The sequence below is a fragment of the Lepisma saccharinum genome, chromosome 27, assembly GCF_977018435.1.
Source record: "Lepisma saccharinum chromosome 27, izLepSacc3.1, whole genome shotgun sequence".
Classification (NCBI taxonomy): Eukaryota; Metazoa; Arthropoda; class Insecta; order Zygentoma; family Lepismatidae; genus Lepisma; species Lepisma saccharinum.
The window spans coordinates 36742228-36803175 of record NC_139255.1 but is presented as its reverse complement, the minus strand read 5'-3'; the positions used below and the strand labels follow the sequence as shown (position 1 = coordinate 36803175).

General features: G+C 37.8%; 1 protein-coding gene across 6 annotated transcripts; it reads right to left on the bottom strand.

Moving 5' to 3' along the window:
- Positions 1-402: 402 nt before the first annotated feature.
- Positions 403-53900, bottom strand: mxt (Eukaryotic translation initiation factor mextil). 6 transcript variants are annotated; one of them, XM_083113063.1, is made up of 13 exons: positions 53751-53887; positions 48843-48967; positions 45411-45557; positions 43874-44040; positions 40185-40422; positions 38337-38408; positions 32928-32988; positions 31100-31245; positions 30574-30701; positions 28594-28670; positions 27690-28135; positions 16863-16987; positions 406-692 (listed from the first exon to the last, which is right to left on the bottom strand). In XM_083113063.1, exons 2-13 carry the CDS (start codon positions 48958-48960, stop codon positions 585-587), a joined length of 1833 nt encoding a protein of 610 aa, XP_082969189.1. In that variant the 5' UTR covers positions 48961-48967; positions 53751-53887; the 3' UTR covers positions 406-584. The 6 variants fall into 6 exon arrangements, with proteins under 6 accessions (XP_082969185.1, XP_082969184.1, XP_082969189.1 ...); XM_083113062.1 differs by lacking the exon at positions 53751-53887 and adding an exon at positions 53541-53659 and having other exon boundaries at positions 407-692; positions 40185-40425; XM_083113061.1 differs by having other exon boundaries at positions 408-692; positions 40185-40425; positions 53751-53878.
- Between the last annotated feature and the right edge of the window lie 7048 nt (positions 53901-60948).

The following is a 60948-nucleotide window of genomic DNA, read 5'->3' as shown; positions in this document are numbered from 1 at the left end:
AAAAGTGTTGCAGTAACTTCAGACTGAAGGAGTGTTTTTTGCCCATCCTGGGAAAAAAATATCTTCCTTGCCCCTACTTGAGGACGTCCATGATTTTCCAACAAAACATCACTTTGTTCATAAAGACACAATTTATTGTAGTTTCAGCCCTATATTTATTCACACACCCCTACTATGAAACTTTATACTCCCAGATGGAAAAATTCTGGACAAATCTTTAAGCTCTCCCCCCATTCTTTTGTTAGGCGAAGGAAGTCTATTTTCGGAAACTGAATATGTGTCACATGACTTCAGTGAACCCCCAGGTAAATAATGCACGAGCCGCGCCTGGATCATACAGAACTTTTCTAAATTCTAATGCAAAATTCACTTAAAACAATATTTGAGAGAGTTTATATGATCTTTATTCACAAACATCTACAAGAAATGCACAGTAATAAATTATTTAACATATTTTAAACAAAAAGTTGCCATCAACTTTACAAATCCATGCTGGTTTCCTTCCTCTGCACTTCAGTATAAAAATACAAAAGAACTATTTGGATTTTTGCTACACACATCATGCCTTCCAAGTTGACAAGTTGCTATTCAGTGTCTTGGGATTCTGCATCAGCAATGCTAACCACAATGTTTTGCATATCCATTTCCTGACTCCTTTGGATGTAAGCAATTGGGTCGAATAACTCCTGCGACTGTGGAAAGAAATACAAGTGTAATGCACTATGCACATCACTGATCACCTTAAAAATTGTGTTTTTGGATATTTATGTCACTTTTCTACAATTTAGATTGGAGTTGATGAAGATAAATGATGATTAGATGAAAGAACAAAACCAATGAAATACACATGCACTGGCCAGGTTTTAAACCCAGAAACTTCAGAGCCAAGCTTTTGGTTATCTCCGAGAATGGTCTATCATCAAGATTGGTAACACACCTGTACCCTGTGTTTGAAGTAGAGGTGCAACATTGGGGGAGAGAAGAAGGAGGTACCATCCTCCTGGCTTGGATAATTTGTGTAAAATACTCGCCATCAATGAACAACTTATGTAATTGCTTTCCTTGAACAATACTTATTGCTGTTACATATTAAACATGGAAAAGTAACAATAAATATATTGAACTTATTGTAGATATGATAGTTTTTTTTTAAAAAAACTTGTCACTTTTGTGGAAGTAAATTTGGATTAGGGTGGATGGTAGATAGCACAATGCCATGTGGTGTCTGCATGAGAAGTCAGCATTGGGCAAGGATGAGAACAGCAATAGTTTGGGCCAAGCACAGTTGATATACTGAACATTTTTTTTCTGAAGTAAATTATACCAAAAGCCTGTTCACCAGAATGTGAAGGTTAATATATGCTAATCTTCTCTCTCTGCTTAGATTTCATGTTTTCTTTTTTATAACTTGCAAAGTCTCTTTTGGCATGAACTATCAGTTATATACCATTTGCTTGGAAATTCAAAACAATCCAGTACTCTTTAAAACAAGCATAAAATGAATATTAGTTTACTTAATGGTCAAATATTTTCCATTTGTTGAAACCAACATGTGACAATTATGTGTACTAAGCGCACAGTTGTTCACAAAGAAGAAGCAAATCTTTATTATGGACATATGGTTAAATATACATAAATGTGCTATGTCGCAGGAAAGAGTAAGAATCAAAGTTTAAATAACCCACGTAGAATTTCCATTGGATCCCACCCAGCACAGCTGGTGATTATGTGGTGACTCCCCAGGAGAAGTCTTTCCACGTTCCAGGATGCTGGATTGGAACAACTGGTACCACGACCATGTACATTGTTGGTGGCTGTCCACGTCTCCCGACATCGCCCCCTGCAGTTTTTATCACTTAGCAAGGCAAGCAAAAATAAAGCAAGCCTAGGCTAGAACTTAAATAGGAATCTACACATAATATTCCATTAAATGACTGTACTTTCCACTGAGATCTGTTTTTGCATTTATCAATTATCATAGTCTAGCGACATATAGTTTCAATTTAATTGTGAACTGATCCAAAGATGCTCCTCCTCCCGGCCCCATTTGATATGAAAATCTTTGACAGTTTGTCCAGGGCAACAGTATCGGCTATGTTCTGATATAGAACAATGCCACATGGTTAGGCCTTCTCTATATCACTGTTGACAGTTTACCAGTAAGCCTGTTGTATTCAGAACAGGATGTTTTGATGCTTTACATTATTTGTAAGAAAAAAATGATAATCTCTATGTAGAAATTTTCAGCGAAAAATGCAGGCTCGACCAGGACTCAAACCCGGGTCTCTGGCATACCGTGCCATTGATCTAACCAATGAACTACCGAGCCGGCCTGGCCTCGCCTGATTTCTCATTATTGCTGTACGTAGTACATCTCCTGTGTGCGCCTAATCTTCAATAATTATCATCTCTACACTGGGAGGAACCAGGCAATGTCGAAGTCTACTGTGTTTCAAAGGCAACAGATCCCGTTGTGGTAGCACTGGCAGAGACGTTTCCACGCAGGTAAAACAGCGATAGCGAAAAATCAGGCGAGGCGAGGCTGGCTCGTTAGCTCAATGGTTAGAGCAATGACACAGTAGGCAGGTCAAGTCCCAGTCGAGCCTGCATTTTTCACTGAAAATTTCTACGTAGTACATCTCCTGTGTGTGCCAAATCTTCAATAATCTCTGTTTTAACCAATGTGTAACAAATATTGTAGACAACACTGTGTTTTATTTTTCCCAGGTCAATGTAGCCTATGCCTCTGTCCTGCATTTGGAAATATACTGGGCAGGCACGTATCCAGAGGGGGGGGCTTAGGGGGCTCGAGCCCCCCCCCGAAAGTTTTAGGTTTACACTAGATAAAATGAGTTTTTTTTTGTTTATTGTGGTGTGAAATAAAATAACTATAATTTAAGGAGAGAAATATTTATCGAGGCAAGACTGAGAATGTTCAGTAACCCTGTTCTTGATAATAGCACGTATCCAAGATGGGGCACAGGTGGCTCGACCCTCTCCCCAGGAAATATTTCAGTTAACGTTAGATAAAAATAGGTTTTTTGCTTCTTGAATAATGTGAAAATAATTTAAGGAAAGAAATAATTATCGAGGCAACACGGAGAATGTTTTATACCCCTGTTATTGTTAATAGATCGTATCCAAGGTGGGGATGAGGTGGCTCGAGCCCCCCCCCCCCTCTCAGGAAATTTTTCAATTTACACTAGATAAAATTAGATTTTTGGCATCTTGAATAATGTGAAGATAATAAATTTATAAATCTGAGAGAAATAATTATCGAGACAAGACGGAGAATGTTCTATAACCCTGTTATTGTTAATAGCACGTATCCAAGGTGGGGTTGAGGTGGCTCGAGCCCCTCCCCAGGATTTTTTTATTTTACACTAGATAAAATTAGGTTTTTGGCTTTTGGAATAATGTGACTATGATTTAAGGAGATAGACAATTATCGAGCCAAGATGGAGAATGTTCTATAACCCTGTTGTTGATAATATTGCACATAAGCTTTTCTTGCGCTTTCGGTGTTGTCGCAGCGTACTTGAGCACTATGTAGAGACTTATCAGCATTTGGAAGCTGCACAGCAAAGGTAGCGCCACACGTAAGGCGATTCGTTGTAATTTCTAATCTCTGGAAGGCGGGAGAGGGTACGTTCTTGAATGAGAGAAGGAGTCAACTAGTGGCAATATTAACGAATCGTTTTATCTGTGGAACGTTCTAGAATATAATGAGGATGTAAATACGCGGATTCAATTTTTCGGTTGATCTGTACAAAGAATCGGTTAATGAGATTTCAGAGGTAAGTGTGACAATTCATACAGTCGATTAGTGATCAGTCAGCATCCTCTGGTTGCTTTATAAGATATAGTGATTCGAAAATTAAGACATTGACAACAGCAGAACTTCCGTGGCCTAAGTGTAGTGCTAGTTCGGGTCGAGGGCCGAAGAGATCAAGGCCTCTCTCTCTCTCTTTCTCTCTCGTGAATATTTCAGCAGTACCGGATATTGGGGTGGTTTATAAAAACAGAAATAAGCTGCATAGATCAACTGAAAATCAAAGTTTTGAGTGATGATTTAGTTTTGCCAGAACTAAATTTCGTATATGCAGTCCGAGAATTTCATGGTATAAAAGAAAACTTTGTTTTAAGCCTACTGGGTTCGAAACACATTCAAACACTTAACTACCATAAAGAGACAGCCGAAATTTTTATGAATGTCGAGAAGAGAAAGCAAGAAGATGTTGCATATGTAGACATTTTAGGCGGAAATTGCAGGCTCTACCAGGACTCAAATCAGGGTTCTACCAACTGAGCCACCTAGCCATCCATGACTTCAACCGATTTTTCGTTGAAATGTCTACATAGTACATGTCCTGTGTATATCAAATCGTAAGGTGTTGCCTGTATAGCGAGGTTACAATGACAGTGGCCTACTAAGGGAGATTTCACAATGTGTCGCCTGAGGATTTCACAAGTCGAAATTAGGTTTGTGCTGCCTTTTGTGTCTCTACGGTGTGAAACGTTGCTGTTGATTGGCCCATTCCAATCGACATGTATCGTGTGCCTTTCGATCTGAAACCTTCCTAAGTCTTGAAAATCCAAGTCACAAGGATGGAAAATTAGGGTCTTGTTAAGGTTAGGTGTGAAGGCAGGCAGACGACAGCACCATAAAGGATCATATCCAAACATGCAGGAAGAACGCATCTTACTTTAATCTCCAATACGGAATGATAAAAACTTCTGGTGAGTTGATTTTTAAAAATGTGTCCGAGATAAAGAGTGGCATGCCCAGGATTTTCTGAAGGGAGAGGGGTTACCTACTATTTTTGGTGGTCAGTCCTGATTTTGCCATTTTTTTCCTGCCTTTGACATTCTTCTTTTTTTGAATACTGGGTCAAATGGGGTTATGACCTCACCAACCCTCCCTTGGGCACGTCACTGAAGATAAACGAGTAAGCATTTGATCTTACTGGGAGACGAAACATTAGATGTGTTGAGAACGGAAGGGTTTTCACTGTGCATTAATTGTTTCGTGATCCAGTCGTATTCGAGAAGACTTTCTTTGTTTCGTGCCGATATATGAAAAGACAGCGGAAGCTGTGACAGGCATTTTTGAACACTTGTGAGTGCTAAGGCCTGAATCTGAACAATTTGGTGGGTTTTGGCTTTTATAAGAGCTGCAAACATGGAAGGACAAGACACGTTAGTGGTATTCAGGCTCGAATCAGAGATAAATATTCGAGAGCTGTCTGCGTCCAGTTCACAGCCCACAATTTGAATCTCGCGTTGTCGAGTGGATTGTCCATCACGTGCATGTATAACAGCTTTGTAAAAACACGCAAAGACACCATAGATGTTTTTATGCCTGATGAGAAGAAATGAACAAACACACATACTGAGTTGGTTCCGGCACACAATGTTCATGCATGGAAACAGAGGAGTCTAATGGTAAAAAAAATGTTCCGCTTTCACGTTCTGATTAAAATGACAGCCTTACAGTGGCGACGATTTAAGGGATAGTTGCTCCCCATTTTTTTGCCTCAACATTATGGCCTCAATGTTAAGCCTTGTCTACCAAGAGAAAGTAAACTTTCCTTGCACAGGCACCCCCTCGTTTTGGAACCCAATTGCCACCACTGGTCTAAAATATACAATTGTGAGGTTCTTACTATACCCCTTAAAAATGGTGTTGACCCCCCCCCCCCCCGAAATGAATTCCTGGATACGTGCCTGATACTGGGTGAACATAAGCAAAAACCTTTGTTATACAATTTTTGGAGCAGTGAAAGCAATTGAAAATATTAAGCTCAAATTTTGACATAATGTTCATCTTACACAATATAATAATAACCTGTGTGCAACAGCCCATTGAGGGGCAGGGCCTACCTACCGACTGCCGAGGTGGGAGATCATTCAACCAGTTACGGGGTGACATGTGGTCAGCACAAAGAACCCCCAGTTGGTGTAAGTTACGCCACTCATTCATAGCTCCCCAAATTCCTCACGATGGTGGATGGCCACCGGTCCCATTCACAGGCCAGTATATCAGAAGAAAAGTTATGCTTTCCACAGATGACTCGAACCTGCGTGCATCCCATAGCCGGAGCCCAAAGCATGATGCCTTAGACCGCACAGCCACGGTGTGGGACCTTACAAAATTCTGTAAGTCATGCTATCAATACCAGAAGAGAGGGGCCATGGCCTGCCCCCTACCCACCCTGGGATATAGTTATTCCTAACCAGAACATGATAATTCAATGAATTTTTGCCCTGAATATGCAATTTATATATGATGATATTCAGATATATATTAAATGATTCTGCCCCTTCTCCCAGAGATTTCTCCCTCCTCCTCCTTCTGTCACTTTTTCTGCATCTTTCAAATCCTTTGTTTCCCTTGTTTCAGTTATCTTTATAATTCTAGTAACAATTAGATAAATGCTTATGATAGTATTCAATTAGGACACTTCCGTCTGCAGGTCTTGTTCCTCAACAACATACACTAAGCTAAAAAGAATGAACTGGCATTAAACGCAGTCAAATATCGGTCATAAAGAAATTTGTAGCTTAAAACCTCAAAAAAAGGTTCGACTTGGCAGCATCCCATGACTGAAATGAAGTACGTACTTATCTGCGAAACAGTGGTCAGAGGAAGGATGTAAGAAATTATAACCTAACACAAGTCAATTCAGAATGTATCATTGCAAGAACAATGGCATGGTTACATTTATTACTTTTCCACAAATATTGAACCTTCTGATGGAACAATAACACTTTCCCACCCGGAAATTTAGTTCTGCGACTGCAAATTATTGAAGAATAATTTGGAATAACTATGATAGTTAAGAGGATTAAGATATCTGTTTACCCAGCTGGGAAATAATTTTAGGAGAAATTCCCTAGCTCCCCCTGCCCTTCAACACTATGTATTATTAACTTCAATATCAAGTAATAATTCCTCTGGAAGCAACCGTGGTATGCAATCCTATATTTCATCATGTTCAATTGTCTTTCTCGACGTTCTTAAGAAGAAACAAAAGGCACATTTACATAGTGAAAATAAAAAGGGAGATGGATAAAATAGTTGGCGAAAGAAAGGAATAATAATAATCATAATAATAAAACCAGGCAAAAATATGACTGTTGTTCTTAGGGTGGTTAAAAATATCAGTTTTGAAAACACATTGTTGCAACCTCCTTAAGAACAACTATTGGTGAGCCAGAACAGATACCAACCAATAGTTTTCAGAGTCCAGGTGTTTCGCATGGTCCACAAAACTGCCATGTGGAATTTTCATAGAATCTAAATATCCTGGAATTATGCAAAATGCATAATTGTAATTATCTTTGCAACATGATTGTCCGGAGAAAAGAATTTTGTGATTAAATGATTATCTCGAGAAATTATGAATATTTTTAAAAAGTAAGATACTAGTGGATTGATATGGTACAGTTCCAATGAAATACTTACATTAAAATTTATAAACATACAGAACAACTTTTCAGTATCTCGACTCAGACCTAGCAAAACACACGACAACATACTGTTTTCAACCTTCCAAAAAAAAAAATATCACTTGTCTTCACCAGCTTTTAAACAGTTTCTACACATCCTTTGGCCAACCATTTTATCTTCTTCCCGTTTCTTCTGAAGTATGAAAACCAAGTGGACAAGGTGAAATGTTGAATTTTACTTCATATCCACATTCAGGCATGTCACTACCATATACCGTACCAGATGGCCACAATTCAAGTTGCCCTTCTCAGAGACCTCTGGAGCCTGTTCCAAGCAACGGATTGCGCTTAAACTTGGTATAGAGGCATGCGGAAGAAAATCCTGATTAAAATAAACTAACTTCAAATTTTCACCTTCTTCTTCTTCTTATGGCGCTACAGTCCACTGATGAACCTTGGCCTCCTCTGTGATTTGTCTCCATGTATATCTAGCTTTTGCCACAACTTTCCAATTTTTATACTGGAGTTTCCGAACATCCTCATTCACTCCATCCACCCATCTTAATTTAGGCCTTCCTCACTTCCTTTGTCCACCTGGGCTATCCAACATCACTCTCTTTGCAGGGTCACTATCACTCATGCGCATCACATGACCTACCCATCTTAATCTTGCCGCCTTTATTACACCAATAACTGTTGGTTCTTGATATAAGTCGTAGAGCTCCTTATTAAATAGCTTTCTCCATTTTCCATTCTGGTCTCAATATTCTTCGTAATATCTTTCTGTTAAAGGTCTCGACCAGCTGTTTATCTTTCATGAATTGGTCCAAGTTTCCGCAGCATAGGTCAATACAGGTCTTATCAGTGTCTTGTAAAGTGTTAACTTAGTTGTTCTGGACAATATGGTGCTCTTAAAATGTCTCTGTAGTCCATAATAGGCCCTATTTGCTGCTATAAGTCATGACTTTACTTCCTCCTGTGAATCATTTTCATATGTCACAACAGAACCCAGGTAAAGGCATCCACTCTACCAAAGGTATAATTAGCCATTGTTATGGTCGGTGATGCATTATATCCCTGTGATTTACCTGCTGTCATGTACTTGGTCTTCCCTTCATTCAACGCCAATCCCATCTTTCCTTCCCTTTCTATGACTAGAAATGCATATGCTAGTATCTGGATTGACTTAAAATATATGGTACCCCTAATTTGCACCCAAGCTTCCCGTATAACCTTCTCTAAGGCAATGTTAAACAACAAACAGGACAGCACGTCACCTTGTCTTAGTCCATTTTCTATTTCAACAGGTTTTGAGAGTTGTCCTCCTACTCTTATCTTACTATTAGAGCCCTCCATAGTTATCCTCACCATTCTTATTAATCCTATTGGAATTCCAAGATCTTTCATTGCCAGATATAGTTGGGCCCTGTTTATACCATCGTATCAGTGGCGAAGCTCCTATGAAGCTTTTGAGGCTTAGCCTACCCAAAAAGTGTTGAAATTAAAATGTTCTTGTACCCTGTAACAATCAAAGTTCGTTAAAACGAATTAAACTATGTAATCCGAACGTTTGGTTCCGCCGATCCTTCCAGATATCTCGTCAGTCAGGCCAGAAAAAGAGAGCGCGTTCGGGCCGAACTGTGAGGCTTTTGACGAAAAGCCTCGCGTTAAAAGGCAGCTACAGTGTGAGCTCTGTGTAGGTGGAAGGGGAGGGGACTGCCTATTCGCTGGGTAAAAGCGGCTAGCCTCAGAACCAACCTGTTGTGCTTCTAGTCTTCTTGTGCAAAGTGCGTCGTTCACGCGCTGCATTGTTGAATGTTAATTTACTTCAAGTGCATACACGCGTGTGTTTGTGTGTGTGTCACATAGTGTATTTATGTTATAAAAATATTTACTGTGAAATTATGTGTTGAAAACTCTAAGATGATTTGCAGTAAAATAAATGTAAGTGAACAAGACTTCGTGGCTCTCAGATGCTTAACCTACGAAATCTTGGACACGCTGACTGTACAACTGGAAATACGTTTTGGAGATCTTGAAAAGATAAAATTTGTTGAATTGGTAGACCAAAATAGTTTTGGGGAATATAAACTGCATTTTCCTGTGATGAAATTAAGTAACCTTCTGTCCACATATCCATTTTTCAAGAAAGAACGATTAGAAAATGATTTAAAGAATATCTATGCTGATGAAGAAAAGCATTTACCTCCTGCAGACCTTCTAAAATTCATAGTTAGCAATGATCTTCAAACAATCTACAAAGAAGTAACACAACTTATCAAGTTGGTCTTGACATTCCCTGTTACAACAGCTTCATCCGAAAGAAGTATGAGGACCCTCAAGGGAGTAAAAAATTATCTCCGTAATTCAATGAAAAATGAATGATTAAGTTCTCTCAGTACAATAGCCATTGAAAAAAAAACTGGTTAAAGAACTTTCTATTGATCAAGGCTTCAAGGAAAGAGTAATTGATACTTTTGCGACCAACAAGAATCGACGCATGGACCTGCTGTATAAAAAAAATATAAGCAGATTTTTCAGCCTACCCAGTATTTACGCCTTAGCTTCGCCACTGCATTGTATGCAGATTTAAAATCAGGAAATAGATGGTGTGTTCCTATCCCAAACTCCAGAGTTTTCTCCAGTATTTGCCTTAAGGTGAATATCTGGTTAATTGTAGATTTTCCTGGCCTGAACCCACATTGATATGGTCCAATGCACTTTTCTACATATGGTAGTAGTCTTTTATATATAATTCTTGCAAATACTTTATATGCAACGTTCAACAATGTAATTCCACGATAGTTTACACACTCCATCATGTCCCCCTTCTTGTGGATAGGTACTATGATACCTGTCCTCCATTCACTTGGCATCTGTCCCTTTTTCCAGATTATGTTTTTATTTCCTTCAAGCCTCTAATGACACTCTCGCCTCCATGCTTAAGCAGCTCTACTTGCAAGTTATCTATCCCAGGTGCTTTACTATTTTTCAATATCTTGACTGCCTCCCATACTTCATCTAACTTTGGACTTCCTATGCCCTCTTCTCCTTCCTCTTCTTCATTTAATCCTTCTTCCAGCATACCTGCTACATCTGCACTGCCATTCAATACATCATTAAAATGCCTTCTACACCTTTCTAAAATATCATTACTGTCACTAATTATATTGCCTGTTTCATTTCTACAGACTGTTGTCCTTGGCTTAAAAACATCTTTTGTATTATTTACCAGCTTATACATCTGTTTTACATTCTTCTGCTCATGCAGGCTTTCCAACTGCTTCATCCATTCCCTTTTTTTCTTCCTATGGACTCTCTTCTCAACCCTTCTTTTCTCTTGATATTCATCCCTAGCTCTCCTTGTTGCACTTCTTTGCTGCATCCTCTTATATACATCATTCTTTTCTTTGGTTACATTATGACATTCCTCATCGAACCACGTTTCTTTCTTTACTGCTTTTGTGTTTCAAGTATTTCCTTTGCTACATTACTGATCCTCAGCTTATATCTATCCCACCTCTCATCTACATTTTCCACTTCTGCCGGTTTCGTCCCGACGAATCCCTCTTGTAGTTTACTTCTGTACCTCTCAACCACCGTTGGATTTCTTAACTGCGTGACATTAAATTTAATCAGGCTAGTCGCCTTCATTTTTCCACTATTAGATATTCTTGCTCTAATCCTTCCCATAATCAAATAATGGTCGGAATCAATATTAGCCCCTCTAAAAGATCTAACATCAATGATATCTGATCTCTGTCTACAATCTATCAGCATGTGGTCAATTTGATTGTAAGTTTTTCCATCCGGGGCTCTCCATGTCATTTTATGAATATCCTTGTGCTGGAAAAGAGTTGTTATTACTTGATTACGAGATGCTGCAAACATTATTAGCCTCATACCGTTGTTATTTGTTACTTTATGCACACTTTGTTTACCAATTGTTGGTTGATACACGTCTTCAATGCCTATCTGGGCATTAAAGTCTCCAATTACTATTTTTATGTCATTTTTTGGGCAATCATCAAATGTTTTCTCTAACGCATCATAGAAATCTTCTTTTACATCATCTGTGGATACTTCCGTGGGTGCATGTGCATTGATTATACTGTAATTAAAGAACTCTCCTTTAACTCTTAATGTCGATAATCTTGAACTTATAGCTTTAAATCCTATTACTAGATGTTTTAGTTGTTTATGTATTATAAACCCAGTTCCTAGTATATGCAGCCTTTCATCACAGCTATAGAAGACAGTTGCTTCTCTCTTTTCCAAAACTCCTTTTTCGATCCAACGTACTTCTTCCAATGCCACTATCGCAGGCTTATAATTATTTAGTTGATCCAGCAACATCCTCAATGCACCTGCCCTATACAAAGATAGCACATTCCAGCTCCCTACATATAGATCCCATCCCTTTCCATAATTCGCTCGTCCATTGTTCACGCCAGTCCGTCGTCGGTAGATCTGTCCGGCTACATTTCTTTGAGGTCTCGTAACGTGGTTCCTTTTGTGGGATGGGGTTGTTGGCCCCACACCCAACCCCCATTTTTGGAGGACCAGGATTTCTTTAGGGTTTACTCCCGTAGGTCAGCTGGCTTCACTATGCCTTACGAGTCTGCCCCACCCTTGGTTTTCTGTCAGGGTATCCTTTCCTTAGCCTTTGGGGATCCCTCCCCTCCCTGCAAGGCAGCAGGGGCTAGGCTTAGTTAGTGGCAGCTCTCCTCGCCACATTGCAGGATTTTCATCGGAGCCTTGCAGTATTTACCGAGTTGCAGTTGCCACTCCACATCTCGCTGCATCTCCACATTTTCACCACCACATTGAAATCTGCTGCAATGAACATCCTCCCGGGAAATGCTTTGTTCGACAATTGATCAAACTGTCTTATGCTTCCAAAGGGTCATTCATGTTGACAAGGGGCATATTGAACATTGCTGTACTGACAAACTCAAATTACTTATTTCAGTGCCACATTTGCACTTGGTGGTGAAAATTTGAACCATTTTTTTCATCAGCAATTGCTTGACCTATGGTCTCCATAGCCTCCATACCAAGTTTCACCGCAATCCATTGCTTCGATAGGGCAACATAGGGCTCTGGGTATGGAAAATGTAATTCTAAGCATGACACATTTGCACCTGGTGGTGAAAATTTGAACTATATTTTACCCATCAGCATTCACTTCCCTATGGTCTCCATAGCCTCTATATCAAGTTTCAGCACAATCCATTGCTTTATATGGCTCCAGAGGGTTCCGAATAGAGCAACTATAATTGCAACCACTTGGTATTAAAATGTTGGTGCACAGAGGAGTCTCCTGAACGCATGCAGTGCATGCTGCTCATGTGTCAATTGTGGCAAAAAGGACAACTTGCTCTGCAATGACATTAATGAGCATTTCTACATTCTAATTTCTTCATATAGGAGAAGTATTTATTTTAGACTAGAGCGCTCAACTACGCTTATATTACATTTCTTGGGTCTGAAGTGAAAGAAAGTAATAATTATGTTCCCACAATTGACGCATGCACCACTTCAGATCCAAGAAATGTAATATAAGCTTAGTTGAGCGCTCTCGTCTAAAATAAATACTTCTCCTATAAGAAGAAATTAGAATGTAGTAATGCTCATTAATGTCGTCGCAGAGCAAGCTGTCCTTTTTCCCACAATTGCCACATGCGCAGCATGCATTCAGGAGATGCCTCTGTTGGTGCAAGAACTGACCTTTGCTTGAAATTACTAACACCTTATGGTCATTTACACAGACTGTGAAGGGGAAAACATACAATCCAGCAACATGAACCTGAATCCACTATGTAACCATATGATTTTTCACTAACTCTCTAGCCTTCATAAACCTGAAGGTTCATGGCTGCAGCAACACAGGCCTTCCATCTGTCCCTATCCTGAGCAAGATCTATATACTCTTTTCCATCCCTACTGATTTCCCTTAGGTCCATCTCAATGTTGTCCCTCCATCTTCGTCTTGGCCTTCCTACAGGTCTCTTACCATCAGGTTTCCCAACAAGAATCCTGTAAACTCTTCTTTCCTCTCCCATTCGTGCCACATGGCCTGCCCACGTAAGTCTTCTTCATTTAATCATTCTAATAATATCTGGACATGAATACAAATTATGTAGTTCTAAATTATGTAACCTTTTCCACTCACCTGTCTTCTCATCCCTTTTAGGTCCAAAGATTTTCCTAAGGATCTTATTTTCAAATACTCTTAATTTATGTTCCTCTTTCAATGTAAGGGACCAAGTTTCGCATCGATATAATAGTACAGGCAATATTACTGTTTTGTATATTTTAACTTTTAGTTTCTTAGATATGAAACGAGAAGACAAAAGTTTATGAAGAAAAAGTAACATGCATTTCCTGAATTAAGCCTGCTCTTTGTTTCCTCTTTAATATCATTTTCATTTGTTAGTATTACTCCTAAGTACTTCAATTTGGAAACTGGTTCAAACGAGTTATCAATAATTAGATTTTCATTATTACCTAACACTTGGTTTTGGCCTGTAGTTTATTTTTCTCTTTGCTAACTTCCAAACCTATCTCTTTAGCTGCTTTGAAAAATATTTTAGCATTCTTCTTAATTGTATTTACATCATCCCCCAGTTAAGGCTACATCATCTGCATATGCTAACAGCTGAGTCACACCATTTAATTTTAGTCCTTCGTTAGTTTCTTTTACCTTCCTAACAGCGTATTCTAAGGCAAAATTAAAGAGCAATGGAGATAATGCATCTCCTTGTTTTAACCCATCATGAATGGTAAATTTGTCAGACATATTAGTATCCACACGAATTTTACTTTCTTTTTCACTGGTGCATACTTTAATCAAATTTACAAGCTTCTTAGGTATTCTAAACTCGACTAATATATTATATAATTTATCTCTTTTAACTGAATCATATGCTTTTTTAAAATCAATGATGATGGACTGTTTGATTATATTCCCACTTCTTCTCAAGTGCCTGTCTGATGTAAAAAATTTGATCTGTTGTTGATTGTTACGTTGTTGTTTGTTGTTGATCTGTTACCTTTAAATCCACATTGATAATCATTAATCACCTATAATTTCATTAGCATATGGGGTTAGTCTTGCTATAAGAATGTTAGATAATATTTTATATGTTGTTGAGAGTAGAGAAATTCCACAGTAATTATTGCAGTTCATTTTATCACCTTTTTTAAACACAGGAACAATTAAACACTATCATCATAAAAGTTGTACATGGAGAAAGGAAAATGAAAAGAACAGGCAACATAGAAATGAGCAATATGTTAATGTTGTTACTTGCAGTGCTGGTACTGTATACGAGGGAGAGTCAAAAAGTAACCTTAATATTGAGATAAATTTAATTCATGTAGAAGATTGTACTACTGATAAGCTTTGCTCTGTCTCTTGATGCACCAGTATTCCCAGCCTGTGATGATGACAAATATCATCAAGATGGCCTCCCCTTGGAAGCATACTTGAGAGTTACATGCTTTCTGAGTGGTATTCCTTATAGGATGAAGCAGCAGTATGGTGCCACATGTGTTTTACTTCATGTTATAAGTAGCAAAGGAAATATTAAAGTGAGGTGTAAAACATGACTGATCTGCCCAGACTGGACCTGATGTTTATTGCTACAGTTTAACAAGTAAAGCAAAGCAGGCTAGTAACAGTCAACAAGATGGCAGGGCAATTGCATGTAAGTCATGTCGCATTACATTCTCCATTCATGATGTATTGTAGTACCACAAAGTTACTGTTAGCTGGGTATAAAAACAACTAAATTCTGATCTAAATGTTGTGAAACACACTTACGACACCATGAAACTAAATATGGCCTTCTACACAGTATAGAAACTGGCGACAAATGCTGGGTCCACGACTTCCACCAACAGACTACGCAAGACTGCCAAGAGTGGCAATATTTCTTTTCACCAACATCATCACCTGATAAACTAATGCTTAACACATTTCTAGGTTTATAAGGGGCTAACATCCCAAGGGAATTTACCATCAACAGTGACTCATACTGCAAGCTGCACCTGAACAATATGAAGCTTGCGATCGGGTCAATATATCAATATTTGTTCAATTCTTGTCACTGGTTACATGACAATATCTGGCTAAACACAGTTTATCCAACAGAAACAACCTATTTGTACATATTAAGTTAATAAAAACATTAAGGTTGCCTTTTTTTTACTCTGCCTTGTACATTACAGTATACAGTGAAACCTCGATTTTACATTTTTCAGGGGACGAAGTAGAAAGAACTTGAAATGTGGGAAAATGTAAAACCAGGGAGCTTAAAATCAAAAAGTTCCACTGTGTTATTTTAATGTGGTGAGTGAGGTTCAGGCAAAGCTTAGGTCCATTGTTAACTGCAGCTTACCAAGGACATTACACAAATTTGTGAAGCAGCTACAAATCAATATTATTGACAAACATTAACTGGTGTAAGGTTTAAGTTAATCACAAAATTAATCAGTCAATAGAGTATTTATTAGCAATACAGAGAGCTACAACACCTTTCTTATAAATGCTCTGAATACTGAAACATTCTCTCTCAATACTGAAACAATAAACCTTAAAAACAATAGTTTGTGTAAATGGGTTCAGAGATATAAAAAGGAAACATTTGGAAGCAACAATACTATCCATTATTGTTTCGTGTAAAGAAAGATGCGGTAGAAAATCAATAATACTGAAATGAAGAACGTACTTATCTGCGAAAGAGTAAGTACTTCATTTTAGTATATAAACAATACTATCATTGTCAACAGTGAAATACTCTCCTTGTCAAACATAATAACTTCTATATGGACTATCAGTTTATCATAGCAAATACACCTTAAAGTATTCAATAAACAATAAAAAGAAAAAACAAATAGAAATTTGTGATTCTTTACACAGTAACACATGATATATCAATATTTAAAAACAAATATAGTTTATCATAAATGCAAAAATAAAGTAGCATTGCATACTTTTGCAATATCCAAGATACAAAAATATTATTAATTCATGTATATTGAGATTCCTAATTCTTGTTCATGCTGATTTCTTTACACATTCACATACAATATTTTGTTAGTTCATTCAGAATGCAATGAAGCATTAAATGATATTCACATATCGTGAGCTGCACGCATACACTGAGAGAAACAATAAAATTTTTAAAAAAACATGCAATATAATCACAGCCACTGCTGAAGACAGAAAAAAAAGTTCAGGTACTGGAAGCCATGTTGGAAATTAGAAAATGATATTGCTATAAGGTGGGGAAGGAATTCAGGAGAAAGTGAAATATTCCCTTTGGTATTTCAATCACAAGTGAGCAGTTACCAATGTTATTGCAATTGTTAGAAGGTATTCACAGCAACCTCGATCAAGATACCTTCTTTAGGATGCTAGGACACTCGATGATGACGCGGGACCATTCTTTTGGTGTCACTCGACAGTATGGTGAACGAGCACAGTGAAGCAGGTAATCACGAGAATATGAAATTCTACTGGGAGTACCTACAAAAACAAGACAACATAAATCATGCTAGGCATACAAAGAAAGTTATAAATACAAATCAGTATCACTTCAAATTAATTAGTAACCAATTATATGGGGAATGGGAACAGATGATCAGGAGCCATGGAAAAGAATACTAGTGCGTTTTCAATTTGGTGCATAGGCCAGATGAAAAAGATGCAGAGGAAAGAATAAAATCAATGGATGTGTGTAATATGTGATACATATGGTTGATTGATTGGTTTGATTTTACTTTGCTTTGTGTGCCACTTTTGGCTAATTTGCAAAGATGGGGATGAGTGATGACATGATGAATAGATACTCACAAACATGCATGGCCAGACCGGGATTCGAACCCGGGACCCCTGGCATCATAGTGTGATGTGCATGTGATACATATGGGAATGAGGTAAACTATTGACGTACTGGAGAGAGATTCATGATAACAGACAGGTCAGCTGGAGTCACTTCAATCCCTGAAACTGAGTGATGTTACCTCCTGAAAGTTCAGGAGCCTATTCAGAACTGACCTGACTGATATCCTGAGATATCATTATTTGCCATCAGAAAAGCTTCACGATATACAGGGTCTCTATAAATTAGTTATACAAAAGTAACTGTTAATTGTGAAGAATGTGTATTTGTAACAGAATTGTTTTATACATCCATGAATATAGCATATCTTCAAGTTTTCTCTACAAGTGTTCAATATGTGATCCTTTCATCACAGCAGCATTAGATTTCCTGCCAAACCCTTTCAAGCATGTCTGCATCGATGGTCACAGCTGCCTGTGTTATCTGGACCCGCAGCTTGTTGACGTTGCTGGGAAAAGGGGGAACAAACACGTTCATTAATGTAACCCCAGATAGAAAAACCCATGGGGTCAAATCAGGCGAACGAGGTGGCCACGGAATCATTCCACCACGACCAATCCAAGTCTGTACTTTACGATTGAGGTACATGGGTTACTTCTTTATGAAAATGCGGAGGAAAATGAAATCAGCAACCATATCTTCACGCAATTGTGGCATTAGATAATTCTCAAGCATGTCCAGGTATGATATGCCTCTGACAGTCCATGATGACTGGCGCAATACTAGAGAACATAAGCAAATGCTTACGCCTCCAGTGGCAGTGTCTGAATTTAACAACTGGAAGCAAATGACGTGCGACAATAAACTTGAAGATATGCTGTATTTATTAATGAATAAACCACTTCTGTTACACATACTTTCTTTACAATTAACGGTTACTTTTGTATAACTAATTTATAGAAACCCTGTATATTCCTTTTACAAGTAGCATAACCTATGTTAAATTATTACAAAATAATATAATCTTTACTTTCAAGTTCCTTCAATGACGCTTTGTTCCATTTTCTACAAACCTTAGGAAAATTCTCCGTTTGATTTGATTTGGTTTACTTTACTTCGCTTTTCTGCCATTTTTTGGCTAATTGCAAAGATGAGGAGGAGTGATGAAGGGAGACTCATAAAGATCACCCATGCCTAGGCTGAGATTCAAACCCAGGGCCCAGGCATAGTAGCATGCTGTGATAACAACTCCACCATGGAGATCGGCAGGGAAAATTCTTGGAAACATGCAAAATAATCTAACACAGTTATTTTAGTGGTTTTTATTTGATTTTATCTGCGATGTTTCGTTCTGGTTTCCCAGAACTTTTTCAAGCTACATATACAACAACACATCCTCACATGGAGTGTAGAGTGACTAGTGGTTCCACTAAAAATAACTGTGTTAGATTACTTTGCATTTACCTTCAAGTAGAAAAAAATCTTGGAAAACAAATTCATGTTACAAGATTGAGATTTACTTTCAAATAAAAACTATTGTATTATTTTTTGATAACAAAACTGAAGTACAGCTTGAACATTGCCCATTCAACATTGAGACACAAACTTTTTAATATTACATCATACGAGAGCCAGGGAAACATCCAAAAACACTGTTTTTTTTTAATGCATCTACTCGCTGAGAACCCTATTTGAAGCCAGATCGATGTATCTCCATCTCTTATCTTCAACAGTAAACTGGAATTCTGTAGCTCAAATTTCCTAATTTTTTAAGGGAGATACTGTATGTCGATCTGACTTCAAATAGAGCTCTTCAAAGTGAGTAGATGTGTTTATATATATATACACAGGGCGTACACAAATGAATATCGGAGTTTTAAACTTTTATATTTTCTATGCTATACACATTACAAATATGAACCATATATGAATGAAAGGGTAACTGGCCAAGTTTCGATTCTACGCATGTGCAAAATTTGTTTCCTAACTCTGCCTCTTGCCGGAGCCATTCGTAAAGATGGCGACTCCCGAGCGTAAGTCTTTTTGTGTGTTGGAACTCCCGAGGTCTAATTCAGTTGTTACAGTTCAACGGGCATATCAGCAAAGATTTGTAAGTGACAACAACATTCGTGGGTGGTATAACCAGTTTAAGACGACAGGATGCTTGTGTAAAGGTAAAAGTTCCAGACGGCCGCGTGTATCAGATGAGAAGGTGGAAAGCATCAGAATGTCTTTCACTCGCAGTCCTAGAAAATCTGTGCAGCAATCAAATCAAGAACTAGCAATGCGAACAATGACAGTGTGGAAAGTGTTAAGGAAGAAACCCCAAATGAAACCGTACCGTCTGCAGCTGTTACAGGCCCTAAAGCATGAAGATCATTTGGCTCGTACGAACTTCTGCACACAAATCAAGATGACAATTTTCTTAGTCGTGTGATTTCCAGCGATGAATCCACATTTCATCTAAGTGGAAAAATGAACACACATAACACACAGACGGGGGGGGGGGGGGGGGAAGGGGGGTCACATCCAAATCTTTGGCGATACGCCCGTTGAACTGTAACAACTGAATTCGACCTCGCAAGTTCCAACACACAAAAAAACTTACGCTCCGGAGTCACCATCTTTACAAATGGCTCCGCCAAGCGACAGAGTTAGGAAACAAATTTTGCGCATGCGTAGAATCGAAACGTGCTCAGTTACTCTTGGTTAATATTTGTAATGTGAATAGCATAGAAAATATACAAGTTTAAAACTCCGATATTCATTTGTGTACACCCATATATAGAAAAGGAATATTGGATTTTTAAGACTTGCATTCCTCTGGTTCTCACGTGATGTTTAGTAGTAATTCATAACGTGACAAATTCAGTGGAAACTTGATTGTACATTTCTCAAGGGACCAACATGAAGAAATGAATGCAGGAAAATTTTTCATTTTCACTCCACTGGATGAGGACTCAATGTACAAGCATAATGCAGGGAAATGTAAAATCCGGGAACATAAAACCAGAATTTAATTGTGCATTACGTTCTAGAACAAAATTCTGCAAATTGTTTGCTTAGAATTGATCCATGCTTGAAGCCTAAATGGAACTGAAATATACAATGAAAACACATATTCCAAAACATCTTCCACGGTGAAAAAAAGATACTGTCATTCCATTTTAAGAGTAACCACAAAAATATTTCGAGGAGTGCATGTACATCACTCAATGAAAGAACATTTCTGTAAGCTGAAGCCTTCTCAACCTGACATCTGTTAAAATTATCACCCACTTTACACACAGAGGAAAAATGAAACGATCTCGAATTTCAATCAATTCAAATGAAAACACATATTCAAAGAAAGAAAAAAAATAGTTTCAAAAGACATCCATTCGATTTTCATATCATACCATGTATTTTTATTACAAAATACTAGAAGTCTTTCATATTTTAAGCCACTTTCCAACTTCTTAGATTTCTTCAAACTGGAAATTTCATCCCCCAACCTCCCCCTACTCCAAAAAAATATATATCAACATTGGAATGGTAAAAATACATTAAACTTAAAAAGATAAAATCAAGCAGGTTCATTATTGTCCTGGATTTTACGAGACAAAATACGAGGTATGTCCAAAAAGAAAATTATTTTTTCCCTTGTACAGCTTAGTAAGATTTATCCCCTTCCAAGGAGTTCCTCACTGTTAACACATTGCCATTTCTTCCAGTGTTGGATTGCATTTTGGCAGTGTTTTGCACCTGCAGATTCCATAGGAAATTTTCTTTGATCTCCTTCATCTGGGAAAAGCATCCTCTCGGAGTGAATTTATTTCTTGTATGCAGAAATAAGTCCACATGTGGCAAATCAGCATAATAGGGGGCTGGGGGTACAACATCTGTGTTATGTTTTGTCATAGTGCAGCACCTACTTATTGTTTGAACTACTTCAGACCTCCAAAAATTGCCACAAGTACAGAACAATACCAGACTTGGATGTTTGCAGACTGGTAATGAAAAAGGAGTGATAAAGCAAACAGAATATTGATTCTAAAGATTTGATTTGCTTTATTTTACTTCGCTTTTTGTGCTACTTTTGGATAATTTGCGAAGATGGGGATGAGTGAAAACTGATGAATAGAAACGCACAAACATCCATGCCCATGCCGGGATTCGAACCCGGGACCCCTGGCATCATAGCATGATGTGCTAACCACTCCGCCACGAGGGCTGGCTTGATTCTAAAGAATCCCACTACCCAAAGCCAGTAACAGAACAGTGAGTATAGATAAATTGGGATGCTATGTCAAACATTCGGCTTCTTTTTGGCCAGACCCATGATGATGTGTCAATACTGAAATTTTGGAGCTCACAGCAAGGATCAAACCTGGGATTGCTCACACTGAAGACAAGAGCACTAACTGTTTGGCTACGTCCACAATCATATCACTTAAATTAACTATTTCCTGAGCCTAGTAGTCAAGACCTGCTAAAAATAGCAAGCTTAGTTGTAAGGCACAATCAGGTCACTGAGGGATAAGACTTACCGAATGGCTTGATGGTCCACGCATCAAGTCCCATAATTGTTGTTTTCTGTTTTTCAAGACAGACATAACAAGGGTTGTTAACAGAAATTTGAGAACTTGGAAATACAACTGAATTAGCTATGTGAAAATTATGGCTCAACCAGAGATTGAACCCAGTAAACAGATTGGAGGGAGGTTGGCTTGGTAGAACAGTTGTAGAGCATTGACATGGAATGTCGAAAACTAAGGTTAGATCCCTCGTTGAGCTCAAATTTTCACATAATTTTTCAGGGAGTTACTTGATAATGTCTCGCATCGTGGCTGCGAGGTCTAAGGCATCACACTTTGGGCTCCAACTACGTAATGCATGCAGGTTCGAGTCAACTTTTATGCTGAGATTTTGGCCCGTGTATGGGACCAGTGGCCACCTACAATCATGAGGAAATTGGGGAGGAACGAACGAGTAGCGTAACCCGGTCACGAAAACCTACAACAACGACTGGGGGTTTGTCATGCTAACCGCACGTCACCCCGCAACTGGTTGAATGATCTCCCATTTCTGATGGGAGTGAGGCCGGCAGTCAGTAGGTACAACTTGATTACTTGATAATATAAAAAGGTACAGCTATCTGCTGTGCCAAGATGCACGTAGGATGTGTGGAGATAGGGCTCCACACATTCTCAATCATGCTCCATTCACCCCGACCCAAAAATTACTCACTGGGTGAGCCCCAGAGCTGGTTTATGCATAGTTGAAAATATTTCTACCTAAGTTTGGGAACCAAACCTGTTTGTTCTGCATGGCAAATGCCCTATTGATTGGACTAACTCAGTAATTGTTAGACAAAATACATTTAAAATCCTACAATAATTTCCCATACTTTAATATTAACAACAATATAATGTTTTCTACATGCTTGCATTCCCAGTCAAAGTAATAATGACAATTTTAGAGAGGAGAAGTGCTATTATCAACATCTGTCAGGAATTTGTTTTACTCTTCCTTGGTGGGCTTCTGGCGAGTATTGTTTTGTGGTATGCAACTGGTGCAATGTTGTTGAATGCTTCTCTGCAACATTGCTGCTGCAGTACAGGGATACAGATGTGGTGTGCTCGTGTGCAGTCAATGTTTAATGTGTTCTTTTGATGTTTATGTCTCTCAGTGTGTGGGCAATATGCCTAATATTTATACTTTTCTGTTTATGTAATTGTTGTACTTGATCTGCTTGGTTGGGATTTTCTATTTTGCAATTGTTGAGAGCTGCTGGATTCTTTTGTTAATTGATCTGCCAATGAATTTAAAATTTTGAGTGTGTCAGCACTTAGGCTATTTTCCACCTGTCACATTATACGAGGTCCAGCCCCTTATCATAACTAAAGTAACATAATTGTGTTTTGTCGTGTAACTAAAATATTAGAAGACTCTGACTTTGGTTAAAAGCCGAGGCTGTAAAGGGGCACTCAGCACACATAAAGACAAGACACAGGACAACACACCGAATTATACTGGCCAGGGCCAGTCGCCCGAGACTCGTTCGTCTGCAAAATGCAGTCCAGGGTGTACTATGTGGAAGTGAGGTTGACAATTGGGTGTACTACATGGAAGGTCACCCCCTTACACCCCGATCTGCCAATGAAATGTGTCCTGCACTCGCTCTCTCCACTATATACAGAAGGGTTATGGGGGAATGGAGGCAGGAAGTACCATTTGTGTTTGCAGAGTTCGTCTGCTCCTTTGGTGGTCAGCTTATGAGCTACATTCATATTATATGGTTTAAAGGTGTTGGTTAGGCGGTTGGATGTGGTGGTATAAGAAGAAAACTGAACAACTTCTTGATGCTAGGTGTTGGCTGTGCCTTGCTAGGATGTCTGACCTGCACTGTGGCTTTGCTGCAACAAGTGGTGTAACAATGCATTAGGCCTAATTTTAAAATGGTAATTATCTCTTTCCTTGGATCCTTCTCTCTTGAACAGTACAAGGCTTCCATTCCTCTTCGAGTTTAGCCACCAATTCACCTTTTTCTGTTTTGTTTGGTTTTAGTTTTGAAGCCCACTTCATGCACGGAAAGGTTAATCAGGACTGGGCCAACAGTTTAAAATGGAATCCGAACTGCCATGTGCCTCCACCAGGTATCGACTCCATGATTACAAGGTGATGTCATCACCATGGCACCATGAGAAGTATATCTCAATTTTTGGGGTGGATGTTGGCATGAATGGATTTGGTTACCTGCATCTAGCTCTCTGTACACTGCAGTAATGAATTTGATGTGTCTATCTAATGGTGAGGTCTGAAAAGTTAATTTTGCCTTGTTTTTCTCATTTTATAATGAATTTGAGTCCAGGGTGGATGTTGCCAAGTTTTTCCATCAGGAAGTCTAGTTCCTTCTGATTTTTTGCATGTAACCATGGTGCATGGAGTATGTCCTTTTCTGCCAAATGCAACACTATGTTGACTATGGGAGCTGATAGATCCTCAGTTTACTGATAGTAATATCCTCTTAATTAGAAATAATTGTATTTACGTAGGTTAGCTTTTTAATATCAGTTATTTCTGACATGGAGATATTATTGATTGTTAACCATCTTTCTACTCAACTTAGTACCGAGTCTTTGGGAATTGATTTGTACATGTCCACAATGCCAATGCTAGTGAATTTCGTACTGTCAGCTTCAAATTTGGAAGTTAACAGCATTGATGCGAAACATAAACAATACATCTTCCCTGTTGTTGGTAACAATGTTACTACATTAATCCACAAAAAATCAGCAGGTTTTACTATATTCATTTTGATTGAGCACAACACCAAAGTAGCAGAAACAAAAAGATGCTAAAACTGGTCCTGAGCCTGAACCTTTAATGGTGTCATAATCCGGGAAGGAGTCAAATGTTCAGATTCAGTTTCAGCCTTTTTTTCCCCCATGCTTTTTTGTATATTGTGTTCAAACAAAATGACACCGACATGACAAGATGCACCCATCATCATTCATCAAAGTATAACCATATCATATGCAGGATAATGAAGTTAATACAGTGCACACTCATTTATGGGGATTTTTTTTAACCATTTACATTAAGTAGTTTGTTTCTTATAAGTTAAATACCATTATGATAGACCACTCTGATTGTTCAAATGTAGAATGCATTTATAGTGAGAAGATACACAGTCAAGTCTCGATACAACAAACTTTCACAGTTCCCGGGAAAAGGGTCGTTATTGGAAATTGCACCAATTTTGATCCACCCCGTCCAACAACACGCACAAAGGTGTTAAAATTGTGCTTAGGCCCTTTTTTAATGACTCTCGTGCAAAATTGCACGTTACATAATTTTAATGCAGTGAAATAAGAATAAATATGCAATAATACATTAATACGAAGTTCAAAGGACCAAAAAATGCCAAGTTCGGTTATCCAAACTTTTCAAGATGGCACCTATTTTTCAGGTGTAAATAAATTACAGTAGAAATCACCCCCTTAACGAATGTTGTACATTTGGTAATAGCTCCCGAAATAAGCTTTATATGTACTACATAACTACATTGTAAGTTTTAATGAAACTGTAAAAAATGTTATACAAAATAAGAGCATGGAGCTTAAATGCCTAGGAGACGGTAACACCATTTATCCTGTGTAGTTATACAACCTGTTATGCATAGGATGCGTGTTGAGAGAAGGAAAATAGAACATGAAAATGTTTTCACAAAAAAGGATTTAAAATAATGTTATTTTCTTTTAAGTGTGCACAGTTGTTGCTCTTCCACAAAATTCTTACAATCTAGTTCACGAGAACCCTGTTTGCACGGAGACCTACGGAAAGGGAAAACAATCTCTCGTTTATTGCAAGCAAAACTCAAAGAATCTTGACATCAGTCACACTGGTGCCAGCAAAAGTCTGGAGATAATCGGGCACAATGAATGTTGGATTTTATACAGGTCTACTAGAGTTACAGCAACAGGTGGAAGAAGAGAAAATCCTTCACATTTTAAAGATAACGCAACTGTCAACTTTTATCAGCAGCATGAAGAAGAAAGGATCCTAACTTTACGTTTTACCATGCAGCAGACAATTATATAGGCAATATTTCCTATGGAGACAGCTGCATTAAAAAAAAAAAGAGGGACCTGAATTCTGCAATTATCACACTGCTGTGCACACCAGTGGCAGAGAATGAGCTGGGAAGAGGAAAGGGGGTACTTTTTTTCTTTTTACATGTCCTATGGTTTTTGTTAGTTTTCAAGAATATGTCCTGAACTGGTTGCTTCATTTTAGACATCAAAGGAAAGGAGAAGAGGTCCACTTCCATCCTCGCCCATAATCAGCCTGTGTGCACAAAAATCGTGGCTGAAACAATCGCCATAATTCTTTATCAGCATTAAGAATGTACTCCTTCCACACATTATGCCGAAATCACAAATCCTTAATATATAGCGTGGGTCATCAAAAATCGGATCAAGAAAGTGTGGGGCGTTACCCCCACACCCCCTATACACCTTCATGGCATGGTGCTAAGCACAGGGGAACACTTTACTTTACTTTTTTTACATCAAAAATCGTTCACAAAATCAAATCGAAATATAAAAAAGCATAAGTTGTCAACAAGCCGTAATCTAAACCATGAGAAATCCAAAACACAATGAACAAATCCAAGTCGTAATAGCACAAGCACAAAGAGAGGATAAGTGAAATCACAATAGCAAAACAAGCCTGGCACGTAAGGAGAGGCCACAGTGTGCGGGGTAACATTGACATGCTTGGCAGAGGTCAAGTGCTATTGGATATCACTAAGGTGTGGTGTGGTGGTGTCTATTTTTAGATCAGACCCACTTGCAAGCGGTACAGTGTTTGTGAAGGGAATGACAACATAGTGAATAAAATGGGTGCTACAATCGTATTTTTAGGCAGATTTCCTTCAATTTTTCAACATTTCTTCCAAATTTTTCACAGTTCCCGGGAAAAGGGTCGTAGAATCGAGAGCCAACTGTAGTTGCTGAAATTATGTTTTACGTAAAAAGTAATGTGTACAAGGATTAAATGTTTTATTCCCTATTCACTTGAAGTGTAACAACCAGAGCCGGAATATGATCTCACTCACAAATTTCCCTAGTGCTGAACACACTAACTAGTACTGGAATTTTTTCATTAATTGCAAATCCAGAACCACATTAGGAAAATTTTAACTACCTACCAGTAATTTGTATGATAAAAATACATAGCTTTTGCCACCTTCCCGATAAAATTAAATTAATTATATGCTATAATTATGATTCAAGTGTTCCCTTAATAAATGTGTTAAACTACAAGATGGAACAAATTAATCAGTGGCACTGGATAATGGCACATCACCAACTATATTGGATTATGAGTGAAATTGCCAAGAACTTTACTGAAAAAATATTTCGGCAGAGTGGAAAGTTCTTTCAATTTTTTACTGTCTATATGAATTCAAATGTATAATTAATGTAATTACAATTTGTGGCTCATTCAGGGACCAAATCTGGGTCCTTGGTAACCCCTACCAAACCAAGTCAATCTGTTCTTCACCAGAACACCTATATCTGGGAAGGCATGTACATATTTCCTTTCAACTGATTGTTTACTTGCTCAGTAATTCTCTCTTTATAACGCCTAATGCTTTTCTAAGAATGTGATTCCCTTACACTGAAATCCAGCTGTTGATAATGTGCACTTGTTTTTACAATAAATTTCAAACTAAAATGAAAAGAACCTTTCTTGAAGAGTTGCATAAAAAATTTTCTGCATTTTATTCCATTTTTGAAACTAACATCTAGCATTAAACTGTCATATCTGCCAGATATCCTGGCAATACAAGAGAAATATATAAGATATATATTTACATTTAATGGTGGAATTTACCTATGTTGTCCTTTTGCGACACATTACTATCATCATCTTTCTGATTTGTCTTGGCAAAAAATACTCTTCGATTCTTGGCACTAACATCGGAAGCACGGGTTGACAATTCCGCCTTGTCAAATGCCTCTGGGGATGAATCTGGGAAAAGGGGCTGCCTCACCACGACCACCTGGCCGCTGTCCTTCGAATCGGTCAGTTTGTCTTCCACACTCCCCTCTCTGGTCACTCCTTGCCTAGAAATTCTGTTTTCCTTGGTCATGTGGTTTGGTTTTTGCAACGGTGGACTGTCCAATGGCAAGTCGGCTAATTCCACGGACGTAGCCTCCTTTTCCTGCACCTTGTACGTTTCCTCACTGTCACTAGTTGCACCACTATCTTGGCTTCCACCAGGAGGCAGTCGGCTAAGTCGAACGTTAGCCGAGACTGCGGCAGGTTCTTCATCGCAACTGTAACATTTATAAAAATCAAAACACAGTCGAAGCTAGGGATTAAGATATGTATTCAGTGTGCATTATACAAAGAAATCTGTTCATCAAGAGTTATAATTCTGACATGACTATTTGAATAGCAGACAAAAGCTAACAAAAAAAGGTAAAACTACCCCCTGTGGATTGATCTGACACAAAGGCACGATTATGCAGGAAAAATCCTCACCTGAGAATACCCACCTTGCGAATCAAACCTGAATGAATGAATGAAATAAAAATGTCAAGTGACTCAGCCCTAATGCTATTTGCATCTATTCCGATATACAGGAACAATAACAATATTAAGAACAGGTCTTTATATCGAAACTTGTCATATGATGATGCTAAAAGGTGTTATTTACAAAACATGTTCTGACTACACATCTTGGGGAAACAAATGAGTGAATCATTGGAACAAAATTTAATTTCATACTCACGTAGTGAAAACATCACCAGCACCCAAGTAGTGGTCTGGTTCTACTGTAAAATGCTCATCAAGGACAATCTTTGCTATCTGCAGAAAGAAACAAATGCATTATAGCTTAGCAGTCCACATCATGGCATCATACAGTGAAATATACTACTTTATCTTGATGCTAATAATCATAATGCAATTTTCTACTAGATGCATCCATTTGTGGTGCATAAAGGATAAAAATTTCGGTAGAATATCTGACTATAGAGCATCTCGACCTCAAAAGTTAGTATGGGTTAAATGGAGCGGGGCGTTGCCAGATCAACAAACAGAGGAGCATTGAGGCACTGTTAATCGCTAATGATTGTGACAAATTTACTTCCTTAATATTGTATAGGAAATCTTCAAAATCTATGTATTTGATTTATTTTGAAAAAAAAAAAAAAAAAAAAAAAAACGATAGTTACCTCAAGATTTGCATGTAAATCTTTATATTTCAACGTAACTATTTACTATTTTACATTTGCATTATATGTGTAATACATGCAACTATTGTTACTTCTTTCGTTGAATGTTGTATCTTTTACATAAACAGAATTAAATAAATACAAAAACAAACATTAAGATATATTTTTTTCCGGAAAATAAACCAGGGCAAATGCCTGCAACTTAATTGTAACCTTGGTGGCATGCAATAAATTTGATACGCGATACAGCCTGCATAAACAAACTACCACTGCAGAATAAATAACGGTGCTGTGGAGTAACAATGCATTCTAAAAATAACTTCAAACAATTGTCAACAATTTTCTAGCTTGGTCTGCATGTGTATTGCGACAAACTGAAAAGTTTCTCACTAACAAACTTTTTCGTGTTACGGTCTGATGATTTACACAAAATATCTGATGTATATATAACTCATGTATTAGAGAGAGAGGGAAGTACTCAATTTACTTCCATACTGACTTTTAAGGTTGAGACACTCTATACATTTCAGGTACAAATGGAACATATAAAAATTTCACCATTATTCAATAAAATCTCAAATTTGATTTACAAATTACACTTATTGCTATGAAGCTAATACACTTGGCCTTTTATCAGCAATTTAAATTAAGGTAAATAGCTATGCACACTGGTATTGAATAATCATAATTGCAGAAAGAGCCGTGTCAATGAATTAACGATAGTATTGAGTTTAAGAGTTTCTTTCACATTTTGAACTTGATTTTGTTGCTATTTTGACCAAATATATTAACAAAATGTACCTGGCACTTTTAATAACTCCCACAATGAACATCAGTTTGAAACCTCACATTTTGTGTTTGTTTATGCTAATAAAAAAAGAGAGGGGGGAAGGTGTGATGAATGATCACATCTCTCTAACAAGGTTGTGGCATCAGAAATCGATTTCTTTGAGCCTTCATTAGTGTTACCCCGTGTGTCGTGAAAACAGACATTTGGAATTCACCAACCCAATATAAAGTAGGAATGGGCCGATATGAATTTTTTGCCGATACCGATTAAAATTCGATATGGTACTTGAAGAACCAGAAATGTTCACTGATCTCCTTCACAAATGTGTGTTTCGAGGTGACTGCAGTGGAAAAGACGTTGAATATTTCGTCAATTACTTTTTTAGGAAGTAGGACATTGAGATTATCCATAAAAATTACAACAAAATGGCAGAATTTTGCACTAAATTATCAGATATTTATCGATATATCGGATCGGTAAAATAATCGGTAATTTTACCAATAAAACGATACACCAATATGCCTATATCGGCTGACACCGATAGAATACCAATTAATCGGTCCCATCCCTAATATAAAGTAATGCAAATACTACTTTCCTTAATTCATTCACAAATGTCTCCTTTGATGAAATTTTTAATTAGAAAAAAATATATATATTTCTTCAAAATCAATCAATACCTTCGTGAGTCATAAGCTATTTCATGAAGTGTTTTATTTCAAAAAGCATTATACAGGTAACTTACTCTTACGAGGTCCAGATTGGTTCCTGTGATCTTGAGAGCTTCGTTCCCAACTGTAACAGTGTACTTGTATTCCCCTATGTTAGCATCGTTTGTAGAGAGGCTGTGCATCAGAATGCTTCTTCTTCCACCTGAAATACAAGAAACACTTAATGATCGAATCAACAAGAATGGGTCTTCTTCAGAGTAATATGGCTTTTACATATGTGAAATTTAGAAATTTCGCACTTCCGCATTGAGTATGAAATTTCTTAATTTCATGTAAGTAATTTTAAACCATGTTTACTACATGCATCATGAATAATATGGTTTGTTTACCAATCTGTAAGCCTCATTCATGTGGGTTAATCCATAACAAACACAGTGGAACCTCGATTTTACGTTATTAAGAGGCCATGCTGAAAATAACTTAAAATGTGATAAAATGTGCAATCGAGGAAAATATAAAAGCAGGGAACGTAAAATCGGAGTTCCACTGTAAATACATCCAATTAATGTTAAACAGGATTGCTACTTTTGTGATTCCTACCTGTTACGTTGAAGCGATTACTCTCATCAGAGGCACTGCTGTTGAGGCTGGAGCTGGACCCTCCCATCAGCTCCTTCTCTGACTGCTCTGGTCGGATCGGAGAGGCGTTTCGACGAATCGTTTCTTCAATGAGCTGCTTTGCATGACTACAACATACAAGAAGCAAAAATTACAACCAAAAGTTGTCTTGTGATCTTTTAAGAAGCTTGAATTCAGGATTATAGACTAAAAAACTAACTACATTTGGTTGGAGTGGAAATAGGCAATCTTGCACTATTTGTCAAATCACAAACCCGGAGACCTTCTGTAAACAAAACCACCTGCATGCAGAAAGCATTGCAAACTCATAGAAGTAAAATAATCCACACGAAAACCCAGCGTTGTTACAGGATTCATTACGTAAGGTAAAACAATGGCCAATTTGTAGTATGGGATACGCTGCCGCAAATGACGTCTCACTTTAAACCCAATGCTCTTTCTTTTTTTTACTTATTGTTTCACCTTTATGGTTAACTCTTTGCACCAGTAATCATTTCCCATAAATTTGGCTTCTTTCTTGCATGCGAATTGAATATATTTTACTTGCATTTTTTTAGACAAAATGATATAACATGGTAATGTATATTTCTAAGGATGATATAGATAGGAGTGTATTTGAAATTTGTTTGTAGATTTTATGTAAATTGTATGATATGTAAATAAAATATATACTGGGCATAAACAGCCATAAGCAATGCTGTAAGTTCAATAAATATATTGATGATGATGATCAAAACTAGACAAAGAAATTTCGTAAATTTATTGCGGTTGGAAACTTTGACAAGCATCCTAATAACGATTTTTGTTCCGCCAAATATAGTGCACTTCGTAAAATAACTTGGTGACATGGCAAGGCAAGATAAGTGTGAACATTTTGTAGTAATATGCATTGTAACTTTCAATGAGCTTAGAGATTTGTGTACATAATGATATTTTATAACATTGGTTATTTTCTAAAAATAATCATGTGAACAGCAAGGAAGTAGTGCAACTTATTAATATTGCCTGACTTATCCTTAGAAAAATAACATGCCGAATTCTATGCGTGCGAGACGTTTTCCGTGTTCTCCGAGCTTGTTTTCAAAACACCAGCAAGGACAGCCTTTGAAAAGGGGTGAGAAACAGATTCTACTCAATATTTATGTAACGTTCTGTCAGTGGTATCCTGAGAAACCAGTAAATGAAGTGGTTAAGTTGGTATCCCAGTGCAGTGGTGTGTCAGTGTCTGCAGTTTTAAGGGTTATGAAAGAGAGAATGACCGGGAGGGTAACAATGTATGCGGCTGCATATTCGTCTGATGTTTTGAGAGCGGGTTCTCACATTCAGAGGCTCTTATATAAAATGAATAAGTGCGGCGAACTATGAGTGTAACAGCAGATGATTGCGGTCATGAATCAGCTGACGCGGAGTGATACATCGAATCGGTGAGACCGTTTGTTTACAGAAGGTCTCAGGGTTTTTGATTTACACCTTAGGACATAGAGGTACAAGACAAAAAGTTATATGCAACTGTGCTGTATTAAGCCTGTAAGTTGAGGACTTTAGCCTGTGTATCTGACCTAAGGTTTACACATTTTCTTCTAAAGCCAAAATATAAACAAATTTCATTAGTAAAAACAAATTTTTCATGGCTTCTTACATGCTGCCACTTGATGATCTTACCAACAATTTCATGTAAATATTTCAATTTTTTTTTACTTTGTGCACATATTGTCACCAATACCAATTTCTTCATAACTGTTAGGATTACAAACCAGCAATGTATAAATAACTGCAACACAAAACTTACTTTATTTTCTCCTCACTTGGCCCTGTGATCTGCACAAGTCGTTCCTTAGCTCCTGGATTCACTGCAATGAAGATGCATATAAAAACATTGTACTTTCAGTTATAGTTATGTAAATATATTTGTTTTATGACATATATCTGTCATTGTATACAAATAAAAATAGATAAATGGTGGCAGGTCATAATTTAAGAAAATAAATCAAAACATGTCATCAAAACATATATCTTACATGTTATTGAAACCTCAAATATTTCAATTTCTTAGAACTTAAGAATCATAAAATATTTGTTTGAAACTATATTTCTTATATATATATATATATATATATATATATATATATATATATATATATATATATTGAATATGTATAACAGACAGTTCAGTGAAATCTAAAAATTTCTTCAAGTATTTTACTGTCAACTATCTCACTTCATTTTGAAATTTTGAACAAAGGGTACATAAAAGTTTATTTCCTGATTACAAAATTGCTTGGAAAATAAGGTAACTACGAGGCGTATTTTAAAAGTAAGTACAGTTTTGAAATTCCGCCGTTGCAGCGCTGCTGTCGGGTGTCCCGTGCATGCGCACTGTCTACCTACGTCTGTTGGCAAGCCACAGACGCAATTGCGGCAACAATCGATCATGTATACATTTGCTTTTGATTATTTAAAATGCCTTCGCCGATTGTGAAATACGCGCTGTTATTCGCTTTCTTAGTGCTAAAGGCGTGAAACAGTTGAAATTCACCGTCAGTTTTGTGAAGTGTACGGACAAAACATTATGAGTGATGGAATGGTACACAAATGGGTAAGAGCTTTCGAAGATGGCCAAAAGGATGTTCATGACGAGGAACGGAGTGGGCGACCCTCAACGATCACTGTCGATTTGGTGCAGAAAGTCAACGAAAAAGTGAAAGAGAACAGACGCTTCACGATTTCTTGGTTATCAGAGGAATTCCCTGAAGTTTCAAGAAGTGTTATCTACGAAATTGATACCGAACGCTTAAACTATCGAAAATTGTGCTCACGATGGGTACCAAAAATATTAACTGAGGCGCACAAAAGCAAATGTTTAGGTAGCGCCTTGACTTTTCTTGTCAAGATCTCATCGCATCATTTGGCTGGGAACAATTTGATCATCCTACATACAGCCCCGATCTAGCGCCTAGTGACTACCACGTGTTTCTGCAACTGAAGAAGCATCTCGGAGGACAGCGCCACGATGACGACGATAGCCTCAATAGCCACGATAGCCGTGTTGCAGTGGCTGTCAACTAAGGCGGCAAACATCTATGACGACGGAATACAAAAGCTTGTTCGATATGATAAGTGCCTTAATATTTGTGGCAATTATGTGGAAAAGTAGATAAAAGTGTGGTCTTTCATGTAACAATAAAATTGTCACAAAAAGTTTACTTGTTTTTTGTACATATCAAAACAGTACTTACTTAAAATATACGCCTCGTACATAGAAAAATGAAGTGGATGTATTCATAACCACTAATATATTTCCATTGCACTACTTTTGTTAATTTCTTTACAATCATCAGTTCTAAAGTTTGAACTTCATATTTCATACAATTTCATAGATCAGTTTTGCGTTCCTTCTTTCCTTTATACGAGATGGACCAATAAGAAATTGGTTCCCAATATGATTACCACTAAAGACTATCAGTTGGAGTTCTCTTCTGAAAAAGTCAACAAAAAAAAAATTATATTTGAATAGCCTGTGATGAATTTTGGGTACACATTTACGATAAGCCTTTTCTATAAAAGGATCAGTTAAGGTAAAGTATTATTTAATGTCTACGTGATAATACAAAAACAGGTTTGTTAGTTTATCAGTCTTCTATGCAACTGTCACAATTCTTTTGAGCACTGATAAGCTCCAGTGGTAATCGACTCTTAATAGACTTCAATTGTCCACAAATGTAGTAAAAATATTGGACAAAGCCAAGCAACATGCATATTAGTTTACATATTTCCATACATTATTATAGGATAGAGTAGCCTTTTTTTTAAATCAAAATTTATTTTCTTTCATGGGCAAGTTGAGATACCTCTTCATGTAATCTTGACCCAAATAATTGAGAAAGTGGTGTGAACAGCACCACACTCCAGCTCCCTCTCCCAAGTACCCACTGCTAAGAAGTTCGGTAAATGCCACAGCCACTAATGCAGGGATATCAAATGCTGAATTTCTCGTAGTTTTGCATGAAAAAATGTAAATATGACTTTTTTAAAAGAAAATGACAATAATTTTAATATCCTTGGTATTGGATACATTAATCTATGACAGGGACGGCGCTACAGGGGGGGGGCTTCAAAAATGGTTTCAGCCCCCCCTAGATTTTTGTAATATGGTAGATGAATTTCAATCGAAAACTCAAAAAGTAGAAGTTTACATTTTCCATTATAAAACTTCCATTGGGACAAGTTCAATGTTCAAATACATTTTCTAGTTTGGTTAGATCGTAAGGTTACCTTATGATGTGTGGTAAAATTAAATAGGGGGAGAACATCTGCAGATATACCTGGATAACAGTGGCCACTGATGATTCATTTGATACTAAGTAATTGGCCAATCGAGTCGCCAAACTTGATACGAAATCTGGTGCCTGTCTGGTAGGTGAATGTATTCAGTGACTGTGAGATTGTCCTTTGGTTGTTGCCATATACAGTTTCTGAATAGGTCTAGCAGGTCTGACAAATGAATTTTATATGAATAAGTAGGACGACGTTCAAAATTTAAAGAAGCGTTATGTTTCTTTTCTGTTTGTTAGTTTCTCATTGGAGTACCGGCACGAGTGTTAGCGATGTTCTCTCATTGGTTTTGTCATTATATCTATTCTTACAAATTTTCGAGAGGGACAAATACAATAATAAAGAATCAAAGAGTACACAAACTACCTGATTCTTAAATGCTAACATTAAAATTGGGCTCCTAGCCGCAAACCTGATATCAAGGGGTCCTGGCTTCCATCCCCGGTCGAGGTATAACATTTCATTATGTGGTTCGGTTGGGATTTCACTAGAAACTGTAGCTCTCTCTGCATATTGTGGACCTTAATACAAATCTAATCAACTTATCATTGCAATACGGTGCGAATATCAGCATGCTTGGGCAATTTTATTGTTCGCAGTCTTAGTCCTACATCTTAATTAATTATAATTTTTGAGGTTAGAAAGCAATTTCTGCAGTACCGTCATAGTGGTATCTGTGCAGGAGAATCAATCTTTGATCCAATTCGGATCAGTATTTAAGCATAATATATTCTAAAGAAAATTATAATCTTCAGCAGTTATTTCCACTAATCAAAATGCTCGGTTCAAGGGTTGCAACTCTATTAATTGCTTTTATGTCAATATATTTGTCTCCTAATGGAGGTGAATTTATAGTGAAAATATGTTTGTTCCTTGAGAGTGGCACCTCCTATGTTGACAGTATTTCTCGTATCGTCCCCATTTTTAGCCCTGTTCTGAATTTCAGTCCTTGAACAAGAAAACGTAAGATATTTCATCAAGACAGGAGAGTAAATAACACATTTTATATTCCAGGGTGGTGGTGTTCATTTCATGCATACTTTTTAAGGTAGTGCAACTTTTCTTACGAACTTTACAAACTTTGTGTTACTGAAATGTGCATAGATACCCCCATCAACGGCTGTTTGCAGCAAATCAGGTGTTATCTTCAATTGGTAACAAGAGGTTGAGTGCTCTATCTATTGTCTCTTTGAGAAAGAGCTTGCAAAACCTTTGGATTTAAACAAGGTTGTATCTTCTCATGAAAATATAAGTATCTTATCATATTTCTTGATGTGGTTCATTTTCTCATTTTAGCCAAAAAAAAGAGAAAAAGTACTCAGTGTTATTTTTATATATGTTTATCCATAGCTTTTATGACGTATTTTGAACTGTCCATATGAATAGTAATTAGTAAGTCTGTGATATTACTCCACTCAAAAATGGCTTTGGAAGAGACAACAATAGAATTATTGCATTTTACTTGACATGAAAGAACAGTGCCTAAAAGTACTTTTGTGTGTGATGGAACAAAATGCAGTGATTTATCTTTGGATCTAACTGTAAAATATCTCACGGGTAAAAATATACCGTAGGAAAGTTTTACGTAAATACCTTTAAGCTGGTATAAGTTAGCCCCGAGAATTTGACCCTGAAATCTTTAGCCCCCCACTTATTTCAGGCTGGCGCCGTCACTGATCTATGAATTTTATGGAGCAAATTTCTGTACCTACAAATAGTGAAGTTGCAGTCATGGGTTTTTATTTTAATTTTCTCTCTCTCTCTCTCTCTCTCTCTCTCTTTTTTTGGGGGGAGGAACTGAGCCGATAATATTGGTATTGGGATGTATTTGTTCAAATTTAATTACTTGCCATTTTCTGGAGTCACTGGGTCCACAAAAATTCTGTGTTGTGGATTCTAATTATTCACAACATTATATAAAATTTTGAATTTCCATTTAATTCGCATCATTATTCTATGATTAAATGAGAATTCTATTAATATTTATGTAATACTTTGAAAGCAAAACTCTGAGAAGTTGATGTTATATAACTTAAATTTGAATATTAATAAATTCTGAACAACATTAGTTTGTTGCAACTCTCAAACATTAGCATTGTGGAAACCAGTATTTGTCATTGGTATTGGTTCAAATTGGTATCAAGACAGCCCTAGAATTTTTTTTAAGTTACACATTCATCACTTATATCTGGTTAACACACATACAATTCATCTGAACATTAATTTTATCCTATTACTCAGGATTATCGTCTTGCTGTCAAATACAAACTGGATAATTTGAAATCTATATATCTGTCATGCCTACAAAATCTATGTAGTGTGTTCTTAATCCAATTCAAAATTTTTAAAGAAATTTCATACAAATGTGGTTTGTTTTGTTAATTCAGTTATTCAACACATTCTAAAAACATAAACTGTTGTTATATAACATAAATGGATAGTACTAAAGGAAAATGTGTTTATTCACATACCGTTTATTGAATAAAATTGATATTAGATATTATGGAAGGCACGGGGAGAACAGAGAAGCAACTTTTAAACAAAATAGTGATTAATTAGGTATTGAAACACATGCATTATTAATTCAGAATGAAGTAGATATTCACTAACGAAACCATACACTTCATTCTAGATGTTCTAAGATCTATTTTCAGAGTTTCCGTTCCCACTCAGTTATCTGCAGGCACATTTTGTTGAATCTTTTTTTTTTTTTCAGTAGCAAGCAGAAGGATCGGAAAGTGAGTGTAAAAGATTAATGTCTCCTGCCATGCTTCCAAGATGCATGCTGAGGGCTTGACTTGCAGTCAAGTGGCGTTACTTAAGAAGGCAACGCATGCTAGGCACACATGTACTTGGTATTTCCTACCTCTTTGAAAAGATATGATGGTCTCACTCAGCTCTTCAATCATATGAACCCTTCTCCCTTTGATCCCCATCACTGAAGCACAACATACAAAACAAAAATTAAAGATTCATGGTATATACTAAGTTCTAAACCTGTATTCTGATGATACAAAGCTTAACTATCAATAAAATAAATTATCATGTTACTACTGCGATGGATTTATTGGCAGCATCGAAGAAAGTACACACATGATAGTTTTTTTTTTTTTAAAAAAAAGGGAGACGTATGTATTTTGAATTTTAATGTAGCTTACTAGATGGAACAGACGATGGACAAAAATATTAGCACTCTATTGATTTGGTTCATTTTACTTCACTTTTCTGCCGCCTTTGGCTAATCACAAAGATAAGCGATGATATAATGAAATTGATGAAGGTACAATCACGAAGAACACATATTACCAGACTTGGATATGAACCTGGGAGATCCCTGCCATGGTAGCATGCTGTGCTAAGTACTCTGCCACAAAGGTCGACACGTCAGCACTTGAGCCGAACAGCTTGGGCTACAAGGACCATAAAAATTGTAATAATGACATTTGATATCCAAGTTTATGTGTAACACTGATTGAGGTCCACTGCCTCGAACAGGTACGAGAATGCAGCAGCACTGTGCATAGTCGCCGAGTTGGACTGCTTGGAACGTGGTTAAACATAGGAATGTCAAGTAAGGTTCATTTCTTGCTTATAAAGGGAGCAAAATAACAGATATTTATCAGATAAGGACAGGTGGATGGACTTTATTTGCGACACCAGAATTGTTATACACAGGAAGACTACAAGTTCGTCACTTATATTTTCACAGGAATGGAATACTCTTGTCCACAGCTTTGGACCTGGTCTCTGTGACTTTTGTTTGTTCAGGCTACTAAAACAATATCTCGATGGTTGAAGATTTCAGACTGCAGATCTGGACTGGAGTGGTTTCACACAACTCTCTTCTCTGCCAGGTTGTGTTTTGTTGTTGTTGTTGTTGTTGTAGAACAAATGTTCACACAAAAATGGTGGCTATGTATAAATCTAATGTACTATTTTCCTTATCAGATGAGAATGATAATACATTCTGTAGTATATCATGCCAACACTATAATAGTTCTGTAAATGGTAGTCCATAACTAAATGTGCAAGTAGCAAGTATGTAAATTTGTTCGAGATCTTGTGAATATAAAGGCATGAATGTAAAATATATGTTTTCTCTCTTTCTAGTTTGGTTATTTTCCTGCCTCTAATGTTGAACGATATGATGAGGACTAACAAAATGGATAGTGGGATGAGCTCAATGATACATCCATACTTTAGTGGACTTGAATTTGGGATTTCTGGCTTCATAGAATGCTATGTTACCCACTCTGCCTAAAAGCTGGATAAAATATATATTTCTAAACACAGAGTAATTGTGCAGTTGCCACCATGCTTTCCTCATGATCTAACTTTCAGACAATTAATCAAAATAACCAGTTCTCTTCTGTGGGAGTAACATGGCTCTCATGAAATGCTGACTGAAAAAAAATATCTACCTTTCAATTTGTTTACATAAATATGTGGATGCCTGGCATTTATTATTGCCATGCAATTTTTGTTAGAAATCTGTTCAATTTCTTGCAATTATATCTAAACTTAGCACCCTCTTAAGTATCTGAATTCATTGCAATTTTTTGAGCCAATTCAATAAGACTCAATGGAATCTATTTTTAAGGTCCACATCAAAAACACATCCAAAAAATGACCTGCATAGCTTACAAAATTGCTAAAGAATATTTTAAACATTAAGAAACATTTTCTACAGTTACATATCTGAACAAAAACTCACCTTTTCCTGAGTCTGAGTTCCGAATTACCACTTCATCCTTGTAATAATTCTTGCCTGGAATTTTTGTCGGCTTGGCATATTTTCCGGATGACTTAATGACCTCACCTGGTGAGAGGAGATTCTGCTGCACGGGTGTTGCAGGGGGTGTAGTAGTGCCAAATGAAAATCCAGTAACCGAAACAGGTGTTGTCATACCACTCATTATCTGAGGTGTTTCAGGTGCAGACGAGTGTTCCAACTGCTGTGAAGAGGAAAGTAATATTACTTGACCAAATTAAGTATTTTAAAATTGTACGCACGTCAGTACAGTTGATATTTGCACCCATCACAAAATATAGAGGACAAGATCCCTATCAAAAACAAAATGCAATGTAAGAGACCTGTTGAAAAATCCTTCATTCACTCAACTGAACTTACAGTTTAAAGCAATATCTAAACCATTTTGCCTCCCCAAGGAAATTTCTTTTATCAAAACTTTTCAATTTTTGTTATTTTATGTGGTTCTCCTATCTCCACAGTTAATTGCAATGATGAGGATGAATACACATTGATGTATTTAATGTTATTGTAGAACGGACAGAATGTCAATCAACAGCCTTCTGCAAATGATGGCAGTGAGTCACTGAAATCAATCGTGTTTTGGCAAGTTACATGGTATTGTTATTCAGTGCTTTTCAGTCAAGCATGCTGGGCAGTGAGAGCACATCTGCCGGCATTCAGACCGACAGCTGTACGCTGACATTGGCACTGGACACGCCACTGCTTTAGCACCCACATAGCTGGTGTCCAGGTTGCAAGTGTGTGTGAAGTGATAAGGTGTTAGTGTTTTAGAAGGTTTACTTTAGTGTTCATGTTACTGGTGCTTATCTGCAGTCTAATAATGCCACACTATATGTACAATTTAAAACAATGCATTTTTTACGTAAGACTCTTACATCATTAAGAATTCTTGTGGGGGAGGTTAGAAGGCATTTTGGAGCAGAATTCCCAGATGTTCCTGTTGAAGTCCAGGACAAGTGAACAATTTGGATGGTTATAATAACAGCAGGAAAAAAGGGACCATGTCACATTGAGTGGCGGTAGTATCCACTTTATGCACAGACAGGCTAATCATGATTGGACCAAGCCCCTTGATTATGAGGTAGCAGTATATCGAGAGGCTTCAAGCAGTTCAACCGGCAAGATGAAGAATTCACAAAACCAGTGCCAGGATAGAGAGAACTTACTTAGCCCTGCTGAAGTCCAACACCCCTGAGATTAACTCTCAGATTTCACCACTGCCTCTGTCAGTGCCTCAGCAAGCTTCAGCAGGAACCCACTTCAAGGTGGCAGTTTATAATTCAACACCGCTAACTGAAGCAAAAGGCCAGGGGCCACAATCCAGCAAGGGGATTAGTGACTTTGCAAATAACTTTACTTCCCAAATTCATTCACTGACCCTAGCTAATCAGGGCAGGGACAGCCAGTGGTTCCAAACTTTACTCTAGCTTATATTTCTTCACATACCCCCCACTACAAAAACCTGATGTCACTATACAATATATTTCAGCTAGTTCTAAGCAGAATCAAGTAACAAAGGCAATTGGCCTATGACTACATTATAATCTTTTCTAATTTGCATTCAACATGTTAAAGCTGGGACTGCAAAAATAGGCACTTCAGTACACATAAATACATTTAAACAATATAAACAGGTTTACTAAATACCTGAAATGGACATAAAATTGAGTATATTTTGTGATTAGTATATCACAGAAGGAACACTGTGTTCCTATATACGAGGTGCATCCAGAAAGTAAGTTTCCCTATTTTTTTTAAAAAAAAAACAACAACACAGTTTCAGGAAACCATTTATTGGCAACAGGTACAGCAAAGGTTCAGCTATTTTTCAACATAGCAACCACCAGAATTGAGACACTTGTCAAATCGTGGTATCAACTTTTGGATCCCACTGTCGTAGAACTCTGCCGCCTATGAATGGAACAATGGAACCAGCGTGTGACAGACGTCTTCAGCTCTTCGTCGTTGCCAAAATGCTCACCGGAGGACAGGAATTTCTTGAGGTGCAAGAAAACGTGAAAATCGCTGGGAGCCAGATCAGGACTGTAAGGTGGATGATCAAACATCTCCCAGCCAAATTCCGTCAAAACAGCTGCTGTGCGTCTGTTTGAATTTCTTCTTGACCAGAGATCCACTATGCCGCCAATGCATTGACTGCTGCTTGGTTTCCGGGGTGAAGTGTGAAATCCACGTCTCATCGCCCGTGACGATCCTGTCGAGGAAATCATTGCCGTCATCATGGTACCATTGCATGAATGTCAGTGCTGGTCCTGAACGTTTCATTTTGTGTTTGGGTGTCAGGTATTTCAGCACCCACCTGGTACACAATTTTTTGAACAGCAGGCGCTGCGTGACAATCTCATGCAACACGGATCGCGATATCTGCGGAAAAAGGCTACTCAACTCTGTAATCGTGAAGCGACGGTTCTCTACGATGCGCTGCCGCACCAGCTCAACCAGATCATCAGTGATGAGGGACGGACGCCCACTGCGCTCTTCATCATGGACACTTAGACGACCTTCCGAAAACTTCCGACACCAGCAACGCACCGACACCACCAACTTTATCACCGACCGAACCTTGCATGCGGCGGGAGAAGGAATACGAGCTTCCACTTCGGACCACTGCTGCCTCGCTACTGGCACCGGGCGGGATCTGTCCGCCTGGCATATGATTAGCTCTGCTGCACATGCGCAATTTACATGGCTCATTATGTTTACTTTCACGGGAAAAAAATAGGGAAACTTACTTTCTGGATGCACCTCGTATATACAGGGTGTTCAAAAAAATGTATACACACTTTAAAAGGGAAAGCTGATATTATTGTGAGTATTACAATACAAAGGGAAAAGTTACACACAGTTTCTGCGTGCAATTACAATAAGTGCTCAAACTGCAAACCACCAGCCAGCCTGCAAACACCTTTGCACACGATGCTGTACATTCCAGATGACATCTTCCAGAATAGCCACAGGGATTGCTTCAAAAGCCATTTCAATTTCATGGCGTAGGTCCACTAGTGACCGTGGCTTCTTACTGTACACTACTTTCTTGACGGTCCCCCACAAGTAAAAATCTAGGGGGGCAAATCAGGTGAACTTTCAATACCACTTCAGAATGTTTTTTTGGCCCTCGAATGACAGCCGTGTTTGGCATGTATGACATGCTTTTATAATGTGTGTACTTTTTTCTGAACACCCCGGTATACAAATCAAAGTTCATAAAATGAACACTATGGTAACATGGATACTTACAAGGAATGCCATACTTTACCATGCATTCAAAATAGTACATACAAGAGCACATCAATTGCAAGACAAAATAAATTCAATCACCACAATATTAACTGGTTAAAGATTATCTCCCCTCCATCTACACTAAATGCACACAAAACACTGAAGTCTACAAAATGCCACCACCACCACAAATTCCCTCTAAGATAAACACATGAAACACTGATTTTCTGTGACAGCATGATCTAATTTTATTTCTCACACCACACACTAGGCAAAAGCCATAACAGTCACTAAAAATCAGTAAATATTATCAGGCAGTATACAAATAGTAGTTGCAAAATATTATTTTTCACAGTTCTCATTAGTCACTGTAGGTTTCCATATAAACCTACCTCAGTCTGATTGAATTTCTGCTTATAGTATGATGTAACATTTTCATTATTCTGCCATTGCATTGCTCGTAACTCAATAATCTCTAGTAGCTGCATTCGAGACAAGAGATCAAGTCGTTCATCTCGACACCCATTACGAAAACTGACAAATGCTCTATCTAGCTGATCTGCAAAGGATGTAAAACAATGAACATACATGAAGGCAATATGCTAAGGTGTGCAAAATAAGCATAATCAAAGCAGAGAAAGCAAACCAGCTACGCAACAGAGCAAAAGTAATTGTTCTCCTGAATATTTTATAACCCAGCATGAACAGCAAAGTAACATTAACATTCCATTTTGAAACTACAGCAAAACCTCATTAATCCCGACTAATTGGGGGGGGGGATAAGTTTAAGGAAAGTCCGGATTAACTGAAATAACCTAAAAGAACAGTAGAAAGTGCATTAAAACTCCGATTATAGCAACAAATCACATTTATTATGGTGTATTTGGAGGGCATAGGCCTAAATACACAATACAGTACACTACAAAGTCTGCGGGAAACAGAATTTCATCTGTGGTTGACTGTCTTTGCTTTGGAAAGTTCTCTTGTTGACTTCTAGCCACAATTAAAACCTTGCATTCTGCTGCTTTTTTTGCCTGTCCGGATTAAGCAAAGTCTGAATTAACGAGGTTTTACTGTACATGAAACAAAAGACATGACAAAGTACATAAAATACACACAATGGACACTATTGCTACAATATATATTTAATATTATTTTGTGCCACTTTCTTAGTGTTCTAGATGAATCTGAGCAAAAAGGATAAATAAATAACTCATAAAATAGATTGTTTTATTTGATTTGGCTTATTATATCTCTATTTTCTGATAAGGATGAGTGATGATATGATGAAGAACATCCATGCCCAAGACCCTGGCATCATAGTAAGCTGTGCTAACCATTCCACCATGGCAAAAGGGAAAGTGCTCCACTGTGCTTCACACCACGCCATGAAGGCGTATAGGGGGCGTGGAGTTAGGGCCCCACACTTTCTTGATCATGGCCAAAGGTGGGGATGATGTGATCAGCACCACGTCCCTGGCTGCCTTTAACCCCCTAGTATCCTCCAGGTACCCACTTTATACGATGCTGGGTGGGTGACGGAGCCGCTTGAACAGGTGGAAAAAATCCTGGTTCTCCTGCATGGAAGTTGGCAAAATTGAACATGCACATTAAGACATGTCTCAACTTTTATTTCACATGACACTAGTCAGGCATATACGTCTATTACAAATGTAATCGGAGCAGTAGGTGCACATGCCTCTTTGTAGCCCAACACATTGTGTGTTTTGTTCCTGATCTCAGGCTCATATTCTAGCGTTCCATTGTGTGTTCCCATTCACCAAATTTATCAAACAGTTATCCATCCTTATCATTAGTCTGTAGTCAGAAAAGTGTAATAAACTAAGGAAAATGCCAACACCAATTAAAAAAAAAAGAACAACAGGTTGCCTACACTTAAGTGTGTATTATTAAAATGAAATCAGTTACCTTTGTAGATAGTTTCCAGCTGGTGTCCAAAACTTTTCATGTTAGCACATAAATTGAAAATTGTCACCTGAAGAGTCTTATCATAGTTTCCGTTTATAATATGTGTTGACACATCATCAACCAACGACATAAGCTCGTGCAATGTTACTGTAAGTAAAGAAACAGCAATTACAAAAAGAAAACCTGTGTAATAAGATGCATTGCTTCAAGCGATAACCTCAACTTCCACTTAATACTGAAAGATAACATTTATGGAAACTTTCTACATAGTCACTACTAGGTGTGTGTGGGATCCTGGAAAGTTGGGACAAGGATCAGGAAAAATATTTCCCATCCTGATCCAGACTTTTCGGGATCCCGAGCAGTCTGGAAATATCGAATGGTCATTTTAAAAAAGCCGTTAATTATAGACGTTTACTGCATTGTAAGTTCCTGGAACTTATCGGAAATTGTTAGTTATTATTCCAAAAATGCAAAAACAATCACTTCAAGTGAAAATAATGTGTAGAATTCGAGATTTCCAGAGCTTCAGGAAATTGCAATATTTTCCCATCCCGATCCAAAAAAGTCCCGGAAACCCCCTAGTGAATACACACAGAAACAGCAAAGAATGATTTGTAAGTCGGAAACAAGAGCATCTTACGTACCTGAAAATGTGGAGATGTAGCATGCTCAATATACTAGATGATGTGAAATGAAAACAAAAAATATGACAAGAAGTACGCAACAGAATGAACACAGTTGAGATTTATGTAAGCCAAATACTGATTAATATTCGTGGGTGACTATTCCACTCGGATTACAGGCAGCAATTTACTAGTTTTGTTTTAAAATGTTCAAAAATTACATCAGAATATAAAAAAAATCGGTTACATTATCACAAAATAAAATGTTATATGATAACAAAATAGTTTTTTTCCCCACATAATATTGACACAAAATCAGATAAAACTTCGAAGCCCTAATTATCAGTAGAAGCTTACAAAATGTCCTTCAGATGGCACCAGACACCAAGTGAACACCACTACATCATTATATCAGTTTGGTGAATGATGCACCTCAACTAGACTGCTTCATAAGGATGAATTCATCATGTAAATAAAGTATTATAATATTATTACATTAATGAGCATCATATATGATGAGCCCATCTTCCTAAAGCAGGATGCTATTCTCATATAAACTTGCAGCAAGTCTAAATGCATGTACCAAAAGAAAAGTATAGAATATGTAATGCATCCTTCTTGAAGAACTATTTTTTCTAGAGAATATATTCCCAACTGGTCATTCCCTAGTATGTTTTATGTAGACTAGAGTTGCCATTTTTCAAACATGTTCTATGTACCTTCAAGCATTGCACAAAAGTATGAGTCTAAAGCTAGGTATACATTGGACGATTATTGCCAACTGCACACCAATTCTGATTGACCGATTGTGCGCGTCCACATAGCAAAACGTTTTGACCGATGCAGATTCCAGATTTCAAACTCCGCTGGTGGTACATATCGTAATAAACGATGGATCTGCTCACTGATGGTGGTGTTGCGGCTGCGTTCATTGTTATAAGGAAAAAAGAAGAAAAAAAAATGCTGGTGGAAAACAGAGAGACCTGTTTAAAAATGGGGAAAACACAGCGATCAGTTTGTTGGCCGAACTCTTGTTAAACGATGCAAGTTCATTCAAAAATTTCGTGCGAATATCGAAATTTGATTTTGAGGAGTTACTTAGTTTGGTAGCTCCCAAAATTACCAAACGTGCTTCAATCTTTAATTGTTTTGTTTATTTATTGTGAAAAACCCAATTTCGTATTGTTGGTTCCTCAAAGATTACATGGTGCGTACTTAACCTATAAAGTACTGCTCACAATTTTTGATATTTTCTAACTTTCGACGATAACATTTAACATGCTAAATAAAGATCGTGAGTACCCTTAGTATATATGTTATATAATTATATAACTATTAATAAAAATATAATTCTGCCACTATTAATATATTTTTATTACAAGAATTATGTACCACGATGTAAACAAACCATACCACTGACTGAATCGAGAAATCGCCGGCCAATGTTGACAAGCGGGCGTACACATTGGGAGATGTTTCCCATTTGTGTTGGGTTTCTCAACGATGCAGATTCTTTTTGATGTCTTGCTGCTCAAATGTCGGCCGATTTTGGCCCCGCCTCCAACAGACATTGAAATCGCCGGGCAACATCGTCGAATGACCTGCGTCGGCCGATTATCCTCCAATGTATACCTAGCTTGAGGCGACTGCCAAGAACAGATGCTCACTTAAGCTAGCTTTGAAATCATAATTTATCCAGTACTTAATACTTAGTGAAGCTTTCAAATGTACTAATGAGTTTCTCCAAGTTTTGAACTTCCTTCCACAAACATTTCCACTGTTCTCAAGAACTTCCTAGTACTCCTATAAAACTTACAGAAAGTCATTAAACATTCGGAACTATTACTGAGAGAATACTTTGAGGAAAACCAACTTTTTCCCTCAAAATTGCAGCCAGATACAGCAAAACTAATTCCATTATCTAGCTCAGCAACAAAACTACTCCCAGGTAAATATATATATATATATATATATTATTGTTTGCAGAACCACTGAATATTTTCGCATACTTCAGTATGATTTCAAAGTGTATCAATCATTAAAAGGGAGTATTGAGTGGAGTTGAATGAAGTAGTACAATTGATACACTAAATCTCTAAACACGTGGCAACTTTGCCTTTCTAGTGTGATACAGATGCTTGTTTAGCAGTGAAATATTGTTGTACATAATGTGGTGACTGTGCTGAAAAACTACAGATTTTACGGAACGACTTGAGATGACCGGACCCCTCTCCAATTTTCTTCAAATTTGGCATACTCACTAATTGAGGTCTCCTAATCACGAATCTGAAGTTAAAACTTGTCGGAAAGGTCTAGAAATTGCAAAATAAGCGAAAACAAGGCGTTAGTTCGATTTTCCCGAAATTTTTTGTTTCACAACCAAATATATATATTCCTGATACTACCACGACACCAAATTTTAACTATATTTGCCTAACCTAACCACACGCCAATGATTCGTGGGGCTAGCGTCAATGGTTTGCAATTATTTCCAATTTCTAGATCCTGATACTACCACGACACCAAATTTTAACTATGTTTGCCTAACCTAACCGAAACTAACCTAACCACGTGCCAATGGTTCGTGGGGCTAGCGCCACTGGTTTGCAATTTCTAGATGTGACCGACAAATTTTAACTTCAGATTCGTGATTAGGAGGCCTCAATTAGTGAGTATGTCAAATATAAAGAAAATCGGAAAGGGGTCTGGTCATCTCAAGTCATACCGATTTTACAACCTAACATGGAGGTTTTCATTTGTCGCTTGTACTGTAGTTCACATTTTAGTGGATGACACTTGAACTTACCTGTCGATGTTGTATCTATTAAGCTGTGGCGATTCTGGTTTCCTGCTATTTTCAATGGCCTAGGTTTCTCTAATTTCTTCACGGTTTTGGTGAGGCGTGCAACACTGTGGGTTGACATCCTGATGCTTATAAAAGAAAAAAATATGTTAGAGATGGATCGTATTCGTTCAGGTTCATACTATATCTATTTGCAAAGAGCTAAGTGAACTTTTTGAGTGGTGTTGTTCGGAATTTATGTGCTACAGTGATAATTTGTGTAGGTTGTATTGGCATCAGAATACCTTTTGGTAAATATGCGATATCGCCCGAACAGATTTCTTCAAATTTACAGGAGAAACTACTTACTGAAATCAGTTGGTACTTGTTTACTATCCTTTGGACACATTTATTTATTTTTACAGAAGAAACTACTTACCGTAATAAGTTCCTGTAGCATTGTCGAACATCGGGAAGGTGTTTTGTGTGATGTGGGAATGTTTCATAGCTGAAATTCATGTTGTTTGTTGAAAATTAATTTCTCCGACGGAGAATAGCTAGCCCCACGAACCATTGGCGCGTGGATAGGTTAGTTCTGTTAGGTTAGGAAACATAGTTAAAATTTGGTGTCGTGTTAGTATCAGGATCTAGAAATTGGAAATAATTGCGAACCATTGGCGAATGGTTAGGTTAGTTCGTCTCAGGCAAGCGAAAAGGCATATCAGAAAGACGTACTGGTAACGTGAAAAATTGCAATTAATTTCATCAAAACAACGTTGATACACCTTCAGGAATGTTTCGCGAAGCAGATACGTAAGTACGAATGTCAAAAATTGACAAAACGAAAAAATTAGAGGTGTCCGAAGGATAGTAAATTTTTACCTTTTTTAACTATGCTTACCTAACCTAACCTTGCTGGAAATGGTCCATGGGGCTATCCGTCAATGGTTTGTGGGGCTATCCGTCAATGATTTGTGATGACATAATGAACACGAAAGTAGGTATTTTTCGGTTCAGAAGGTTGAAACACAGCATACCCACTCCAAATCGACAAAACACAAGCACGATGATCCATGACGAGTGCACGCCATATTGTGTTACCCAAGTGGAACAAGGAAGACTAATAATGACTCGTAAAATATGAAAAGTTGACACTATTTTATGGAAAAAGGCATAACTTCACCTTACAGAATCTTCCACAACGCAGAATACGCAACTATCAATGCTAAAATTAACAAAATAAACGAGTGAGAGGTGTTCGGGTGATACAGCATAAAAATTGTACATATCACCATAATTTGCCTTAAGCATATTAAGAAATCTGGCAGCCTTGACCCTCTGTACACCCGAGAAAGTGGAACATTTTTACATGGTCAGATCACGTTGTTTATGAATGTTTTTTAGTTTCTTTAGCCTCCAGAAATGTGGTTTTGTGAAGTGAGGTACATCTGTTACCTTACCATGAACCAGAACAGTCTGAAGGCTTTGCACAAGTGAACACGACACTTCACAACAGCAGCAATAATTTCACGGTAAAATTTTCGTTTCCCCAAAACGTCTTTTTTCAATTTTATAGGAGAAATTACTTACCGAAATGCGTTTATTTATACTTTAGGAAGGTCTTGGAATTTTGTTTTTCCCTCGTTGAATTTTTTTTGGCGGTAAATCATGTAATTTTCGACATTAATTTCATTCCGATGCACGAAAGCTGTTCCCTTGCTGTCCGTCTACTACGTGAACCAAATATTTGCGAGCGTTTCATGACGTAACAACCGGTCAGTGTTTCCAAATATGCGGTTTTGTAACTGTGTAACAGTTATAGAACGTAAATTAAACCTGCGTTACTGTTCATCATTTGTCATAACGAACTTGCGACACCATGACGTGCAAAGGATGCGTGGTGAAATTCGATGGGGTTCAAAATCCAGTACAATTTGTAACTCAACATGGAATTTTAAGGAGGGATTTGACAATTCCGGGAATTTCTTCATTTTGTTTGAAATTCGGTATACTCACCAATTTTGGCCCCGTAATCACGTATCTGCAGTTAAAATTTGGCGCTCACACGTGGAAATAGCAAAATAATCTCAATTAAGTTTGTATTTCCACACCCTCGATTTCCGAATTTCCCGCCGGTTCCGGGCTCCGCCCCTGGGGTAATCGACTTACCGCCCCCAACCGCAATCGCGGCCCTGCCTCCGGTCCGCTCCGGCTACCCGCCTGTTTCTATAGACTCCCTGTTAAGGGCATGTTAGAAATTGGCCGGATTCACCTGCACCCAAATAAGCGCCAGCAGTTAAAATTTGGCGCTCACACGTGCAAATAGCAAAATAATCTCAATTAAGTTCGTATTTCCACATCCTCGATTACCAAATTTCCCGCCGGTTCCGGGCTCCGCCCCTGGGGTAATCGACTTACTGCCCCCAACCGCTTTCGCGGCCCTGCCTCCGCTCCGGCTACCCGCCTGTTTCTATAGACTCCCTGTTAAGGGCATGTTAGAAATTGGCCGGATTCACATGCACCCAAATAAGCGCCAGCAGTTAAAATATGGCGCTCACACGTGCAAATAGCAAAATATTCTCGATTAAGTTCGTATTTCCACATCCTCGATTTCCGAATTTCCCGCCGGTTCCGGGCTCCGCCCCTGGGGTAATCGACTTACCGCCCCCAACTGCTATCGCGGCCCCGCCTCCGCTCCGGCTACCCGCCTGTTTCTATAGACTCCCTGTTAAGGGCATGTTAGAAATTGGCCGGATTCACCTGCACCCAAATAACCGCCAGCAGTTAAAATTTGGCGCTCACACGTGCAAATAGCAAAATAATCTCAATTAAGTTCGTATTTCCACATCCTCGATTTCCGAATTTCCCGCCGGTTCCGGGCTCCGCCCCTGGGGTAATCGACTTACCGCCCCCAACCGCTATCGCGGCCCCGCCTGTTTCTATAGACTCCCTGTTAAGGGCATGTTAGAAATTGGCCGGATTCACCTGCCTCTAAATCAACGCCAAATTTATACGTGAGCGCCAAATTTTAAGTGCAGATTCGTGATTACGAGACCCAAATTAGTAACTATCCCAAATTTCAAACAAATCGGATAAATACCCTGCATTTTAACAAGAGATTCATGATTAGGAGGCCAAAATTAGTTAGTATACCGAAAATTAACAAAATTGGAGCCTTTCTCTATATTGTCAATTCGCTCCGAGTAGGTGGGAAAAAAATCCAAAGTTCGTCAGACTTTTTCTTTGACATCAAATGAGAGTACGAGACGTGTATTACCTATTTCACAATCAGTTGCTTTGATTTATTTCAATCACTTATCGCACAACACTCTTGCTACCTTCCGTTCTGACGTCAGCAGACTCAAGTTTATTTTTAGGCTAAAGGTCTATGTTGTTATCCATATCATTCAAATTTCAGTAACCACCAAACGTCTCTAATTCCCTTATTTTTGTATTTTTCACATTCATACTTAAGTATTCTGCATACTAGAACCTAGATATTTGGTAAGACTGCAGAATATGGGCTGCTTAGGAGGAACGCGGTTCATAATTTTTTGGTAACGTTTTGTAGTTAGTAATCGGGAAAAGTAAGTTTTAAGGTGCGGAAATTTTTTTTTCTTTAAAAAAAACTGAAAAACGTGTACAGGTTGGGCAGTATTGAAATCGTAGCAATGAAGGAAAAGGCATATTCCTGCACAAATCTAGTGAAAGCAAAAAATGCCTATGTTGTTAGGTAGCTAGGTTTAGTTCACTTAGCCTAAATAATAATTAGTCATTGTATTTATGCTAATGAAACCTAACCTAACAGGCCTAACCTAACCTTCTAGGCATTCCTCGAAGAAATAATGAAAGAAACTGTGCATAAACAATATGGACATGAACAAATGGAGAAATGCATTGCTTTCAGTAGCAGGAAAAACATTTCATTGTATTTATGCTATTGGAACCCAACCTAACAGGCCTAACCTAACCTTGTAAGCATTCCTCGTCTGAAATAATGAAAGAAACTGTGCGTCTGTGGGTGGAATCCGGAGCGACAAATCAACTCGAATGCCGCGAAACAAAGGGTCTCACTTATCGCACAACATTTGAGCGCGTAAACAATATGGACGCGAACAAATGGAGAAATGCATTGCTTTTAGCAGCAGGAAAAACATTTTTTATGCGCAATGATATAATAGTAATCGTAAAAGGAACACCGGAAAATGGAAGTAGAAGCTACGTACTTTCAGGGGATATAAATTTTGTTAGTCTATTTCGAGGAAAAAAGCAGCCCATGTTCTGCAGTGAGACCAGATATTTTGCTATGAAGAAGGTCGCAACACTGCATAACCACTGATCATGGACTACGCTAGTCAAGATTTCTCCGCCATATCGCGCGTAACGCAAGCAAAAGCGAACAAAATAAAAATACTCGATATTTCGAAAATTGAGACTATTTGCCTGCAAAAAACTAAACGCGAAATAGAAGAATCCTTACGAATGCAGAATATGTGAATATCAATGTGAAAAATACGAAAATAAGGGAATTAGAGACGTTTGGTGGTTACCGAAATTTTAATCAGTTGGTAAACGGCCCCACAAATTTTTGCCAAACTATTAATGCGTAACATTTATAATAAAACATACACAATGACATTCCATAGAATATAATGTCAGACACACACAATACTGTAATTTGTATTCATGTTCTACATATTTGAATATACTGGTTAGACGTACCTAGTCAACGTATAGTATTTTCTTGACAATCACTGAAAGTTCAAGATGATCAGAAACGTTTCACAGTAAGCACGCAGAAAGATTGACCTAGTAACCAGGTCGTCAGTACACGTTCTAAATAATATGACTTCATAAATATTACGACGTTAAATGATTCTACATACAAATATAAACGCTGGAAAATAGTATATTTGCAAAATAGTCACTTACCCCCTTTTCTCCGAACTTCCCAAATGACACCCCTCTGCAACAAAAGATTCCCTCTCTTCTTCTTTATTCTGGTCTGGTCAAATTCTGTCAACTTTCCAAAACCGGAAAGACGTAACATGTCACAGATGCATGTCTGCAAAATCAGCAAAAAGAAATGCCTTGATGGCGGTGCTGCTTCACGCCCAGGCACTGACTGGAGGAAGCGGGGGCAGCAAAAAAAACTTCTATCTTCACAAAATTCCTGAAGAACAGCGAATTTGTGTATATAGAATAACATTTATGTTAATCATGCTCTTAAATTTATTGGAAGTCTCAAGTCCGTGCAAGCATTGTCCATATTCATATGTCCGTGAAGTTAGCCTGAAGCGCCAGCCTGATCTGCGCATCCCTCAGTGAAGCTAGCCACACATTGTCCTTCCTTAGTCACCAATAGCGGGAAGGTAGCGTAACGTAGCTACCTTCCCGCTGTATCAGGGTGCAGGGTGCATGATATAAGGGTTGCCAGGGATGTAAGTGCAAAATATTAGAAAACGTCAGTGAAGTAGAAAAAAACGATGAATGTAATCCTTTTTTGTGTCGAAACTTTTGTTTTGCCCTTAGATAAATCGTTTCCGCCTTCCCACTATATTTCTGTACATTCCCTGATTTATATTTCGGCAATCAATTAAGGCTTACGTTGAAGTTTAAAGAAAACTATTATTAATAATAATATTGTTATTAAACGCATTTTGATACCGTGCCAAAGAACTGGCTTCGATACTTGGTGAAGCATTTGTTATTCGTATAATCTTCTGAAAAATTGCAAAGTTATTAATTTTAAATTTCGTAATCTGTTATATTAAAACAAGATAACTCTTTGCTCTTAGTGTTTATTTTCCAGGAATATATTGTATCTTCCCCCTCCCCGTATCGGATTTACTCTACAATAACCAGAAAATCTACACACTATTACACTTTTCAAGAAGCAGTGTTTACAGCTTTCACATTACAAAATATAACATGAAGATTTTAAAATAAAAACTTCCACGAGTTTCCTCTCTGGCTATGGTCCTGTATCCTCTGATTAGTCGATATGTTCTCTACGCCCAACACTAGAAGCGCAGAACCGACTTCAAGGCGAACCCATTTTTTCAGGATGCAATGAAACTCCTCTGTATTGACTTAAATTGACTCTAGACATGTTAGACTACAACACATTGCCATTAAAAATTATATATAATCAAAATGCCCCCCCTCAGGGAGCGCCAAAAAGTGTAGAAATGTATCGAAAAGCCGATTTGAACGACGGACTATTTTCATAATATGGTATTATAATTCCACAAATGTACCTGGACCTAATCTACGTATGTTGCACAAAAGGACTACGCGAAAGAAACCAATAAAATCACTTATTTACGCCCCTAAATTGAACTCCGAAATTGTCACTTTGGACGTTCCGTCAGCCCGAACGAGGAACACTTCAAGCGAAAATCGGATTTAAAAGACGGCCCTATTTCTAAACGAGGCCATCTATTTCAGTGAAATGTACTTAGGGTCAAAATACTTATATAGGACAACAACTCTCATACTATGAAGTTCATTGTTTCACCTATTTACGCTCATAAAGTAACGTCAAAAACCGTCAGGCTGAGCATGTACTTGGAATGTACGCCTAACACTAGAAGCGCAGAACAGACTCGAAGGCGTGTCTATATTTTCAGGATGCAATGAAATTCCACTGTATTGACTTAAATTGACTCTAGACATGATAGACTACAATGCCTTGCATTTGACAATTTCATATAATCAATAAACCCCTCAGGGAGCGCCAAAGAAGTGTAGAAATGTATCGAAAAGTCGATTTCAAGGACGGACTATTTTCATAATATGGTACTATAATTCCTCAAATATACCTGGACTTAATCTACGCATGTCGCACAACAGGATTACGCGAAAGAAACCAATAAAATCACTTATCTACACTCTCAAATCGAAATCCGAAATTGTCACTTTGGACGTTGCGTAAGCCCAAGCGAGGAACACTTCAAGCGAAAAACGGATTTAAAGGACCGCCCTATTTCTAAACGAGGCCATCTATTTCAGTGAAATGTACTTAGGGTCAAAATACTTATATAGGACAACAACTCTCATACTATGAAATTCATTGTTTCACCTATTTACGCTCATAAAGTAACGTCAAAAACTGTCAGGCTGAGCATGTACTTGGAATGTACGCCTAACACTAGAAGCGCAGAGCAGACGTCAAGGCGAGTCTATATTTTCAGGATGCAATGAAATTCCACTGTATTGACTTAAATTGACACTAGACATGTTAGACTACAAAGCCTCTCATTTGACAACTTCATATAATCAATATGACCCCCCTCAGGGAGCGCCAAAGAAGTGTAGAAGTGTAACGAAAAGTCGATTTCAAGGACGGGCTATTTTCATAATATGGTATTATAATTCCTCAAATGTACCTGGACGTAATTTACGTATGTCGGACAACAGGACTAGGCGAAAGAAACCAATAAAATCACTTATCTACAACCCTAAATTGAACTCCGAAATTGTCACTTTGGACGTTGCGTCAGCCCGAACGAGGAACACTTCAAGGGAAAAACGGATTTAAAGGACCACCCTATTTCTAAACGAGGACATCTATTTCAGTGAAATGTACTTAGGGTCAAAATAATTATATAGGACAACAACTCTCATACTATGAAATTCATTGTTTCACCTAATCACGCTCATAAAGTATCCTCAAAAACCGTCAGGCTGAGCATGTACTTGGAATGTACGTCCAACACTAGAAGCGCAGAACAGACTTGAAGGCGTGTCTATATTTTCAGGATGCAATGAAATTCCACTGTATTGACTTAAATTGACTCTAAACATGATAGACTACAATGCCTTGCATTTGACAATTTCATATAATCAATATGACCCCCCTCAGTGTGTAGAAATGTATGGAAAAGTCGATTTCAAGGACAGACTGTTTTCATAATATGGTATTATAATTCCTCAAATGTACCTGGACTTAATCTACGCATGTCGCACAACAGGATTACGCGAAAGAAACCAATAAAATCACTTATCTACACTCTCAAATCGAACTCCGAAATTGTCACTTTGGACGTTGCGTAAGCCAAAGCGAGGAACACTTCAAGAGAAAAACGGATTTAAAGGACCGCCCTATTTCTAAAGGAGGCCATCTATTTCAGTGAAATATACTTAGGGTCAAAATACTTATATAGGACAACAACTCTCATACTATGGAATTTATTGTTTCACCTATTTACGCTCATAAAGTAACGTCAAAGACCGTCAGGCTGAGCATGTACTTGGAATGTACGCCCAACACTAGAAGCGCAGAACAGACTTGAAGGCGTGTCTATATTTTCAGGATGCAATGAAATTCCACTGTATTGACTTAAATTGACTCTAGACATGATAGACTACAATGCCTTGCATTTGACAATTTCATATAATCAATAAACCCCTCAGGGAGCGCCAAAGAAGTGTAGAAATGTATCGAAAAGTCGATTTCAAGGACGGACTATTTTCATAATATGGTACTATAATTCCTCAAATATACCTGGCCTTAATCTACGCATGTCGCACAACAGGGTTACGCGAAATAAACCAATAAAATCACTTATCTACACTCTCAAATCGAACTCCGAAATTGTCACTTTGGACGTTGCGTAAGCCCAAGCGAGGAACACTTCAAGCGAAAAACGGATTTAAAGGACCGCCCTATTTCTAAACGAGGCCATCTATTTCAGTGAAATGTACTTAGGGTCAAAATACTTATATAGGACAACAACTCTCATACTATGAAATTCTTTGTTTCACCTATTTACGCTCATAAAGTAACGTCAAAAACTGTCAGGCTGAGCATGTACTTGGAATGTACGCCCAACACTAGAAGCCCAGAACAGACGTCAAGGCGAGTCTATATTTTCAGGATGCAATGAAATTCCACTGTATTGACTTAAATTGACTCTAGACATGTTAGACTACAATGCCTCTCATTTGACAATTTCATATAATCAATATGACTCCCCTCAGGGAGCGCCAAAGAAGTGTAAAAGTGTAACGAAAAGACGATTTCAAGGACGGGCTATTTTCATAATATGGTATTATAATTCCTCAAATATACCTGGACTTAATCTACGCATGTCGCACAACAGGATTACGCAAAATAAACCAATAAAATCACTTATCTACACTCTCAAATCGAACTCCGAAATTGTCACTTTGGACGTTGCGTAAGCCCAAGCGAGGAACACTTCAAGCGAAAAACGGATTTAAAGGACCGCCCTATTTCTAAACGAGGCCATCTATTTCAGTGAAATGTACTTAGGGTCAAAATACTTATATAGGACAACATCTCTCATACTATGAAATTCATTGTTTCACCTATTTACGCTCATAAAGTAACGTCAAAAACTGTCAGGCTGAGCATGTACTTGGAATGTACGTCCAACACTAGAAGCGCAGAGCAGACGTCAAGGCGAGTCTATATTTTCAGGATGCAATGAAATTCCACTGTATTGACTTAAATTGACACTAGACATGTTAGACTACAAAGCCTCTCATTTGACAATTTCATATAATCAATATGACCCCCCTCAGGGAGCGCCAAAGAAGTGTAGAAGTGTAACGAAAAGTCGATTTCAAGGACGGGCTATTTTCATAATATGGTATTATAATTCCTCAAATGTACCTGGACGTAATCTACGTATGTCGCACAACAGGACTAGGCGAAAGAAACCAATAAAATCACTTATCTACAACCCTAAATTGAACTCCGAAATTGTCACTTTGGACGTTGCGTCAGCCCGAACGAGGAACACTTCAAGGGAAAAACGGATTTAAAGGACCACCCTATTTCTAAACGAGGCCATCTATTTCAGTGAAATGTACTTAGGGTCAAAATAATTATATAGGACAACAACTCTCATACTATGAAATTCATTGTTTCACCTAATCACGCTCATAAAGTATCCTCAAAAACCGTCAGGCTGAGCATGCACTTGGAATGTACGTCCAACACTAGAAGCACAGAACAGACTTGAAGGCGTGTCTATATTTTCAGGATGCAATGAAATTCCACTGTATAGACTTAAATGGACTCTAAACATGATAGACTACAATGCCTTGCATTTGACAATTTCATATAATCAATATGACCCCCCTCAGGGAGCGCCAAAGAAGTGTAGAAATGTATGGAAAAGTCGATTTCAAGGACGGACTATTTTCATAATATGGTATTATAATTCCTCAAATGTACCTGGACTTAATCTACGCATGTCGCACAACAGGATTACGCGAAATAAACCAATAAAATCACTTATCTACACTCTCAAATCGAACTCCGAAATTGTCACTTTGGACGTTGCGTAAGCCAAAGCGAGGAACACTTCAAGCGAAAAACGGATTTAAAGGACCGCCCTATTTCTAAACGAGGCCATCTATTTCAGTGAAATGTACTTAGGGTCAAAATACTTATATAGGACAACAACTCTCATACTATGAAATTCATTGTTTCACCTATTTACGCTCATAAAGTAACGTCAAAAACTGTCAGGCTGAGCATGTACTTGGAATGTACGCCCAACACTAGAAGCGCAGAACAGACGTCAAGGCGAGTCTATATTTTCAGGATGAAATGAAATTCCACTGTATTGACTTAAATTGACACTAGACATGTTAGACTACAATGCCTCTCATTTGACAATTTCATATAATCAATATGACCCCCCTCAGGGAGCGCCAAAGAAGTGTAGAAGTGTAACGAAAAGTCGATTTCAAGGACGGGCTATTTTCATAATATGGTATTATAATTCCTCAAATGTACCTGGACGTAATCTACGTATGTCGCACAACAGGACTAGGCGAAAGAAACCAATAAAATCACTTATCTACAACCCTAAATTGAACTCCGAAATTGTCACTTTGGACGTTGCGTCAGCCCGAACGAGGAACACTTCAAGGGAAAAACGGATTTAAAGGACCACCCTATTTCTAAACGAGGCCATCTATTTCAGTGAAATGTACTTAGGGTCAAAATAATTATATAGGACAACAACTCTCATACTATGAAATTCATTGTTTCACCTAATCACGCTCATAAAGTATCCTCAAAAACCGTCTGGCTGAGCATGTACTTGGAATGTACGTCCAACACTAGAAGCGCAGAACAGACTTGAAGGCGTGTCTATATTTTCAGGATGCAATGAAATTCCACTGTATTGACTTAAATTGACTCTAAATATGATAGACTACAATGCCTTGCATTTGACAATTTCATATAATCAATAAACCCCTCAGGGAGCGCCAAAGAAGTGTAGAAATGTATGGAAAAGTCGATTTCAAGGACGGACTATTTTCATAATATGGTATTATAATTCCTCAAATGTACCTGGACTTAATCTACGCATGTCGCACAACAGGATTACGCGAAATAAACCAATAAAATCACTTATCTACACTCTCAAATCGAACTCCGAAATTGTCACTTTGGACGTTGCGTAAGCCAAAGCAAGGAACACTTCAAGAGAAAAACGGATTTAAAGGACCGCCCTATTTCTAAAGGAGGCCATCTATTTCAGTGAAATATACTTAGGGTCAAAATACTTATATAGGACAACAACTCTCATACTATGGAATTTATTGTTTCACCTATTTACGCTCATAAAGTAACGTCAAAGACCGTCAGGCTGAGCATGTACTTGGAATGTACGCCCAACACTAGAAGCGCAGAACAGACGTGAAGGCGAGTCTATATTTTCAGGATGCAATGAAATTCCACTGTATTGACTTAAATTGACTCTAGACATGTTAGACTACAATGCCTTGCCATTGACAATTTCATATAATCAATATGACCCCCCTCAGGGAGCGCCAAAGAAGTGTAGAAATGTATGGAAGAGCCGATTTCAAGGACGGCCCATTTTTATATTATGTTTTTTTTATAATTTCTCATACATTGATGAAAAGGAAGAGAGGATAAGAAATTGAAACCACTTGGCATCAGAGGAAGTTTGCAGCAGGTGTATCCGGCCATAAAAGAAGTGTTGTATGTGAGGTGGCAAATATAAATTTTATAAAGAATATGGATGACAGAATCAAGAAAATATGCACGATTGAATGTGAAAAAGAAGGAAAAATAAATAGCCTATGGAAACAGTTGGAAAGGAATGGCTACGAG

Excerpts from the sequence above, each read along its gene's own strand:
- mxt (XM_083113058.1), bottom strand. The coding sequence starts at position 53,868 with ATGTTACGTCTTTCCGGTTTTGGAAAGTTGACAGAATTTGACCAGACC. Across the intron at positions 38,409-40,184 it reads GAACTCAGACTCAGGAAAAG|TGATGGGGATCAAAGGGAGA; the intron begins GTGAGTTTTTGT and ends GTTGTGCTTCAG. Across the intron at positions 31,246-32,927 it reads CCAAGTGAGGAGAAAATAAA|TCATGCAAAGCAGCTCATTG; the intron begins GTAAGTTTTGTG and ends TGTATGTTGTAG.